This window comes from Sabethes cyaneus, chromosome 2 (assembly GCF_943734655.1).
Source record: "Sabethes cyaneus chromosome 2, idSabCyanKW18_F2, whole genome shotgun sequence".
NCBI classification, from domain to species: Eukaryota; Metazoa; Arthropoda; class Insecta; order Diptera; family Culicidae; genus Sabethes; species Sabethes cyaneus.
Genome location: NC_071354.1, coordinates 177,040,807 through 177,112,895, shown reverse-complemented (window position 1 = coordinate 177,112,895; position 72,089 = coordinate 177,040,807). Strand labels below are relative to the sequence as shown.

General features: G+C 38.6%; 6 protein-coding genes across 6 annotated transcripts; 1 reads left to right on the top strand and 5 right to left on the bottom strand.

The window, feature by feature from the left end:
* Positions 1–3,023: 3,023 nt before the first annotated feature.
* LOC128736388 (clavesin-1-like) lies at positions 3,024–4,098 on the bottom strand. Its single transcript, XM_053830867.1, has 2 exons — positions 3,370–4,098; positions 3,024–3,284 (listed from the first exon to the last, which is right to left on the bottom strand). Exons 1-2 carry the CDS (start codon positions 4,096–4,098, stop codon positions 3,024–3,026), a joined length of 990 nt encoding a protein of 329 aa, XP_053686842.1.
* Positions 4,099–10,823: 6,725 nt separating this feature from the next.
* On the bottom strand, positions 10,824–13,092 carry LOC128736387 (clavesin-1-like). The gene is made up of 2 exons (XM_053830866.1): positions 12,355–13,092; positions 10,824–11,081 (listed from the first exon to the last, which is right to left on the bottom strand). Exons 1-2 carry the CDS (start codon positions 13,090–13,092, stop codon positions 10,824–10,826), a joined length of 996 nt encoding a protein of 331 aa, XP_053686841.1.
* A 14,570-nt stretch (positions 13,093–27,662) lies between these two features.
* Positions 27,663–29,010, bottom strand: LOC128737040 (clavesin-1-like). Its single transcript, XM_053831586.1, has 2 exons — positions 28,232–29,010; positions 27,663–28,166 (listed from the first exon to the last, which is right to left on the bottom strand). Exons 1-2 carry the CDS (start codon positions 28,919–28,921, stop codon positions 27,915–27,917), a joined length of 942 nt encoding a protein of 313 aa, XP_053687561.1. The 5' UTR covers positions 28,922–29,010; the 3' UTR covers positions 27,663–27,914.
* An 11,510-nt stretch (positions 29,011–40,520) lies between these two features.
* Positions 40,521–52,962, top strand: LOC128737319 (alpha-tocopherol transfer protein-like). Its single transcript, XM_053831936.1, has 2 exons — positions 40,521–41,237; positions 52,681–52,962. The coding sequence occupies exons 1-2, from the start codon at positions 40,521–40,523 to the stop codon at positions 52,960–52,962; spliced, it is 999 nt and encodes a 332-aa protein (XP_053687911.1).
* A 449-nt stretch (positions 52,963–53,411) lies between these two features.
* On the bottom strand, positions 53,412–61,605 carry LOC128737852 (retinaldehyde-binding protein 1-like). The gene is made up of 2 exons (XM_053832586.1): positions 61,171–61,605; positions 53,412–54,030 (listed from the first exon to the last, which is right to left on the bottom strand). The coding sequence occupies exons 1-2, from the start codon at positions 61,489–61,491 to the stop codon at positions 53,761–53,763; spliced, it is 591 nt and encodes a 196-aa protein (XP_053688561.1). The 5' UTR covers positions 61,492–61,605; the 3' UTR covers positions 53,412–53,760.
* Positions 61,606–69,377: 7,772 nt separating this feature from the next.
* On the bottom strand, positions 69,378–70,590 carry LOC128736386 (clavesin-1-like). Its single transcript, XM_053830864.1, has 2 exons — positions 69,880–70,590; positions 69,378–69,635 (listed from the first exon to the last, which is right to left on the bottom strand). The coding sequence occupies exons 1-2, from the start codon at positions 70,588–70,590 to the stop codon at positions 69,378–69,380; spliced, it is 969 nt and encodes a 322-aa protein (XP_053686839.1).
* Positions 70,591–72,089: the final 1,499 nt, after the last annotated feature.

Sequence of the window (72,089 nt, the reverse complement as noted above, 5' to 3'; positions counted from 1 at the left end):
CCGGGATAGGGATAGAAGTAGTCATAAACCAGAGAAATAGTTACTATGGGGTCTCCGGGACAAATAACTCTAATATATGATCGAGCTGGCCGATCGAAGTTGACCAGTACCATCTTCAACGCACGAAAAAATATTCCCGGGGAAGTTCGCGATTTCCGCTTTTGGAATAATACGAAGTTTGCCGGAATAGCTTGTAAAATATAAGTCTAAATTTCTCGTAGTTTGAACTACGAAAGGTTTTTTTTAAATAAATTAGCTTTTATTTTGTGTTGAAATAATTTTTCTTTCTTTACTTTTGTTATAATGTTTCAAATTGTTGTTTTTGTTTTACCTGCACTCATACTTCTGAAATGTTTATAGAATATTTCATTATGTAATATTCTAATTAAAATGGTTGGGGGCTAGCTTCATTTTGTGGGTTTCTGCAGCCGTAAGGTTACCGAGTCTGCTTTGACAAGCGAGTTGCCGTATTTAAAATCTCGTCCAAACTTAATAGGACTGGGCCATGTGATGACATAGTGACTTTGGCATGAGTTTATTCTCAGGCCACTCTTAACCTTCCTTCATGCTGAATTCTATATAATACCCCGATGAAGCCACTTTTTAAGCGTAAATGTACTGATAATCTGTAGTTAGTGTACTGGTCAGAGGAACGTAATGGGGACTTATCGCTATAATTGGAGATAGAACTGGCGTATGAGGAACGAGGTGGGTAAAGTAGTGCCAGCTTTGAAAAAAGGATAAAACCCAACCACAAGTACCTGCGCATAAAATTTATATAGGGTATTGTCGTTATCGTCGGACCACTGTTATGGTCGGGCCATCACGATTTTACAGTTTTAGTAACTCATGATATCTATGATACAACCATTGTAAAACTTCTTACTGTGATAGCTAACTTTTCACAATATTGTGAGTTTTAATCGTGTATTCAAAACATCCATACTGAATTCAGTGACTAAATCTTAAAAAAAAATTTCCAGACGCAATGAAGTTTTCTTCAAGAAATGATTCATGAAATGCAATTAACAATATAAATTTTGAAAATGTATGAAGTGTGTTGTGCTGCACACGAAGACTATAGAAAAATCCCCTCCAGTAAGGTGATTGGGAAGGCTAGGGTGAAATACTAGAAAAGCGCTAATTGTAAAGGTCGGGCCACTTGAGAAGTCATGGTTGGGCTACCATAATTTTAAGCGCAGAAACGCAATAATCGCTAGAGAATGTCAGTCACGTAAAATGTGATGAAATAAAGCAAAATTAATACGATAAAAACTTAGATTTTTGTTGTTTCTTTCATTGTAGTTGTACACTTCGGAAAAGACGATTGTAGCCACATTGATTTTACAAGCTCGCCAAAATTTCACAAAAATGCAATTAAAAATAGGGTATTTGTATCTATATGAGTCGTTGTTCACGGAATTCATTCTTTTCATGTCTCTATATAGAATTTCCATACGTATGTCTTAGATTTTCTACGGTGGCCCAACCTGCACAACATTGCCCGACTATGACAACATTTTTTGTCTTCACGTAAATGCCTATAACTTTTTTATTTTTCAACCAATCAGTTCAAAACTTTCCGGAAATATACCTTATTGTTGGACCTTTGCAACGATGAGTTTAGATTTCCAAAGCTCCTTTTGAAACGAAAGTTATGGGCGAATTCCAAAACGTGGCCCAACCACGACGACACTCCACTATCACTCACTCAAAGGCGATTATAGCAAAAAGTGCAATACGGTATACAGTAAACATCCGAACGATATCACAATAGATTAACTGTACTGGTCACAATAATGAGTCCATATATAGAAGAAAATCCTTATTTTGCAATCAAAAAATAAGTTTTTCTGGCCAAATTTGAACGCTCACCTGAAGACTCTTTACCGGCATTTTGAAAATGTTATGAATTGTAGATAAATATTGCTTCAACACTGTTGACGACGATGGAAGTAAAAGAAAACTTAACAAAGAATGCCTACATTGCTTCTATTCGATTGATTCCATAATTATGTTGAACTTGCTGTCGTCATACATTTACTTTTCTGATTTCATGCAATTCAATGAGGTAATCATTCCATCAGGTCGCTGTGTTCGACAGTTCCAAGATGAAAAACTGTTACGAAATTGATCAAATAACCATTTTTGGCACCGGAGGAAATTATTTTTTATGACATCCGTTAATCCACACATTGGTTGGGCAAACCAATTCGCGCACACTGGAATTAGGGTGAAAGTATGTAGTCGTTTCAAATTTCAAAAGAGAAAAAGGGACAAAAATAATATTCTAAAAAACATCTCTTTTGCAAGGTTCACAAGATTTTCACATTTACCAAATAATTAGAAAAACTGAATTTGAATTCGATTGTTCTTAGGACCAAGATTTAGTTTCACTCCAAGGTTCTCTAAATAATCTTCGATTGAAATAATAGTTCTTCCAAGCTCCGTTTTGAAATTTATGGGTCATTTTTCTCCATTCAACCATTTCTACTATTTGAATTAGTTTTTAATCGGTTCACAGGTTAAAGATAACGTCTCACTTAGCTCAAATTAATTTACGAGGCAAAAAAGCAGCATGAATTTCCTTCGTTGTTCTAAACGACAATGTGTAGCCATAGTACTGAAACGTCACAGTTTCGATGCTAGTTATTTGAATATTATAAGCAGCAAAAAAATGTCTTTTGTGGCGAGCTGATTGTAGTTGAAAGAAAAAATAGAGAAACATTGTTTCTAGTCCCCTGAACTAATAAAGTCCTAGTACAGAAGTGCCAGCTTAATACAGTGCCAGAATTCCAATTGAAACTCTACTCGTAATACACTACACTAATCATAATTATAATTTTCCGACACTTTTACTAAATGATTTTAACAGCACTTGCAGAGTGAAAACCACTGCAATACCCGAAAGACTTTCTGTTCCAATCAACACACCTGTAAGTTAATTATCATAACCACAAACTTTTTATTCCACAAATATAACAATAGTCTAGTACACAGCACCGCATCATAACATACAGCCATTAATCCACCTGCAGCCTTCGGAACGTTCCAATGGTTCCGCTGTCCAGCTCTGAGGTAGCAGAGGAAGATTCCTTCCAGTATTCGGATCCTTCGGCGACGTCCATATGCATTTCGTCATGTGCCAACAGCTTTGGGCGCAGCTCTCGGCACAATTGTTTGAAATTATCAATCAGTTCGGCTTGAGGAATTTTTCCACCGTATTCTTTAGGTAGCAGATTCTTATCCACCTTGGTGTACAACTCCTCCCAATTGCGATGACACTGATTTATTCAGAAAAAAATGAAAGACACAAATTATTCAGCGTAAACATTCATACTGTTTAGTTGTTCTATAATTAACACTTACGAAGACGCGGTTCCGCAATTTTTCATTCGCCAGCTGCAGGGCGAAATTAGCCACGGTTAGAGCCGCCGGAGGTGTGTTAACAAAGTGTACTTCTTGGGTACGCATCGGGGTCGCATTGTTTAACACTCTGGTCAGCATACGGATTTCGTTAAACGAAACGATATTCATGTGGGCAAGGGTTATTTTGGAGAAGTCGTAGATCAGCACAAAACCAGCACATTGAACTTCGTTTACGTCATGTAACACCTCGGCCATCAGCATGTGAATTCTGCAGGCGTGTGCACCGGTAAACTTATTAGGATCTACACCGGACGATTCACTGAAAATCAATGTGCGGCCTTTACTATCCCGTTCCGGCAGGGGAAATAAATATCCCGCATCTATCAACGCACCCAGTTCAGGTTCATCAACATCCAATCGACTGAACCATTTCTTGTGTAGAACTCTAGCCGCAAGAAAACGTTCCAGCATCTTGGACGAATTGATGAAATTATATTTTTTGGTCCTCAGGAAACGCAGCAAAAATGGAGCATCTGTACGAACTTTTTTGATGTGCGGATGCTTGGCTATCCAATCGCGAAACTGTCGCAGCGATTGCTCCCGTATGTTATCGTCTTCTCGGAGATATTTGGCTGCCAGGTCCTTGAAAAAATCGTCCAGCTCGGTCATGTAATCATCGTATTTTTTCGGTGCCTTATCCAGGCAAGGAGCCAACACTTCACTGGGCATCTTTACGTGCTGGACCGATTCGCGAGAAGACGAAACAATTACTTTCACTTAACACGCGCGCACGAAACGACAAAACCGAGAGCTGCTGCGTGACCGATGCGATGCTGGAACGGATCTGTTCGCGATGGACCTCCGATGCAAACTAAGCCCCGGCTGCGACATGGTTTTCTTATTTAATAAATCGATGTATGTACGACTCATTACCGTGGGTATTCCTAGCCATCATCAATTGGGGTGTTGCGCGGTGTGACGACAACGTGTGTGTATGCACACCGCACTGCGCGGTGTTGTATTGAGATTTTTGGCGCAAGCCCGGGTCCATTCGCAGCCGTTCAATTGCTTTGGGCTTAGGCAATTGCGACCACTCTGCTGGGGTGCGAAATGTAACAAGACAACGTAGATATTTTGATTGCGCTCTAAGGCACACTTCGGGTTAGGTTGCAGTTTGGGGTCAAACGGCAAATGTGAAAGATTTACGCGATTCCTACAAATTGGTGTTTTGTTGATGCTGCTGTGACCCTTTGCGATACGGTAATTGAGGGTCGCCTGCAGCACGTGGATGTTCAAATATTTATTTTTGCGGAGTCATTAATTATGTGGTTTTTAAAAATCTTGCAGTCAAGACAATTTTTATTATACGCACTGATGTTTTGTTTGTCGCGAATGACCTCGCAGATGACAAGCTGCGCTGATTCCAAATGTTCAATATCAACAAATGAGGTTATTATTTGTACATTAGAAATTGATAAGTTTTTTTTTTTGTAAAACCATACATAGTGTATCCGTGAATCCAGCATAATCGGTAAATTTTAAAACTTTCTAAAGCATGACCTACTCACACAATTGCATTACCACTTTTTAGGGTGTAAATCTAAAACAATGTCTTATTCAACAGGTGAAATAGAAAAATAGTTAGACATACAGAAAATAAGCTTCTGTATGTTGATAAATCTTGTTGAGCAATAAGAAAAATTATTCCATTCTATGCTTCTGCAAAAGTCCTGCGTCATGTTGATAATTAAATTGTTTACTTTTCTGTAGCTAACTATAACTTAAAAGGAAAATTGTTATCCAATTCGAACGTTAACTTGATGTTTTGGCTGTATATTCTCGGATATATTACCCTTCGAAGTCATTTCTTCTACGAAATTTACTTTTTTAACATTCTTAAGCCGGTTTCTCACAATATTCTCTTCATATTATTTTATTTCATCATTGATGTTAATCCTCTTTGTATGTACAACACTCATCGATTTATTCTCAATGAAATTGAATACAAGCTAGGATAAACAAACATATATTCAAACGGTTTATGCAAATGCAACGACAATGCTTCGGATTATTTATTCCTTATTTTGGTTTGTTTTGCAGTTTCGGCGGAAATTGGTTTATGTACATACTCGAATTGATCGTACTGACTTGACAGCCTTCTTTATATCGCGTGACAGCAATGTTTGCATTGCTTTGTTGTCACGGCAATGCAATGACGACAATGCTCGAGAATTTACTGATATTTTAAAAAGTTTATTCATTAGTTTTAAGGTAAACGTCCTCTAGATAAGAAATAGTGGCATTGCAACAATAAATTTCATTACTCCGGGTAATTCCATATTCGTTTTAATGAAACATTATCTGGTACAACTTTTAGTTGTTTCAATTTCAATTTGCTCCTTATATATCGAAAATAGTTTAACTAGAGTATTTAGATATAAAATGGCTTGGATACTCTGGATAGACGTATTCAGTCATACTTTCATATATTATTATTATTATTATTTATTTAATATATCCATCTGACAAAGTCTTAATGAATTTATAGTCACATGTAAGGTCCACAATTAAAAATTATATCAAATCAGTGTTCCACAGTCGCTGCGTGAATTTTCCAGTTGGCTCTCCAAACTCGAAGAGTTCTTCAACCCGAGTGAAAGTCCGGACACATGCAGTCATCGGTTCGTGGAATCCAAATGTGGTACGATGAAAAACGGCATGCAACAACGATGTAGTGCGTAAAGATCTTTGCGAAGCACGGAAATTGACTTTAGTATATACATCAATACTTAAAATGTACTATCTCCTAAACCACAAATATTGTTTTGTCTCGTTGAGTGATTCTTATGTAGAATTTTTTTTATTAGAGTGGTTTTAACCCAGAAGGTCATTCGCCATCTTAAGTAGAATTATCTGGCATTATAAAATGAAAATATAATTGAGCATTTTTCTATTGCATCTGGTGTGGTCACTTGCCATGGAATGATCCATTTATGATATGCTGGCTTTTCATTTTTGTAATATTCTGCTGGCTTAAAAAAAATTAATTATGAATTTTCTCCAAAATTTAATCCACCATGAAAGAAACGTTTGTAGTGTTCATGTGCATAAACTAATCACATCATTCATAATTTTGATTTATTCCCACATTCTCCGGGAGTTGGCCGTGATCTGCAATATTACAAAGCAATAATGCTACCCTTGCTATTTGCTTTTGCACCAGGCAGCTATATGTAATTGACCCAGCAACCTCGCGGTTTCGGAGCCATTCATTCTTTGCTATACTATCACAGCTATACTATCATTAGAGATGTAAGTTCATTAGAGGTTGTAGGAAACACTATAATGAGCTATAATCTGTCACAAATATAGTTGATCGTACATCAAGTGAGGAAATAAAAATAGTTCATGGGCCAAATCAAATTCCATTCATTTCATTAGGCAATAATGAGTTCCTAAATGGGAAACGCCGTAGTTCAAATTTGAAAATATATGAGAACACCTCCACTGGAATTGATGAATAACTATAAATCACTAGCTCACTTCCCCATACATAGCTTCATATTTACACCAAAAGTCCTCAAAGGATGTTGCAAATAAAGTAATCCACTATCAAGTCTATGTAGCACTATTGCCTATTGCAGCGATTTTTTTAGTGCCAGCGTTAGTGCCATCGTTGCTGTTTCATGAAGCAAAATAAATCAAGTACAAAGTGCCGATTACGAGACGTCGATTTTCCAGTGACAAAAAGCAGACCGAACTAAAGGATGCTACGATCAAAAATTGGTCCATGCTTGGCGCATTTCTCTTACTCGTGCATTTAAAACACCGTTGTAAAATATTGTATCTTTTAGACCGGCAATGTTATATGCCGTTCCGATTTGGTCAAGTTGTTGTATTACAAGGAAGAAGAGACATAAGAGGATTCAGAATAAAATTCTGAAAATAATTTTGAAGCATCCTCCTTAGTTTAGTACATTAGAATTACAAAGACTCACTGGTATTGAAACCCTAGAAGCTACGTTAAATAAAATTATTTCAAATTTCCGACAAAAATCGTTGCGATACTCTACTGCGATGATTCGGTTTATATATCATTAGTATATATCTTTATAGATCATTAGTTTGGTTAACCATAATTAGATATTAGGTTAAGTTTCTTTATTTTACTTTATTTTACTTGACACGTAGGTTTAAATCTCTACTAGTAAATAGTCTTAATTGTCGTAAACAATCATAATATTGTAAGTTTCATTAAAAGTTATCCACCGCGCAACTCAAAAAAGAAATGGTCTTGAATGGCTGCCGGGCCGATATTGATATTATTGGAAGAAATTACTCAGAAATCATAAAGTTTTAGTTACTTTTGGCATCTAGTTTCCGTCCTTCCAGTCTAACCATTCCCTATACGCACACACATACACTCCCCAGCAGACGGTTGCCCAAGCACTCGGGGGCCAACCGAGAAGTGTGTGGGTTAGAGTCCCACTTACCAATTGAACTACCCAATATATTTTAGCCTCATATCGCAGTTTCCCAGTTTCATCTACTCTACCATTCTTCTCACCAAACGCTACTTCATTTTCATAAAAAATAGTTTACGTTGAACCGCGACAAGGTAAGAGATAAGTAAAACAGAAAAAATCCAGAGTGGTCTGGATCAAAGTTAACGAAGTGCTAAAAATGCCAAATCAAAGTTAACGAAGTGCTAAAAATTCAAAAAAAAAAATCAACAGTGTGTAAAGTTCTACTAGGTTATAAGGAAAACCTAGGTGTGGAAAGGCGGCAAAGAACTTTTAAGAAAACCAGAACTATGCACCGAAAGCTGAGGGGGATCCTGGCATCTTTATCCGGGATATGGCTAGAAGGTACGACTCCAACTATCAAACCACCCGGAATATCCCCGTTCGAAAAGGCCAAGAAGCGTGCTAGGCGTTTGTACAAGGAAGTTTTAACGAAATTCAACGAATGTAATTAAATGGACCACGAAACCTGCGTGAAAATAGATTACAAGCAACTTCCCGGTCAAAAATTTTACATTGCAACTGCGCTTGGCGATATGCCAAGCAAGTATAAGTTCGTGTTTGCTGATATAATCGCAAACAAGACTATGATCTGTCATAGAATATGAAGACCGAGTCTTTCGTCACTTCCTCAACAATGGCATCAAAATAAAAATGGATTTCTGTCAGTCTGTCTGTCTGTCCGCATGTTCCTTACAGAATCGTAAACTGCTGAACCGACAGGCGTGAAAATTTGCCTGTAGTGATTTTTTGGGGACGGAGAAGGTTCTTATGATGGTTAGAGACCTCTCCCCCGACTAAAAGGGGGGGCTGCCATACAAAGGAAACACAAAATTCTGTCTGTCTGTCCGTATGTTCCTTATACAATCGAAAACTACTTAACCGATTGCGTGAAAATTTGCATGAAGGGGTTTTTGGGGCCGGAGAAGGTTCTTATGATGGTTAGAGACCTATCCTCTCACTAAGAGCGGAGGGGGGGTCCCCATACAACTGAAATACAAATTTCCTCATAACTCAAGAACTAATCAAGCAAATGGAACCAAATTTGGCATGTGAAGGTTTTTGGAGACAAGAATTTTGTCTATGGTGAATTAGGACCCCTCCCCACTTTAGGAGGGGGGGCTCCCATACAATGAAACACAAACTTCCTCATAACTCGAGAACTAATCAATCAAATGGAATCAAATTTGGCATGTGAGGGTTTTTAAAGGCAAAAATTTTTTATATGATGAATTAGTATCCCTCCCCTTTTTAGCAGGGGGGGGGGGCTCCCATACAATGAAACACAAACTTCCTCATAACTCTAGAACTAATCAAGCAAATGGAACCAAATTTGGCATGTGAGGGTTTTTAAAGGCAAAAATTTTTTATATGATGAATTAGTACCCCTCCCCTTTTTAGCAGGGGGGGCTCCCATATAATGAAACACAAACTTCCTCATAACTCTAGAACTAATCAAGCAAATGGAACCAAATTTGGCATGTGGGTGTGTTGGAAGGCAAATTGTTTTTCTATTGTGCATTGAGACCCCTCCCCTCTTCAGGAGGAAAATTATGACCCCTCCCCCTATAGGAGGGGATGCTCCCATACAAATGAAATATGTACAAATTTCCTCATAACTAGAAAACTAATCAACCGAATGGAACCAAATTTGGCATGTGGGAGGTTTTGGAGGCTGGTTTTTTTTATGATTGTTTTAGTTGCCTCATCCCTGTGGTAGGGGGATAAGGACTCTCATACAAATAAAACGGATTTTTTTGCGTAACTTAAAAACTAATCGAACTCGAGAAATTTTAGGCTTTTTCATAAAACATTAGTCAATAACAAGACCACCAAAAACTATCAATTAGGTTTATTTATTTTCGTAGGGCTACTGATCTCTATTATTTTCTTTCAGTTGAGTCCGAACGAGCGACAGCGAGTAAGGAGAGAATAACCCCTGCGAAATGGTACTTTCCATTTCGGTGAAATGGTACATCCCGCGTAAGGTTTTTCGCGAAATGGTATTCCACGAGACTCTATATTCCGCGTTATGGTCAACCGAGAAGTAGTGTTTAGCAAAATTATTTTCGGCGAAATGTTATATAATCATGGCGAATATTTTAATGCTATTCGCTTTATTTTATCAGGCTAAGCAATGGGGGAAGTTGTTTTCTACTTTACTGTGAGGAAAAATTGTATATTAAACCATCCATGAACTCCTCAGAAACAAATGACAAAGGATGACAAAGGTCATCCGATATTCACGATTTATGTACAACACAGTTTAACTTGTGGCAATACGAAGTTTGTCGGGTCAGCTAGTATATTATAAACTAAACCCGCCCTATTTGAAAAATTTGAAAAATATCCTAGTCTCGGCTTCCTTTGACAGCATTTTGCCTAGTACAAACTCAACAAGCAAAAACTAAATAGAAATTTGATTTAAACAAAAATATGCATCAAAATAAATAATTTGGGCAGCAACACGGTTTAGTAACAAGTTATAATCGTTTTACAACTTCATGTACATACATAATCTATTCAATTGTGACCGCTCAATTAAGCAATGTTGTCTAACGCAGTTAGGTTTTTCGAATTTCTGTCAAACATTTTTTATCATTTATCCACACAGAAAGCATAATAGAATTATGCATAAATCACACGAAATCCTCCAAGGCTTTTAACCCGGTTTGACATATACCCAAAATCGTTCATTTACCGTCATTGGCTTTGTTTGAATAAAGAATAGACGGTCCCAAAGACAACGCATGAATGCGCTAATTGATCGTAATTTGTTAAACCGTAGCTGGTGCATCGGACTAGTCATTTTTCAATACATCAGTGTTGATATTCTGCAATCCTAGTTTGCTCTGCGATAACATCGAGAAAGTTTCCACAGCTAGATAGATATCAGCGATATAGATTTTATTACCATTATCAATATCAACACTAATCCACTTGCAGTTTCCGAAACGATCCGATTGCTCCCTCTTCCATACCAGCAGCAGTGCCGTTAGTCCACACATCGTTTGGATTATCGATTAGCTCGATTTCCATCTCGTCCAGTGCCAACAGCCGGGGGCGCATCTTTCGACATAGCTCTTTATAGGTGGCTGCCAGCTCGGCTGCCGGAATGTCTCCGCCAAATTCCTTCGGAAGCAGTGATTTATCCACCTTGGAGTGAAGATCTTCCAGCGATGCGTGGCACTGAAAGTATGAGGTACTGAATTAGAATTTGCTAAAGTAAAATTTGGTTTGTGTCAGCATACAATGAAAGAAGATTAAATATACCAACTACTGTTGTCTTTTTGGATGGTTGACTTTTCACAACACAATGGGTCAGATAACAACAACAGCAACAACAACAACAAAAACAAAAACAACTCACAAAACAGGTTGTATAATGTCTTTAACCGACTTTGTTCGAACTTTCAGAAAATGAATTACTACCACATGATTACGTTTGGACAACATTGCTTTTTTGAACCTCTTCTCCTTCAGCCCTTTCATCGAAATTGGACGATGGTAGGGTCGATTTGTTCAGACACTTTCGTAAATTCAAGTTCATTTTCAACTGATGTGATGAATTGGTGACTCATTTTGAAACAGCAGCACATCGCAAGAAATTTTCTAGTTAATTTCGACAGTGTCTTCTCGCGTACAATATAGGGCGTTATAAACTTGGCAACATTTACAACATTTCTATTCTCGCATTTATCTGGTTTAACAATCAATAACAATTCAATATGGTTTTATGAGCCACTTCCTGTACAGCTTCCTTGCGCGAGTTTTCACTGTCGTGTTTAATTTGTCATTCCAGTTCGATGCCTACCGAACTTTGTAATATGTAGTCCAGAACGTGTCATTATTTTTTGCGAGAAAATAAACCGACGCTATTGCCTTTTTTGTCACATCCAGAATCGAAATGTTGAGTTGAAGCTTGAATTGGCCAACTTCTGTCTTGGCCCTCGGTAAACCACTGCCATTCTTCCGCTTGATAACCTGAAGCATTCTGTCTGCTTGGGATATTGGTGAACGTGGAATTCCAAGATGTTTGCCGATCCAACGATGAGAAACATTTGGGCTTTCGAAGTGAGTGCCCTAAACTTTTTGCGTACTTTTTCTTGTTCCACAACCTTCAGTGAAACCATTTAATCGATTTTGATGAAACTCTGCCTTTATAAACCACACATCTTCCACTGCTTTCAGCTAAAATTTCAGTCATATTTGCTCACAAAGAAAATAAAATTACATTATATTGACTGTGTCCAATTTTTTTCTTTATCCAATGCTACATCTTAAAACAGTCTATCAATTCAAAACTTCACATTGGAATTAACTAGTCGATCAGCTATACTTTGAAACAGTACAACTAGAACTAATTTTTCCGAATGAGCTTCGATTCTGATCCTTTCATGTAGTAACGCAACTACTTATCATCACTCAACACCAATCACTGTTAACTTTATTATGTACTTACAAACACTCGACTTCGAATTTTATCACTCATCAGCTGCAGCACCAAATTGGCGATGGCACGCGAAACCGCCGGCGTATTGATAAAGTGCAGCTCCCGAATGCGCGCAGCGGCCGCTGTATTGACCAACTCCGCCAGCGTGCGAATGTCCTGAATGGTCAGCAGCCCCAATGCGTTCATATCGATCAATTCCATGTCGAAAATCCACACGCAGCCAGCACACTGAACTTCATTGGTTTCGTAGAAAATTTCCCCAAGCATGTGAATCATTTTGATTGGGCCGACAATTGTATTCTTAGTCGCATCGAAACCGGACGAACAACTGAAAAACACGGCACGTCCTTTCGAGTCCAACCGCGGCAACGGAAACAGGTAGCAAGCATCGATCAACATCGATAGTTCCGGTTCGTCAATGTCCAAATTATTGAACCACTTCCGGTGTTTGATGCGTCCCGTCAAATAACTTTCCAACGTTTTAGCAGTTTGGATGAAGGAATATTTTTTGGTTCTTAAAAAACGCAGCAGAAATGGAGCATCCGTTCGACAGCGTTTAATGTGTGGATGTTTGGCAATCCATTCGCGTAGCTGCTGAATGCTTTGTTTCCGGGAAAGCTCATCTTCACCCAGTTCCTTCGCTAGATCTCGATAGAATTGACTCATTTCCGACACCTCGTCATCGTACACGTCCGGTACTTTGTCCACGCGGACCTCTCCGAAGCGAAACCCGACTCCTTCCGTCATTACCGTACCGATTTACACGAGTATTTCCGCTACAAATTCGTTACGCGACTTTATTCTGACTGAGTTGATTCGAACGAATGAAGCAAATATTTATCGGTTTTTTGGAAGCTGCAGCGGATATGAAACTTGAAAAGAAGTTTCGTTGCTGTGATCGTTTTAGGCTCGAAAAGTTGTACTATTTACGTTGCCCAGGACTCGTGAAACTTGTTTCGAAAGTGAACTTTTATATAAGTCCTCAAGGACACCTTCTGTAGAATCGGTTCATCGTTTTTGTTTTTTATTTTACACATCTTTGTTTAAGGTGTTATTGAAATTCTTTTTCCGTCCGTTTTGCATCAAGGAATAAACCTACCACCAAAAATGTGCACTAATTTCCTACTTTTTAAGACATAAATTGTACACAATATGAAAAAAACTTTCAAATAATTGATAATATCCTTTTGAACTAATTTAGATTTATTTGTATTTCTATTCGTAATATGTAGTTTTGAAACATATTTTCCAATTTACGGACATTCAAAAAACATACGCCAATAAATAACACATTGTTTTTTTTTCATTTAGTAGATACTATTTTGGAGGTATTCTGTGTGCCGATCAGTTCAGGTATCAAGATTTTTATCGTTAGAATTTTGACATTTTGTTCTGATACGAAATAAATATAATATAAAAAATCGTCGAATAAAAACAAACGAGGAAAAAAACTCACACACGCATACAGAAGTACCGATTTTTGCAAGCCAATCAAAACTTCAGACGACATAATTGCATTCAAGTTGTTGCACAATAACTGGCAAAATTCATATATTATGTTTGCGATTCGTTAAACAACTGTAAAACAACTGTAGGAAATAATAATCATTCAAGTAAAGGTCAGTATTTTAAGTCGCTCATGCTGGCTCCAAAGTCTCCGCCACCCCAATCTTAAAATGGTAGGTACAATTGGTTGACGTTCATTCACCGAACAAAAATACAACGAGTTTGTACTGAAGGCCAAACTTGATTCAAGTACTTCACCTTTCTCTTTCGAAAAGAACAGGACACCGCATCGTGGTTACCCATAGTGTATGTGGCTAGCTGGAAGATCTTATGTAGGTATCCGAAAAAAAATATATGAAAAGCCCCCGACATCGGTGCCAAATCTTGCTGTTGCAATTGAGGCAACGGCGTACTCACATGCATACAACATACACGGTCACTTGGTCAGTGACCAGGCGTGTGCATACATTCATCAATGCAATCATACGTATTTCCCAACACCGAGTGATCGATGATTACCTTCAAAAATTGGGCAGCTTTTTTCGGAGTCTTTCGGAGCTATTCGCTTTCTGACTGTGGATCTCGCAGAGCAGTACAATTCGGCTTGCCAATATGATTGCACCGTACAGCTGAGTACTGCGCACTAGATTTTGATGACCCATAGAGATTTGCGTCGGGTCAGTAGCGTGGCCATGTGGTGCTGTCTGCATTTTAACTAATATTTTTCGGCTAAGACCAGTTAAAAAAAATACTTTTAAAAATCATTCAGAAGACGTATGAATTTAAGAATAAAAGTTCAATCGCTTTTATTGTCATACACACTTCGAAAAAATCTTATAATTTTAGGTCTTCTGATCTGCACATAAATGGAACATCGCAAAGCATATAAAATTACGTGTTATTCCACTTAAAGGCTTGTTTATTACGTGTAAATTGATGTAAAAATATATGTTTAAAAACGGGTTAGGCTGTTTACGTTTTATTTAATGGAAAAATTAATCGGATTTCAATTTACGTCGAATGTGAGATTCATTTTTGCGTTCTGTGTAAACTATGCACGTATTCTAGGATTTATGAACAGTGCCCGAATGGGATGCTTCCATAAATATGATAACCCCAGTAAACAATTTGTATATCTCGGTTGCAACTGAGAAATACGAAATCATATCTGCACAAAAAAGTTATATTTCATGCCACATAAGAACATATAAGTACCAAAGTGGAGGCGAAAATTTTGACAGTTATTTGTAATTCTATCTTGCAGTTTATACAGTGGTTTTTGGAACACGCAACTCAATACTCCTGAATATATAATCAAAATATAACTTAATATTACAATCATCTGCAATGCTTTATAATTCACGATCATGAGTTGTATATGAGGACACGGGCGACTGCAAAACAACTTATTGTTCACTTTCCTTAGACATACTCTAATCAATATGCAATTCCAATGTAATGACATGCATACGACTTAATGTATACTTTCTATTACGATCTTGTGTTATCTGGGACGCGTAAATATCATGCTCAGTTATCATATCTCAAATTTAGTTTAATTTTATTTTTCATATAACTTATTAGCACCCAACATCTTTGGCACTAGAGCCCGAAAATAGCCAGTTCAACCAAAATTTAGGCAACCAATGTAATTTAGGGTAAGCAAACTGAAAATTGGCTGTACTTGACGGGAGTGGGAGTCCATTTGACATAATGTTGATTGGCATAATGCTGTATGCTGTATCATTTGGCATAACGACCATTTGCCATAATTCCTCAAACAACAAAAATTATGCCAAATAATTTTTTACCAAAAGACCATTATGTCAAATGGAATTATGTTTCCTTGTTTTGTTTTTCAATGAGTAATATATAGTATAATGGATATGAAATGGGAAAAGCTGCCCTACTAACACAGTTGTTATGAAATTGTCATCTTAACTAAAAGTACCAAAATTGTGTTGCTTGGGTATCATATATAGCTTCTACCTAGCGCCTCCCACATGTAAGGCAAACGATGACGATCGATGACCATACCTGGCAATGCTTCATGTACACACTAAAGCAGCTAAGCTAGGAGGTGCGAACCTGAACGCCTGTTCCCCAGGAGAGTGGCGGCTTAAACAGCGTTTGTCTCGCAGCGAGCGACTTAATATGAACAGCGTTTCAAGCTACACCTAAAATGGCAGACTCATCAGTGGAATGTAGGCATCGCGACCCCGGCCATTCTCAATGCCACCTACAAAGTGCTGTCCCAAATCATTTTCCGCCGACTATCATCAATTGCGAACAGATTTCTGGAAACTTATTAAACCGGCTTCGTCGAAGGTCAGTCTGCAACCGACCAAATATTTACACTGCGCCAGATCTTCCAAAAGGGCTGTAAATACAGAGTTCCCACGCATAATTTGTTCGTTGACTTCAAAGCCGCATATGATACCATCGACCGGAAAGAGCTGTGGAAAATCATGGACGAGAACAGCTTCCCCAGGAAGCTCATCAAACTGATTAAATCTACGATGGATGGTACACAGTGCTGTATTCGGATTTCGGGTGGATTGTTAAGTTCATTCGAATCACACAGAGGGCTTCGTCAAGGTGATGGTCTCTCATGGCTGTTGTTCCACAGAGCGCTACAAGGTGTTATGAACCGGGCCGATATCAACACACGGGCACGATCTTCAACAAATCTAGTCACTTTATTTGCTTTGCCGACGACATGGACATTGTCGGCAGAACGACTATGGCGGTGGCTAAACAGTGCACCAGACTAAAGCGTGAACCAGAAAAACTTGAGTTGAAGGTTAACAGGTCTAAAACATAGTATATGTTGGGCAGCGGAACCGAGGCCGACCAATTGGGCAGTAGTATAACGATCGACGTCGACAAGTTTGAAGTAGTCGCCGAATTCGTCTACCTAGACTCACTGGTAACGGTGGACAATGATATCAGCCGCAGCCGTGAGATTCGGAGGCGTATTATCAGCGTCGAATTGCGGTCGAATCAACGGCAATTGCGCTCGAACAGACTAGGGCCCCGTACTAAGATCCCTGTACAAGACGCTTATTAGACCGGTTGTTCTCTACGAACATGAAACATGAATTATGGTCGAGAAGGACCTGTCAGTGCTCGGTGTTTTTAAAAGACGAGTGCTAAGAACAATTTTCAGCGGCGTACAGGAGAGTGGAGTATGGAAGCGGAGGATGAACCATGAATTCGCACAGCTCTATGGCGAATCCAGTATTCGAAAGGTGGCTAAAGCTGGACTGGAACGATAGGCAGGGCATGTTGCAAGAATTCTGGCCATCTATCCTGCAAAGATGGTGGTTGCCTCAAATCCCGCAGGAATAAGACGACCAGGAGCGCAAGATGGTTAGACCAGGTGGAGCCGGTAACCTGCCGGAATGGCAGTATTTTAACGGTCGATCGAGGAATTCGAGAGTGGTAGCTCCCAGCCGAGTTATCTGGAGAAATCTTGTTCAACAGGCTTTGGTTTAGGACGACAAGCCACTTAAGTAAGTAAGTATGTATCAATTGGTATTGGACACGACAAAGCACAAGGAAACAGGGTCAGTCCCGGCGTAGTGGTCAGCATTCACGCTTCTCACGCCGAGGACCCGGGTTCAAATCCCAACCCCGCAGAAGTCACGAATGATCCAAGCTGTTAAAGTCTAACAAAAAAAAAACAAGGAAACGGTTAATGGATAACGAGTGGAAACTTGGATCCATGGAATGTTCAAGCTCTCCATGGATCAGCACGAGCTGGAAGTTTGGGCAAGAGCGTAGAGAAAACCGCTGCTATTCAGGAAGTTTGTAGATCCTTGCAGTAGACCAGCGGTTCCCAACCTTTTTTCGGTTCGCGTACCCCCTGACGGATTTCCCTATACTGTTCTGCAGCGAACTAAAGTTTTGGCGAACCCCTGGGGGTTCGCGAACCCCCATTTGGGAACCGCTGCAGTAGACCCTTTTGCAGGTACTTCTTTTAAGTACCACATTTGCTACAGTGGCGGTAGAAAGGCAGAACGCTGCTTACTCATGAAAGCCCGTGCATGACCAATGACCATATATGCGTGATGAAAATTAGGGGCAAATTCTTCAACTTCAGCCTAACACGTATACACACCAACCATTGGTAAATCCGATCATGCTATGCTAAGGACGCGTTTTTTAACTGGCTCGAGAGGACCCATTGAGAGTACCCAAAATATAACGTGCAAATCATTATCTGAGATCCAAATGCGCAGATTGGGAGGGCGGAATTTCTCCGTGTTGTCAATGGGAGTCATTGGAAGACATAGACTTCACCTATCGATCAATGATAATGGTTAAGGCTCCTAAAATTTAGACGCAGTCAGAGGAACAGCTATCTGTAGCACCTACTTTCCACGTCTGAATATTTGGAAACACACTTGGAGGTATTCAATTGTAGATTTTAGATTGATATGGCTTGATTGACGGACACAGCATTTCAATATGGCTTGATTGACGGACACAGCATTTCAATATTCAACGGTTAACTGCAGATGGCATGGCAGTGGAATATGCCAGAAAGCTTGATTAACGAATCGCAGAATAGCAGGAAGAAAGGAAAGGAAATAAAAGTGGGCTTACAGCCTACAGCACGTCCATGGTGCCATTGCATCAACTGTGAGAAAGGTTGCAGGCACGACGCGAGGAAGACAGCATTACAGCTGATGTGATACCGAATGCCAGAAAGTGACAGGTGAGAAAAACCCGACCAGGATCCGCATCCTCACTGCGGCTATACGTTAGAGCCGAGAGAGGTATAGAGTAACAAGACCTAGAGAAAAGGAGTCCACCGTCTGAAAAAAAACGTAAGCATGAAGTCACTAATCTAGGATGGAAGAGGTTAAGTAGGTAACTAGTCAGCTCAAAAACGGTACGGCTGTTCGAAAGGTCGGTATCCCGGCTGAATTTAATTTCTAAAAGCGAGGAGCGAGCGGCAGTAAACCCTTTGAACATTGTGAGGATCTGGGAGGAAGAACATATGCCGGAAGCGTAGATGGCCTCATTTTGACATCCACTCGTATGTATAAACTATCGAGGTATTACATTGCATAATTCTGCATATAGGGTGCCTCCGGATACTGTTCTGTAGACTGACACCCTTAGCAAAGTCTTCGTCGGCGAATACCAAGCTGGTTTTTGTAAGAGTCGCTCCACGACAGATCAGATCTTTATTGTGCGTCAGTCAGACAAGTTCTGGGAGTACAACTTGCAGGCTCACCGTCTGTTTGTGGACTTTAAGACGGCGTACGATTCAGTCAAACGAAATAAACTGTTGCAGATAATGCTAGAACATGATTTTCCGATGAAACTAGTTACGTTGACGCGTGTGAAACTGAATGAGTAAAAATCATGCATCAGAATAGCAGGTGAGATATCAACCGTTTTCCTAACATTGTATGGATTAAAGGAACGAGATGCACTCTCTACCCTGCTATTCTACATTGCCATTCCGAGGTGGAGCTAGAAGGGAAAGATATGAAGTAGTGGGGAAATCCATATACCTTACAATCTCTTTGAATTAACGTCCTCTCATTATACGATCAAAATTTGAATTAACGTTTGAAGGAAACAAGAGTATAAATAGAAGAAAGGGAGAAAGAGTGAACGAGAGAAGCACGCAAGAATAGTCATATTTTTTGTTGTCTTTAGGTGAAATTAGCAGTCATGCCAATTTCAAAAGCAGTTTTTTTGTTTGAAACAAAAATTCTGTTTATAAAAATATATTCGCTGTGTTCAGATTGGCAAGAAGAATGGAGTATTTAAATTTTTACAAACAGAACCCCACTTTTGGGCCCAAAAACTGCTCCCGAAATTGGGCTCTCCGTCGAAAAGTCAATGATTGCTAATTTCCCGTTAATAAATGGCAGTCTTGTGATTGACCTGATAGGAAGAACAGCGGAAATAAAGGTGAGAATATTCTTATACGAAATGTCATTCTCCAAACACGACAATATAACGAATCGTCCGGTTCAGTTTATAACTAGTTTCAAAGGCAGGGACAGAATCATGACTGAACCAAAACAATATCTTCAAGTCAAGTTTCACTTGCAAGATTGTCACTCACATTGTTTTGCGGCAATAAAAGATTCCATAATTAGCCTCACAGCGTTACCGAGAGAATATTCGAACGATTGCTAAGCTTTCGACAATTCTATGATAGTTTAGATGGATGTTTGCGTTCATACCACGCACATTTTCAGAATATACTAGAATCTCTTTTTACGTCCAATCATTTTACGTTCTTTTTTTTTACGTCCTTCGCTTTTTTACAACCGAAATCGATAATGGACCGTTGCCGCCAAACGTAAAGTAAATATATTGTACAATATATTCTTAGAGTGAATAAAAATTCAACGACATTTTATACAGTTTTATTCGATACGCTGAAATCCTAACGTGTCATCCACGGAATTTTCCAGCAACATACTTGATTGTCTTAGTCTTAGTCGACTAGCGTTTGAAGGATGTTAAAATTCAATGGACCATTTTCCGGCCCAATGGACCACTTTCATGACTGATTTAGATTTTATTCACAAATATAAGTTTCTACTAAACAAGTGGTTTCAATTTTTTTTAATTTCAACATGTCAAGTGATTGACCTACTAGTTTAATTTTATAAGGCAACTCGTTCAATTGTTTGTTTGTACTACGTTCAAAAGCGCAACGTATAAATGTTTAATTTATTTCGATCCTATTTGATACGTGTCCTTCTAACTCCTCTCTGAGCACGCTTACGTTCGGCTACCAAAGCAAATCAAACAGCAAAGTTAAACACTTTTTGTACATAGTTGAATGCACATAATTTGATGTGTTGCCACAGCAGAGCTGTGGGTCATCTGAAGCAGCAGATGGTATTATTGCTGGTTAGGCCTACAACCGAGCGCTTAGGGGGCGAACGATCGCACTTTGTAGCCAAAATAGACGCAAAAGGTTTTCGGCTTGCAGTTATGATCGAAAAGTACTCGCACGTCTATCGAAAAGCGAGAGGAAAGCATAAATTAGGCGAAAATCAATATTGATGATGGCATGTGTAACTACGCAATCCGCATTATTGTGCTGTCTACTGCTTAGCCAAGAAGCAAGCAGGAAAGCCATCACAGTTGAGCTGGTTTTGCTAAAGTACTTATATATTCATCAGCTACATGGATCATTTGGTTTATTAGTATAATGGAGGCCTTTGAACAGCATTTTTGCTGGTTGCTTAATAATATATTTACCGACTGGTTAATATAGGTTTACCTATTTCTGTCGTAGAAGTTGACCCTGGGCGAAACGAATCAAATAAAATGATCCTTTTTGTACACTAGTGTTAAATGTTTTATTTTATCTAATTTGATGCTTCTGAAATCTAATCCTATTATACAATAATATTTTTAGTCTTTGCAGTATTTTTAGTATTGATATTAAGTTTAATTGAATATAAATATAAGAAAAAAAATCTCTAGTGCACATGTGCAGTGTTGTTGAACTCATTTGAATCAATGCAATACAGATTACAACAGGACCACCAAAAAATGACGGGGCCAAACAGTTTGCAAAATACATCGCTCTACTGGTCGTCTCCGACTTAAGACAAATAAAAACATCTCGCAGTTCAGACCCCATTTGCCGCTGCATTGACGTAGACGATATGCAAATGAATGTCTCTTTCAGTCTTTGTAAACCTTAGTCTGTGTCGCTAAACTACGTCGCCATGAGCCGCCGAAATTGTCACTTTTAGGTTGAACTTGTCAAGATCGGTCAAGTGCTCCTTCAATGCCACTTGTGCTTCCAAATTTCATTTATTGTCGGCCTTTGGAAAAAATATTTAAAACTTTTCTCTATAAAACTCCATAAACAGCGCCTCTTTCAGTGACCATGACTGTAATCGTCGCCTGCGACCAAGAGAGTACCTCTATCAAAGTTTGGATTCTGCTGACTATACCTAACATGTGCACAGATTTAGTTGCTCTACCACCCTGAGCCTGTTTTTTGAGCTGACCTTGTCCTTGCCAGTCAAGTATATCTTCGCTTCCACTAACGTTCCCGAATTTCGATTACTATCAGCTTCAATGAGGGAATTCCAGTTTTCAGATAAGTGGACTCACTGTGCCAGTAGCGGTAAACAATAACCTGCAGTTCGTGCTTAACGTCGGGAACCTGTATATTCCTGTCTTGATACTAGGTAGCTATTATACTAATTTTTTCAAATTCTATGAACTTGACGCCTGTCTAATTAGGGATTTTTCAAGCTTATTAGTGCCCTTCCTCTTCACCTAGTGCAAGAGTAACAAAGCCCTTTTCCTTATTAATCCTTAGAGTAAGGAGAGGCAAAATTGCGTTGGGGGTGAAAATGCGGTTCAATGATTTATCAGTGCAGATTCCGAGTAAATTGACTACATTGGCTTAGATGAATGACTACTTTGATAGCTTGAATCTATCGTAAACATTTGTTGTTTGGGAAGTATAGTTGCTGAGTTATGTGTAAAGGTTATTTTAGAGTGGTTTTGATGTAATATTTCGTTATACGGCAAATACGATATCAACAAGAGAATATCACTTGTTGAAAAATTGTAGCAGCGTTTTACATCACTCACATATATCTTTTGAAAATGCAGTGAGAAGAATTTGAAAAATATATTTTGCTTTTCCATAATTTAGTTAAACCCTGTCAAGCGTCTAACGGAGCAAAAGTGCAAAATAGCGATTCATGGACGAGGCAAAAATGGTAATTAGGTAATTATATACAGTTTTGGGCACTATATTGCAGATACTAGAAATGCAAGATCTGCAGAAAACTGTGTGTTCCACAGATGCAAGCCGATGGAAAACAGTATCTTTACACTGGTGAAATAAAAAAAAGCATTGGTAAAGTTTCGATCTGACTGCAATACACCAGGGCAAAATAGGATAGGTGCAAATTAAGAATATTCCTTACCACAACATATCGCATATTGAAACTGCTGTGCTAATTTCATGGATTCGAGCTTCGAACTTTTCAACTTATGAACTTTCGACAAGAAATCGACATTGTTTGTCTCTTTTCACTCCAGCATGTCCTTTGCGTAATAGCATGAAGCCAAACCGGCCAGTAGATTGTAGGACAGTTGTGAGAAGAAGAAGCTTTTGGAGACACTCTTTCAAATACACCTGTCCATTTGTGGTCACGAAAGGTGTACTCCGGTTCTCACATGAACAAATTGCTTGTCAAATTAAGAATTTCTTGGCAAACTTTGACATCTTCCCCGGAAACTGGTTGAAGTCCGCTGTCATGTAGGTGCCGTCGTCCATATCGCAGCAGTGTGATTTCATCAGCCTTAATCGTATAACTTCCGGGCTCGGTTTTCACGACCATATTCTGTTAGGGCCTTCTGAACATTGAACGTACTTAATCCAGCTCGAGTTTAGGCCTTCATATTTTCAATGTACTTTTGCAGATATTTTTCGTGTACGAGCTGTTCTTTCGATACCATTTTTCAAATCTTTGAGCACCTGATGAAAAGTCTCACGCTGTGTAAACAATGTACTTTGAGCTTCCTCCATGCAAAATTTCAATTAATTTTACCCAACGGTTCAGGAATTAGTGCAATTTGAGTCTGTTGCAATTTTACTGTGGACATCCTTTAGACATGAAATCGAACTTTAAAGAGTATTTGAATTTTTTATTCAAGTTTTGAACTTGCAATTTTACTTGCAATTAGACTTGCATTAGGTTTGATTTGAAATTGTAGCCAGACTTAAAATTGGAATTAAAGTTTGTGTTGAAATTGAGCTTGAAATCAGAGTTTAAATTTAGTTTAAAATTGCATTTAAATTTGACTTGAAAATGAACTTGAGAATGAATATTAAATAAGACTTGATTTTTCTGTTTTATCCTCTTTTCTGTATTGTTTTCTTGGTTTTTGCTTTCACTTTCCTTCTTTTTCTTTTCGTTTCTCTTTTATTCTTCCGTTTTTCGTCGTTTCCTGTTCCATTTTGGGTTATTTTCTGGTCTATCTTTACTGTCGTATTTCATTAATTTTTTGTAAATTTCTTTCCCGTTTCCCGTTTCCCGTATTTTCTCTTTCCCTTTTCGTTTCCAGTTTGCGTCATTTTCTAACTCTCCTTATTATTCGTTTGTTTTGTTTTACTTCTTTTTGAGGTCCCGTCTCTTCTTTTCTGTCACGTTTATTCTGTTTATTTTCCCTTTTTTATGTCCCGTTTTCATTCCATTCACATTTTGTCCCATCTATATCCTTTTAACTATAGAGATATTGACATGGGCAGTCTTCAGAAAATTTCAAGACATAGATTTGATGTTTTCCTGACATTTCCCAACACTTCGTTGGTGTCGTTGTTGGTGTTGGTGTTGCCCATGCCAATATCTCAATAGATACAAGTGAATCCAGTCGACAAAAAACACAACTATATCCTTTTATATCCGGTACCTCTTCTTATCGTTTACATCGTTTCCTCTATCGGTCTCTCTCTCTCTCTCTCTCACACTCACACACACACACTCGCTATTATTTTTTCCCCTTTCGGTTTCTCTTGTGTTTTCCTTCTCTTGTCCCTTTCATTCTTTTTCTTTACCGGTTACCCACCTTTTCTGTCATGTTGATTTTTTTCTTATTCTTTTTTCTTTTTTCTATCCTCTATCTATTTGTCTCGTTTCCCCTCCTTTTCTCTCTCGTTTTTCTTCTTTTCTGGCTGTTTTCTATTTCTCTTTTTTCCTGTCCTAATTTTCCTCTTTTTTATCTTTGTTATTTCGTTGTTTGCCACTTTTTCTTCAGCGGGTCTGACCATTTTTCCTCTTTTCCAGTCTCGCTTTTTGCATTCTGTCCCGTTAACGTCTTTTCTTTTATCTTCTTTATATCTATTCCGTTCTTTCACTTTTAATGTCCTGCTTTTCCTCCTTGTCTCTCACATTCTGCTTTTCATTTTATCCCGTTTGACTTCTCCTTCCATTTTTCCATCCATTTTTCTTTTTTGCTATTCTTGATTCTCAATTTTCCTGTTCCCTTCTTCTTTTCCTCTTTTTGTATCCATTTTTTTGCCTTCTTTGCTTCGTTATTTCTCCCTTTATGTACAGTTTGTCCTCATTTCTCCTGCTTTTCCTCCTTGTCACTCACATTCTGCTTTTCATTTTATCCCGTTTGACTTCTCCTTCCATTTTTCTTTTTTTCTATTCTTGATTCTCAATTTTCCTGTTCCCTTTTTACTTTTCTTCTTTTTGTATCCATTTGTTTGCCTTCTTTGTTTCGTCATTTCTCCCTTTCTGTACAGTTTGTCCTCATTTCTCCTTGTTTCTTCATCGCTTATCCTTCTTTCCTCTTATTTTTTTCATTTTTCTACCGTTCGCTCTACTTTTCTGTCCAATCTTCTCTTTGTTTGCCTCGTTAGTCCTTTTCGTTTCCCGTTTACTTCTATTCATTTTTTTCGTCACGTCTTCTCTTTTGTTGTGTCACGATTTTTTTCCGTTTTTATGTTTTTCTCTCTCGTTTTTGTCACCTTTTTACGCCTTGCTCTTTTCCGTTTTTCTACAGCAAGAAACGGATACATAATAGGGTAATTTGCCAATTATTGCACACCACCCAATTATTGCGCACTGCGAAGTATTTGCACCTTTTCACGACGTTTAATTATGTTAAATGTAATTTGACAACAACATCGGCTAGATAATTTCATTATCCATCATATACACTTAATTTTTTTTTTCCGAACTCTGAGCAGCCGAAAATTTTTGAACAGGTTTTTCTAAATTTTTAGCAGCTTTTTATAAATTATTCAAAATAAAAGCTTCAGAGAAAGGTTCCTTGAGTATCTTATTATTACATGTAGCATCGAGAAGCTCGAAATCTTTAATTTAAATCGCTGGTTCTCAAAAGAATTAGCAATAACGGACAACAGATAACAGTTTGTTGATCACAGAATAATCTGTGCGTGCGGCAACACTACCGTACAATACCATACCATACCTTCAACGCCGATTTGACAGTTCACTTACCGCGGTGTTGCTTTTAGTTTATCAACACAAGCGATGGGAGTGCTAGTTTTCCGTATCGCGATTTTTCCTGTTTTCACCGTTTATTGCGAGGTTTCTAGGTCTTAATGGATGTTAAGGGGGCATAGTACTTTTTACACCATATTTTTTGCCTAATTTCAAATATTTTATTCTCGATAACGCGAAAAGCGAATCGATTCGGGTTTTCTGCATTCCAAACATTGCACTTTATACTAATATTTACAATTTTGTTTGCATATGTGAACCTCTTCCCCTCTCCCCTACGGCTCCTTGAACATGATCGTTCGAGAAAAACATGATTTGCGGTACCATGGATTGACGCTGGGGGTTTTATCCGAATTGAAAAATTCCAAAACGACATGAAAGTATATTAAATTATCTCGTGTTTGACCCATCCTTTTTTTAAAATTCGAACGCATAACAAAATGGCGGACATTCAAACATAAAAGTAAGGTTTTTAGTCGAAAAAATTGACTTCAAACATTTCTAAAAAATACAAAAATAGTAATATCAAAAAAGGATGGGTCAAACACTAGATAATTTTGTTGGCTTTAAAAAAAAAAAGGATCATGAGAATTGCTTGAGCCGTTCTTGAGATATTTATGGTACCGACTTTCAAAACCTGGTTTAGAGAAAAACGACGTTGAACTTTTTATTCGCCGTATAATCGCTCCAGACATGCGCGGTACAAATAGCTGTAACTTTGTCAATTTTTGGAATTCATTGAAATGACTTGAAACACATATGGTCAAAATGTTAATCTTTCGAAATAATCAATAAAAAAAATTTCGATTTTTTTAAGTTGAAAAAGTACTATGCCCCCTTAAGGCAATCCTAAAGTATGTATATGTAAGTGGCTTTGTCCACAAATAAAACAACTTGACAATAATGCCAATGTAATAATGAGGACAAATCAAAACAAAAGCTGTGCTACAATTGAGCGTAAGGTGTGCAATACCGTGAACCCCCGGTCGTTTGACCGTTTTTAATCTGAACACTTTTTAATTTGAACCCCGTTGGTTTGCACGACGTGCAAATTAAAAATGGTTCAAATGTCATTCTCAATATGACATCATTTGCTTATGCAGACAATGCACATAAACGCGATTTGTTTGTACTGATCTAGCGTGTTCAATCTGTTTCACAATGCGTTTTCCCAACGATTATGGTAGAAATCTAATCGGAGAATGAAATATTCGCTGCTTGCAACTGCCAACTGAATCAAACCACCAAAACAATAACAAAGAACAAGGCAGCCAGTTCACACAAGCTCCAGCATATATAGGGTTACCAGTTGTTCAAATTAAAAGCTAACCCCGTTAGTTTGCATGAGGAATCGTTCAAACGAACGGAGGTCCACTGTAATGCAATTTGAAGGTTATTTTAGGGTGCAATAATTGGGTGTAGAGTTGCTACACAAAAAACGCGTTTTACATGATTTTTGTAAGAAATTCCATTCCGATGTCTATGGGAAACTATTTTGTATTAGTTTATCGACATACTAAGCGGTTTCGCCAAATAAAATTTGCTTTCATTTGTTCAAAATCATCAAATTGCTGTAGACGAGTGCTTAGCTGTGCAACAATTGGCAATTTACCCTAGATATAGGATTCAACAATAACACTGAAGAGATACAAAAATGATGCGAAAATCAATATAAAAATGACCCAAAACAACGCTACAACGCAATAAAGTAATAGTTTTGGTTCACTAACGAATCATTTTGAATTTTCTCATTCAAAAAAAAGTTCCAAAAAATTACTTATATTAAAATAATATTTATACAATGTAGTTACATATAAATATGTCGTACTGTTATTATATATAAGCCATAACTGACCTAAACGTTTTGGAAAACCGCTCTATTCCATGCACACCATAACAGAATTCCCTAGAAAATAATTTTCAAGATTCATTCATTTCCATGAAAAGCATGATATGGTTTCCAAATCAAATGTACCAACAAACTAAAGACTCTATATCGAATTTATATTTATATGGACCCGCCATTACGCACAGCCAAAACTTCATTCTTAGTTTACTTCATTCTTAGTCTATCTGCAGCTTACGGAAACTCCCCACAGCACCGGCTGCCACCATATCCGTGCATTCACGACCCGTCTCTGCCGTTTCGCCCAATTGGATCTGCATTTCGTCCAGCGCTAGTAACATATCTCGTTTTTGCAATAAAAACTGTCGGAACCGCTCGTTTAACTCGGATAGTGGGGTTTTACCGCCATATTCCTTCGGCAGCAAGCTGGCGTCAATTTTTTGCTTCAATTCGTCCAAATTGCGATGACACTAGAAGCGAAGAATGAAAAAAATGTTATTATTCTATCATAACAGCTTTTCCCTCACTAACTTACGTAAATTCGTGACTTGAGCTTTTCGCTAGCAAATGTCATGCAATACTTGCTCAGTTGGGCGGCAAAGCCCGGAACGTTGACAAAATGATTCTGTTTGAGTCGTATCGGAACACTGTTAGTGACGCTACGCAGATAGCCGGTCAGGTTATCCATCGTCCAGCAAGTCACATGCGCCATACTCATGTCACTGTTATCAAACACGTGCGTAAAGCCGGCAATCTGATTGGCTTCCTCGTCGAACAGGGCCTCCGAGACGAGCATATTCAAGCGAATCATCATATCGGAATTGTGCTTCTGGGCGTCGAAATTTCGAACGATACCGAAAACGATCACACGACCGTCGCTATCCCGTCCCACTGGCAGCAGTGCGGCGTAACTGAGCACCTCCTGTAGTTCTTTATCCAGAGGATCCAACCTCTGACACCACTTCGAATAAGTTTGCCTCATCGTAAGATATCGTTCCAACATCTCGCAAGCTCGAACTACTGAAAATTTTTTGATGCGCAGAAACCGCAGCAGGAACCGGTCGTCGGTTCGACAGTTCTTGATCCGCTGATTCTGTCCAATCCAAACCCGCATCTGCTCCAAAGATTGCCGACGCACGAAATCATCTTCATTCAGCTCTTCCCTGGCAATCTTGGTCAAACGATCTTTCAACTCCGGAAATGCAAACAAACAGTCCTCGCCCATAACTGTACGGTAGGACACAACCTGTGCCGTTCACTGCTGAATAACTTTTATGCCGTCGATGAACAATGATCGCTGATTGGCTACCAAATGAGAGGTAGTAGCAAAAAGTTGATCATTCTATAGCAGAAATGAAACTTCGTGCCGCACGAGAACCGGTTCTGGAATAAATACAAACTAATGTGGTGATGAGTTAGGAATTTGAAACGGTGCGGAGAAAGTGGGATTGTTTGAAATTGCTCTAGAATTACGGAATGTACTACTGGGTGTATTTTTAATAATAAAAGGAACAACATTTTGAGTTGTTTCAGTTTGCAAATTTATTTGTGCTGCATTTATGCATTCAAATCCAACATCTTATATTTTGCTAATAGCTTTTTATTTTGATAAGAACAATTGAACCAAAAACATCAAACCAAAATATATTTTTTAAATTTGAAATAATTTCACAATTTAATCGACGTGTTACTAGTCATTTAAACTATATTAGTGTAGTTCATCGTTGAGCTTACGCTCTATGTTTGGTTTGACTAAACATGCATCAAAGCTGTATGATTTTAAATGGTATTCAAAAGACTTTTTGTTCATATGACTATCTATTTTTCATGCGGGAAACATAAATAAAGATTTCATGACTTACTTTATCTGCGCGTGGAATATTGAACCACCCTATTATACATCAATTGAATTCAATTACAGTGACTACGGGTAAACAAAATTTGTTCGGCATGACGAATGCATGAATGGGATGCGTCCGAGTTCTCAACCTTGCTTGCAGCAGCAGCAGCGGAGAAAAAGCACTTACTTACGTCGAACATTATCAATTATGACAGTCAACCCTAATTAGTGTCATTAGTATACGCACGGCAATTAGAATAGGTGTGACATAACCGTACAGTTTATAGCGTCTTGCCTGATGACATGCGATCTGGCTGATATTGTTGTATGCACGGATAGAGATCGTATCAGTTTCCGGAACCAAATACTACAATCTGAAATAGTTATTAGTATTAGATATTTATTCATATACATACCGAAGTTTGAACCCATCTATCTAAAAAATTCTTCAATTAGGTTATTGCGGCCCGCGGACTCATGGGGCGATTTGATTTGGCCCGCACCCCGCCTATGCCTGGGCACCACTGGTTTAGATCGTCGTAAAGAATTTTCCAACCAATCACGAAGCGAGGATTCTCAGTTTGACAAGACTTCATTATTTTCAATTTTTCAATAGTACGTAATTTGAAATCAATAGGTTTCATTGTTGGTGTGGATACGTAGAAGATTTTCCGATTGGTTGGTGCAAAACTGTTGAAAATCGATCGGAAACTCGCTAAGTTATTAGTGCTCAAAATCTTTCATTTTTCGTGACGCTCGCATTTTTCGATTTTTTGAAATTACCCCCTAGACCAGCTACCTTCCTGAAAGACGTAGTCCTACGTCAAAACCTGATCAAGTAAAGAGAAGAGATAGAAATGACCTTGCATTTATCAAGTTCGAAGTTTCGAAATGTTCCGTTATTGGGTGGTGTTGTATGCCCACTGCGATGTCTCAGCAGGCCCTTAACCAACAAAGTTGGTTTTTAGCAGTTGACTTGGTTGTAGTCAATGGTAACAATGTACCAAAAACTAATTTTGTTAGTTATTGAACAACTAAAAATCGCGTTCAGCGTAGTGCACCATCCGCCATCCCAATTGAACGACTGCTGTATGCGTTGGAGATTTTTTTTAAATAGCCTGAGGCTATGAAAAACGATGTGCCAAAGCCACAGGCCCACAGATGACGTGCATCACGTAGGGCAGTCGCACCAGTATTAGGGGGTGTACCAGTAATAGTGGTAGAGCAATGTTCGTCATTGCTATCGTCACACATTTCGTGAGTGCCTTGCAGGTTTCATCAGTGTCTATTTTCGAACTGTTTGTTTGCTTATTTAAATAACTCTAAATACCTCCAAAACTAATAACAACAATGCCTTTTTATTGATTTAGTTTGAGATAAAAAAGAGTCACTCCACTATAGGAATAAGTTTTGCGTCCCTGTTCCAGTAATATTAGCAACGCATGCTCAAAAGTTTTACGATAAGATTCGCAGATATTCTCTAAAAATATAATTTCAAGTTATTGGTAGACTGAATAACAAAACGAAGAACTGAAGAATTGAGCATAGTGTCAATTATGCCACAACATGGTTTTACTGCAGTGTTTTTTCTTCGTTTATGTATACACTGAAGTCGCTTTTTATACGGTTTATTTTTTACACGACTATTTTTACGCAACTTTCGAAATTAACGCGTTTTTTTACGAGAACTTTGGAATTAACGCGCTTTTACGCGATTTTCGGAATTTACGTGGATGCACTCTATGAGTTCACGTGTAGTTTAAAACGAACTACTAGTTTTGGTATTCACGAGATTTTTTTACGCTAATTTGAAAATTTACGCGGTTTTTTACGTGATTTTCGAATTTTACGCGGTTATTTTTACGCTGTTTTGTTTTATGCGGAACGTATCCTACGCGTAAAAAGTAACTTTAGTGTACTTCCTGATTAATTTACCCTGCTTGCTTTGTTACGAGGCTTATTTTAAAGATTAGTCAACTTACCCCGCTCTACCCTACTTTTTGCAGACTTGCGCTAAGCATCATCGGTTCCATCATACACGCAGCTGGTTGCGCCTAAAATGCTGCATTGTGGTAGCAGTGGGTAAGCGTTACTTTAGCGTGTCTCAAATAACAAGTTGCTGTTTATCCATATAGGCCTATGGCATTCCGAGCAGTAAAAAATGAGGCTTATTTTTTAAACCTGCACACTGAAACTGGAGAAGCGTTTGTATCCTCTGCCTGTATATGCAAAAAAATATTTCACTAGAACACTAGTGAAATATTTACCATTTCCCGACTTGTACAGTATTAGCTTATGGACTTATAATCGAAAGCAACTTTTGAATAATAGTTATATAGGGTCTCTATTATTTTTCCTAGAAATCTAGAAATCGGAAATGTTGCAGTTTTTTTTTGTACTAGCTCGTACGTAGCTTATTTCATAAACTCATAATTTTTGAGCACAGTAGATCAAAGAGTTTTTATAGATTTACTTCTAAGAAAATTTTCTCTGCAATCCAGGTAAAATGTTCGAAACAATCGAAACGAGAGTAAAACTCAAAGAAAATTTTTCTTGTACGACAATTTTCAACCTTTTAGTGATTAAAAATTCACTATAGGATAGGATAGAAACAACGACTAACGAAGGTTGTTGAGTGAATGACAGATCAGCCATAATTCAGAAACGAAAGGTAACACTGAAACTTGTATCACTTAAGAATTGGAAATTAGCAAAGTAGAATAAAATAGTTTAAGAATATTACATAAAATAGAAGTACTATCATAGAACCAAGTTTTTCTAAAATTTTTACTATATTTCACAGCACCGCAGAAAATTTTCTGGAAATATCTGAATAAATTTATTCAGATAATGTTTTTTCTGGATTAGGTGCTGGATGGGTTCGTCTACGGCGGGTCTTCGTCTACTTTCCAGGCATATAGACAAGAAACCATTATAAGCAATTTTCATGCGAATTATATTCAAACTAACCTGGTATTGGTATTTATGGATTTTCTCTTCGCTTTCGAGGAAAACAATATGTTAGAAAATTACTATTTTTCACTATTTGTTAAAAAAATAGAAGTCCTTCTGGTTTTTCTACCTAGGTTCTAGTTTTCAGTATGACGAAGAGAATCTGCTGATCACTCGGAGTGACTACTTGAAATTTTGTGCTATGATTCCGAAAAAGTTCCGAAAAAATTTTCGGGCTAATGGGTATAGGTTAAAGTGACCAGATTTTTTTTTGGATGAATGCGAGACATATTGAATAGCTTATTTGCTAAATCGGTTCGGTAATAAAAATGGAATTATTTAAAATTTGGGCACTTCATTTTGGCGATAGCGGCGTTCCCAGTGGCCGTGAATGCTAGCTTTTGGTAGCGTTGTGTTATTTGTAAACAGTTCTGCTCGGTATATTATTTTCGCAGTTTAATGGTGACGCGGTTTCACATGCAGGAGGTGAAATGAAAGTAATAGTGTGCGGTCACCTCCAGAATCCATCAACGTCTGTCCACGAGCTGACGGGACCGACGGATTATTCTAAACGAGCTGTAGTGTGAGTAATGGAGGGGTGCAAGGAAACTGTCAGGGCTGTCCGCAAGGCGCAGGCCAGACGTTGTAGTTGAACTTTCGATCGTCAACTTCGATTGAGGGTCATTCGGTAAGACAAGTCTGATCTCAGCACCATGGATTGTGCTATGGCGAAAAAACTGAATACTGACCGCGAATCCGTCTCGAAAGGGCTACAAGTGTTATAGAGCAATTGGGGAGCTCAACAGCAGCCTCAAACACTAAACAAAGGCTAGAATCCGGTCTTGTGGGCTGTGCGGCCGGGTGGTGACGAAATGCAATGCATGTGTCTGAATCGATGATGAATAAGCTTCAGCTGCAGTTCAGCATACATGCTACAATGGACAAAGGACCTCAGATCATCTCAAAAGAGCTGATTGCACCAAATTATCCCAGGGTTCGTCTAGTATTGAAATACTGGGGGATAATGAAGCGCAAGCTGAACACCAGCGACATTGGTCAGATGAGGAGTTGGAGGTGCCGGCTTGCCGGGCCTTGACTGGAAAGGGTGTGCACCGGCCGACGAGCGGTGACAGCAATAGCTTTTTTCATGCAATGTAACATAATTTCCTATGTTTCATCCTTAGAAACTGTTTCGATTAAAAAATTAATGCGGGACACTTTCCGGGACGCTTAGTAATCCGGGACAAGCCATCCAAATCCGGGACAGTCCGGCATAATACGGGACATCTGGTCAGCCTAGTATAGGTACATGTACAGGCAACATGTGTCAGATTAATCTGGTGTAAACAATTTGAGTTCTTGCGGATTAGTTCTAATAAAAACTCGCAATAAAGTATGGATCGTATGACGAACTGGGTCCGTAACCCTACTATTCTAATTTTTGCTTTTTGTCTGGCTTTGAATCTGTTATGGAATGCAAAACAGCTTTGTAGTTTCTTTTTTTGGGCTTCTCGTCGGCAATTCGTTGAGCATCTTGATAGCCGTAAATCGGCTATATCGGTCGAGCCATCTAGCACGGTGAGTCCCTCTATTCCTCGTGCCGGTGGGGTTCTTTAAGGGGATGAACGACCAAAAATTTTGAAAAAATTTCATTATATTTTTATTTCAGATTTTGATTCTGCAGTCTTTTCCGCTTATTTTGATACCAAATTTGTAATGATCCGGCCACGGGAAGTGGCCGAAAAGCGATCATAAGCATTCCAGTGCGGCGTGGAACAACTTCGGCGGAAGTTTGTTTCGTTTACAAACCTTAAAAGTTATAAAAGTCTGTCAAGCTATTACCAACAAAACAAAAAAAAGTTTGTTCCAATATGTTGTGTAGTTTCTGAGAAAAAGGTACATAAAGTTTGAAAATCGTGGTTTTCCAGGAGCGGCGGTTTATTCCGCCGAAGTTGTTCCACGCCGCACTGGAATGCTTATGTGTATGATCGTTTTTCGGCCACTTCCCGTGGCCGGATCATTACAGATTTAGTATCAAAATAAGTGGAGAAGACTGCAGAATCAAAATATAAAATAAAAAAATAATAATTTTTTCAAAATTTTTAGTCGTTTATGTCCCTTAAGAGAACGGAATTCACTGCACAGTCATCTTGCATCCTTGTGACGTGGCCGACCCACCGTAGCCTCCCGGCTTTTGCCAGGTGCGCGATGGGGACCTCTCCAAGGAGTGTCAGCATTTCGTGGTTGCTACGCATTCGCCAATCTCCACTTTCCGTTTGTACTTCGCCAAAAATAGTCCGGAACACCGTTTGGTCAAATATGACAAGAGCGTGTATATCTTCCCTGAGCAAAGTTACTGTCTCAAGTCCGTAAAGGACTAACGGTCTGACGGCGTTTTCTATATCGTCAGCTCTGTACGGCAGCGTACGCTCTTTGTTAGAAACGATGATCTTGCGGAGAGAAAAGGAAGCCCGATTTCTAGCTTGAATGCGTTGTTGAATCACCTTGCTGGTGATATTATGGGCGGTGACTACTAATTCCAAATATATTAACTCATCAACCACTTCGAGTTCATCGCCTTTATTAACCATTAAGTCTGTACACTGGGGTCAATTTGACCCCAGGCCACTTTGAGAAGCTATAACTTTATTATTTTTCAATGAATTAATCTACTTCTTTCGCGACTAGGTGAGTCTATCGCAGATCTTTTATTATAGTAGTTATTCGATCAAACAATTTCGAAAACTTATGTTTTGCGACAACTTTATTGGAAAACTTACGTTGTCTGTACATTGGGGTCATTTTGACCCCAAAATTCAAATTACTATATCTCAGCGAAAACTTGACGGATTTCTGAATTTTTAGATGTTTCAGAAAGGTAATTTAATGGACTAAATGATAAATTTATGAATTGCGACTTGGCGGGGGGACCTTTTACAAGGAGGGGTTTCAGTAAAGAAAAGTCGGACAAATCGGATTTTTTCAGATTTCTGACGTTTATATCACGAAATCCGTACCACCTACAGCAAAGGTTCCTTCGACAAAAATATAGGCGTATATGAGATCTTCGAAGTTACATGTGGCATTTTACATGATTTGGAACACTATGGAAAACACTATGGCTAATAGTGTGATTCAGAATTTGATCGCTAGGTGGCATTGGTGCTCCATTTGTTTTTATTTTTTATCGCAGCTTAGAATACTGACTAGATGTCAGATTTTTTGCCTACGGGATAATTGTTTAAATAGTCGAGACCACACTATTCTGAAAATTTTGGTACAAACTACAGTCGCAAGGCGACGCCAGTAATGTATTTAGGGTAAGGAACGAGTTAAGCAGTGTCACCTATTTTAATCAGTTTAAAATGAATGAGCCGAAAATGCACTTTTTTATTCATATTTTCAAAATCTTTTGATAGGATCATCTTCACAAATCACTTAACCATACATTTGATTCACACAAACACAATTTACTGGCTTTCCGGCAAGAAATTTGATGAATAAAAAATTGTTGTCCAAAAACGTACATTTTTCAGCTGCTGAAGGCAATCGCCACCTCGCTACTAACGAATCCATCACAGTTTTCAACACTGATTACAACCACTCTGAAAGCCAAGCACTCAATTGTCACATACCATATTATTCACTCTCTTTTTTTCTATTATCTAAGGCTTTGTCACTAGCCGAAAGTTTTATTATTTTATAACAAACCTGAAAACAAATTCTGAATTGACGGAACCTGTTCACCAGTAGTAACAGCTGCAGCAAAACTGATAAACTATCGTGTTGCCAAGACACTGTTTCGGTTCTGGAAATAAGAATTATTTGAAATTAACTGAAACCTCCAATGGTGAAAACGTGGTTCGATACTTTCAAGAGAAATGTATGTTCATAATTAATTTTTCTTTATTAAAAACAACAGAAAAGACAGCTTTTTCAATAATTTTCGAACATTTTCTCAGTGATTTAATGAAGCAACGATGTGTTTTAACGTTATTTGCTTTGACAACACTGTTCTGAGTCGGACCGTGCGGACTGCTATGTTTACCTCTTTTGTTCTCCCACCATCCTTATGAACAGCGAGTGAGACGTCAAACTCGCAGTTTCCCATAAGAACACTAGAGAATAAAAGAGACGACGAATACCGTTTGCCGAACGGTGCGGCGAGTGTATGCCCCGATAAACAATTTAGACAGATGGCATTTCACGCATCTATGCCGATACGCTATGCCGATTACGCATCAGATGCCGATTAGTAGGTCGCGGATAGAAACGCGAACTTACTGAATAGGGGAAAAGTTTGAGGGATTTTTTACGGGGACGTAAAAAAATTCAGATTTCAGGATTGCTTAAAAAAGCACTTTGAGGGTGAAAATATGTTCGGTCTGATCAAAATTAGTTCCACCGCTTCAACTTTTAAAGCGGAAAATCAAAAGATTAGCACAACAATAGTGTCTTCCAATGGTAACAGCTTGAAGAACTAAAGATAGCAAGAAGATTGGTATGCTGATATCCCCCACTTAGTCAACCCATCGCTTGTAATAAGGTAAAACAATCAGTGACCTGCTTAGACTGCTTAAAACCGGTTCTTTACCCTATTTGTTTCCGGCGCTATGTTCAATTTTTGCGGATCGTTTAACATAGGTATGTAAATGACCTAGACAAAGACTCGCTCAATGCTGAATTGATAAGTAGAGCATGCTAAATGCATTATCCTCTCCGTGAGCTCCCAGGCAGCAGGTCTCACAGTCAATATAGCTAAGACCAAGTCTATGATAGTGAACACTAGCAATAGCGCCAACTTCACCTGACCTGATCTAGTTGGCCTGAAAACTGGGTATCGCACGAGGAACTCCAATACATATCGAAAAAATCGAGAACGCAGTTAGAAGTGGAACGGAGAAGCATTCGACTGGAATCCGCAAGAACAATGAAGAAGAGACAGGCCCAAAGACGCATGGCAACGCAGCTTAGTCAATGACATCCGGATTGCTGACGACAACCTGTTCTGACGGAAAGTTTAAACCATAGCAGGTAACCGTCGGCAATGAAGATCTCTGATTTCCCTTTGTTCTGCAAGATTGGCGAATATGGATCACTAAGTAAGTAAAGTTGAATATTTTGGTGAAAGGCCCTCTGGGTTCAAACCACATTAAACAAAAAAACATTTAGTTCAAAGATTAAGTCTGTTTAAATAGTTAATGAGTAGCAATTTAAAAGCTACAGTATTTTTTTCATCACACGCTAATAAATAAATATTTGGTCTAGGTAGTATTCAGTTCGACAGTGCTCAACAGTGTAGCAGATTGTCAAATACATCTTTCGGTTTTTATTCACCTAGGTGGAGCGATTGACCCAATAACCAAAACAATTTGATAGGTGGTGCACCCATTTGAGTACTAATTTCATACCATCCACAAGGATTACCTATTAGCGAGCTACGGTGAATCAGTAAATAAATTTCACGGGAATGTAAAAAATCATACATAATTAATCTGATACCCAGTGTGACAATTTGGTAAATCACCGCCAAACGCTAGTTTTTGGGAAGGCTTTTTGATCTCCGTTGACGACTTAATGGACCTCAACGCCCAGCTTGGTTATTTCAGTGTTGTTCAGTATTATTCACGCCAAAAGTGAATGCCGAAATTTGTTGCAATCAAAAACTAATCAAAGGGAAACAAAAAAGAAACAGCTAGAGACCGTGACTAAAACGTTTTATCAATCATTGCATGTCGATGGTTGATTTAGCAAACTTCTAAATCCTGAAGTTATAAAAAATGTATTTCACTCGTTTCATGTTCGTGAACAAAATTGTTTTTTCACATGAACGTATGTAATTTTTTTAATGAAATTTTAATTTTCATCTAATTAGTCTTATCATTTTATTTATTACTGTAGACAGCTTTTGTAAAGCTTCCATTTTGCAAACTATTTTTATGATAGTTCATAAACTCTAGTGAATTTATGGACAGAAGTGGCAGAGTGGTTGTGATGAAATTTTCGCTAAATATGGTCAATAATGCAATGCAACTAGAATCATAAAATTATTTTTTCCTTCAGTCGAGATGAATTGTTTGTACCTATTTTGATATGTATACATATAAGTAGTTATATATGTTTCATACAAAGTGTGTTTATTTAAAAACTGTTAACTAATCTACTAACAAATTATTGAACCATATTTTTCTTTCGAAAAAAAACTAGAATGTAATGTGTTTTTACTAAAAAGCTAAGATTTAATGTATTGAACAATATATAATTTTAGCTACATAAACAGATCGTAAAAGTCGAGGTTAGATGATCTATCAACCTGTCGCCGAAAAAATGTGAGAATTCAGCAACGATAGACAACCAACTAAAACCTGCCACATTGCATGCCCGATACCTATGCCAACAATTTGCACTTCCGTCCAATTGGCCCAGCACATTACCAAATATCTCCAAATCTACCAACCAAGCCGGTTCGACACGGTGACTGAAAACGGGTAAATCACTTTCCTAGTCAAGAAATTATGCACCCAAAATAGCCGTCGCAGAGCGAACTGGTTTTGCACAGCTCCGAAATTGCCTTGTGCGGAATTGATTTCTAAAATTGTAACATTATGGACCGTACGCGTTCCACACTGAGTGACCCGCTGTCGTTCTATTGTATAACGAATCAGAGGGTGTTGCCTTCGAAAGCTGTCGAAATAGTTCGATTTAGGCGTGCTCCTTCGTTTCTTTTACCAACCCACGTCGCGCGAAGTTTCCATCGAATGCAATAAAATTGACCCATCTGCGGAGGTTATTTTGACGGCACGGATGGTTTGCTTCTGCGGTTACTGGCTCAAGGTAAACTACTGTTAGTTTTCGGATGTCGGGCTTGTATTGTTTGAACTTTTAACTTCTTTTTGAATTCTATGTGAGGATGCATAAATTTTTTCTCTCGACTGAGGATAATACGTTAGATGGTAGGTATCAACTTGAAAAATCAGCCTGTTGTATTCTTCTGCAACGGTTTGCTGTGTAAGGACACTCGTTTGTCTAGTTCGCATGCAAATTGTTGTGCCAACTATACATCTCGTTGTAATATGTTGTCACAACGAATGCCGAAATAAACACAGAGTGATTATGACCTTTACTGTAGAAATTTGCAGATGTGAAGTACCCATCTTTGAAAACTAATTCAGGAAAGATATTTATAAATTCCAATATTTTGGAATGTTAGTCAGAAAACACCAGTTCCTAGGATTATAAAAAAATCGTTGCGATAGAATAAGCCCAAATGCAGATGATGAAGCATTGCCAATTGACACTTCATATTAATCTCAAATAGTGTTCCAATAAGTATCGCCCTATTTACAGTTATAGGTAGAAAAAATAATCTGCGTTATTTTAAAAAGAAAATAATTCAAAGCATGATAAGTATACATTATCATGGTTTAAAGTATGAATCAGTAATTTAAGTCGTTTTACAAAATGCGATCAAAAATATTTGTAGACAATTAACTTACTTCATTGTTAGCCGTGTGTATGACTACTAACGGAATTTACTACCAAAACACGTTTCTGGCAACTTTGAATTAATTAAAATGCAGTTTTCACATTCAATGTTAGTAACTGACCTTACGTTCAGAGTAACACTATTTCATCATAATTTGAATTTTAATAGGACCTTGTCTATCAAGTTTTGGGCAACTGCAGCTGTCGACGATGCAGAACAAGCTCAGCCACCCGCCACCCGGTGAGGTGTGATGCACAGTATCAGCAACATAAGTATGCAACCGCGCTTTGCTTTGTCACTGCGCGCGGCGACGAGAGTCCACGGTTCGTGTTAGGTGCGGTTCAACGGTGGGGATTCGATCGTTAGCGTTTGCCGTCGGCAACGCACAATGGAGGAGAAACTGTCACAAATTTCCTTCTACCTTTCGGTTGTGGTGTTGTCTAAGGTCCATACCGTTTGCACCCCGCCTTTTCGGACGAGTTTGTTATGCTGTGGACGGAAATCAGACTTGCCCGACAGTTTGATTTCGTTCGCCGCCTCGTCAAGATGACCGTGTCCTACGGAGTAGAAAAGTGCCCGGAACAGTTCGATGAGTATCGGTGTACTCTTTCGGAAAAATATCGGCAGCTGGCTAAGGAGCAGCTCAGGGAAGATGACACTCTGCGGGAACAGGCTCTCGAGGCGATGCGAGCGTGGATTGCGAAACATCCGTACATTCGTCGTTGTCGGACGGATGCGCTGTTTCTCTTGCGGTTCCTGCGCCAGCGAAAGTTTTCAATTCCATTGGCCTGTGAGACATTGGAACGATATCTGGCAATGAGACAAACGTTCCCACAGTGGTTCCAGAATCTAAGTCCATTCCAAAAGGACATGGAGGAAATGAGACAAAACGAAGTTTTCCAGGGGCTCGGTTTCGACGAAAAAGGACGTGTATTGATTTTGGTCAAATCGAAAAATTTCAATGTGGAAAGATTCAATCTGGTTCACCTGATCCGGTACATGCACATGTACCTGGAGATTCTATCCTGTGACGAGAGAGTACAAGTAGCCGGTATAGTGCTGATAGTGGATTGTTTCGATACGACGATGAGTCATTTTACGCTGTTCAATTTGTCGGATATGAAGAACATGATGCCCTACATTAACCATCTGCTTCCGGTACGCTGCAGAGAGATTCATGTCATCCGGCTGCCTAAGATGAGCGTCACCCTAGTTGATATCCTGTTTTCCTTCATCAGTCCCAAGCTGAAGCATCGGTTCTTCGTGAGTATTAGCGCTATTTTCCTATTGGGTCAGTAGCGATAACTATTTTTCTGTTGTGTGACTAGCAGTGAAAACGATCATTAGGGATATTTCCTGTAGTGGATGATTGAATAAATGGGCTTTATTCGTTAGTAATTAGTGGCCAGTAATCAATAATTAGTATAGCATTGTCTCAATAAATCGTTGATTGGATTTGTGCCATTCCATCGTTCATAGCAGACATTTTGCAAAATAATAAATGGATTGCAGATATTTTTAAGAAATGTGACTGTAGGTGAGAGCATTTAAAAATGCTTTTAAAACTGGATTCTTCAAAAGTGCGCATTCGTGTGTGAATGATTGATTCTATATTGCATCATCTTGGAGTTACCTGCTCATTATTAAAATTTTCGGGGTAAAATAAATTTCCCTTATATTGCCAAGTTTTCCCAATTTTTCTAGGTAATCGACATCCAGCTTTGTCAACTTTATTTAGGTCTAGAAAAGTCGGTCAACTACAAATGTTTGTCTTAAAAAACTTTATCCTGGTTACGGTCTTGTTAAAACAGTCTTGTTCTTTCCGCTTCCGCTCACGGATAGCCCGATCAGACACCATCGGGATTTTTACCTACTTTAATAAATGGCGATGGTTTTTTAATCATTAGTCATAAAAACCTGATTAGAGTGCAATAAAATTCTAACTGTTACTGGTTTATACATACACTACATACACTTCCTTTAATGAAGCCACAAAGCAATATGGGAAACTAAATCCATCGAATCAGATTCAATCGAAAATATAATTCGCTGTATTCAATAACAAGAGTAACGCGACACTCCATAAATTTCTTGGAAGAATCTAATTTTATTCCATTTATTTTTATTCACGTAAAATGGTCTTTTCAGAAAAGTTGTGAAGCAAAACGTATTAATATTTTAATTTTTAATGAAAAAATGAAAACCGCTTTTTGTATATTTTGAAAGTGGTATAGAAATCGGTTGAATATTGGTTTTTTGCTACTGAATATTATTTTTCACGGCATAATAATTTCGACGTAGCACTTTAGAAGTACGAAAAGTGCTTACATTTAACGGTTTATAACCCGACCATTTCTTAATAAATTTTAAAAAATTTTGTAACAGATGGTCAGGTTTGTCCCGTACTCTAATAATCGGCTACGAGGCCTGCCGATAAAGGAGAGTACTATCTAAAGGCGATTATACTCAACGCTTTGCTTTGTACTGAGATAAAATTGATGTCCTGATAGCAAATAGTGTAAGTGATTAAACTTTCCGTAAGCTGGATACCGATGACATGGAGTAAAAAGGCACTTTACTGCAATTTTCTCAAGTTTCAACGAGAAAACTAGCGTATATTTTTTTTCATTAGCCCAAAACTACAACAAAATAATGAGTACAGTGTAAAGAACATCAAACTTATGGGAGCTAGCATTTAGGGTATGGGAGGGTATTTTCCGCCCATTAAGCGGTAGCCTGGACAATATTCAGGAATTACGTTGAAACTATATTTATTCGAGACTTTTATACCATTTGATAGAATAATATTTACTGAATATCGGCGTGCATTTTGGTCATAATGAAATGCTGCTGAATTTGAGTTATAGTCGCGAGAAATGATGAAGTTGCTGCCGCTAAATTGGGCCCACTTCCTTCCTATAGTGGTGTCTGTGTTGTTTATATCCGGTAGGCCGAAAAGACCGAAAAGGTGACGTAGGACTGTATCAGATCATTAGATCAAAGACTAATGCAAACTGCATTTCTGGCATATGGATGTTTATAAGAATCTGTGAGTGCCACTGATTAAGTGAATGTTTTAAAGAGAAGAGCGAAATATTCATATTCAATTCTTCATTGAATGCAATGGTGGCTTTGAAAATACGTGGACGGGGGTTCATAAGTATAACGCCTGCAACCATTGCACTATGGTCCAGAAAGCGATTTTAGACGGACAAAAATGATTGCGCCTAAACGGAATATTCTAGCTCAATGAAGTCTTCGGCAACTTTTTGAATGAAAACATGACGCATCTTTTGATCTTTTGGGTCGTCCAATGTTCAGATGATACCGTAACAACAATTCAAGTAATAATTTTTTAAATAAGTTTGTTTTCCATTTTTTAGTTTCAAAACATTAAAGATAGATTAATTTCCCATAACTTTTTTAAACATTTCAAATTTCTAACTCTTACGTATTTTCAGCAGTGGACGTTTGTTTATGGACGACCCGTAAAATCATATTTCCTGTTATAACTCATTTATCTCAACAAATAGCTCAACATGATGTTCTACAAAAATTTGTATACGTAAGAGAAGAATATTTTTGCAGAAGACTGTTTTGCTTTATCTTTATGAGTTAATAAGTTATAGCCGAATTCAGGTTAAAAACAGACCAATTTAACTGAAGCATAACTCAAAAAGCGGCAAACGGATCTTGATGAAACTTTGGCGATTTAATATACACATATGCATAAAGTTTTTAGCAAAAAATGGTGGAGGTGTTATTTTTTTAAAAAAAGATAAAATTCTTTGAATTTTATGATTTACTATAGCTAAAATTGTCGTTTTCTTCATAGATTCACATTCAAGTAATCAAGTATGCGACCACGGAATACTATACACAACAAATATACTGGCAATAACCATGGTTGATACTAAAATAGTGAATGCATTCAAAGAGTTACATTCGCAATCTTGTTTTTAAGCGAAAAAACTAAAAGAATGTTTAATAATAACCTTGAATTAAACGATTTTTACGATCCCTTTAGATACTAACACGGACTTTTACTGTTATACGCGTATATTCGCAATATGTTTTGAATGTTTTTTGAAAATATTTTATAGACTAAAAATAACTGCGATGTGAAAAACGACGAAGATGAAGCAGAGCTGCGGAAAACTTATGATTTGCGCGTAATCGAACTACTTACGAAGGAAATTCCACTAATTGTTATACCTTTCGGGAAATTTACCATTGAAATTCAAGAAGAATTCTATTATGATTTTTAAATCCATTTAAAACTATAAAATTAACAATGGAAATAAATCGGGATTTTTTTTCCTTTATTTTCAATCTTAGTATTCCACTGAAACGCTCAAAAAACTTCAGTCAATTTCAACATTTATTAAATATACACCACGTTGATTTATTTGAGCGAATGCACGAGATGCTAATAATTATTAGCAAACATATAACTAACCCTTTAACGGGTAGACTTCTGTAGATAGTTTTTGCTTTGAGAGTCTTAGAGCCATATATGAAATTTATTCTAATTGGATAACACAATATCTGTGCTGAGAATAGATTGACATTTTGGCATCAGCATTGCAACATTCTGACTATGTGTTTAAGAGTTCTTATATTTTAAAATCAAAAATTCAGGAAAATTGTGACGAAAATAATTGCACGATTTTTGTCAATTTTTACTTTTGAAAACATAGGACATCTAAAACAAAATGTTCGACCTCAAAAATATTCAGTGATGAACTACGCACTGAGTTTTGTAATATTTGGAAAAACAAGGATTGGATATGAAACCCAAAATTTTATTTTATAATATGCCTTAACTGTTGCTAGTCCAGATTATTACTTTTGCATGAATATCAAATTGACTTTCTTTTGAGTGTGCTTTCTTGAAAAATAGTCATTATCTATCGTTGCCTCTTTAGAAGGTTAAATACGTACAGTTTCGGGAATACACAGAACAATCTATATGTATAGCTCTATGGCTGGTATCCTTTGCCTCCGACAGTGCAGTGCAAATAGTATTTAGATTTCTTAATTATGTAATTTATCAGTGTATATATATAATAGTTTTTCTCTCAATGTAGGCATTGATACTAAACGTATCAAATAAACTTCATGAATATTTTTCACAAACAGATTGAAAAGACCGCGATTGTCGTAAGATAAGCGTTCGTATTTGTCTCGATAAAACATAAATAGTAAAGCAACAAGCTTTGTATTATGTTTTAGACATTTTCTAAAAAAATAGTTACACAAAATTATGTTTTAACGCTTTGAAACTGAGCAAGAAACTGTACCTGGGCAGTTAGGGATGGATAAAACGAAAACTTTAGCTATAGTAAATCATGAAGTTCAAAGAATTTTATCTTTTTTTTTTAAAATAACACCTCCACCATTTTTTGCTAAAAACTTTATGCATATGTGCATATTAAATCGCCAAAGTTTCATCAAGATCCGTTTGCCGCTTTTTGAGTTATGCTTCAGTAAAATTGGTCTGTTTTTAACCTGAATTCGGCTATAACTTATTAACTCATAAAGATAAAGCAAAACAGTCTTCTGCAAAAATATTCTTCTCTTACGTATACAAATTTTTGTAGAACATCATATTGAGCTATCTGTTGAGATAAATGAGTTATAAGAGGAAATATGACTTTACGGGTCGTCCATAAACAAAGGTCCACTGCTGAAAATACGTAAGAGTTAGAAATTTGGAATGTTTAGAAAAGTTACGTGAAATTAATCTATCTTTAATGTTTTGAAACTAAAAAATGGAAAACAAACTTATTTAAAAAATTATTACTTGAATTGTTGTTACGGTATCATCTGAACATTAGACGACCCTTTTAAAAGATGCGTCATGTTTTCATTCAAAAAGTTGCCGAAGACTTCATTGAGCTAGAATATCCCGTTAAGGCGCAATCATTTTTGTCCGTCTAAAATCGCTTTCTGGACCTCAATGCATTGAGACATAAAGATTTCTTTTAAAAATCACTTGTGTGCATCATAAAGATTGAAATAGTAATGAAGGACCAGCCCACAGATTATTATATTAAATATGATTATGCGTAGCTTGACATGTTTCGATGATCCTACTTTAACTTGCTTGTGGCCTTGAAAAGGGCTATTGGTTACAAATAACATTAGAGTCAAAGCACGTTCATCGCAAAAATGACGTGCCATTCAAATGTCCTCTTTTGACATGAATGGCAACAGGTACGTAAGATAGCGGCGTAGATTCACTGTTTTTTGCTCCAAGAAGGTTTTACCAGTTTACTTTCACAGCTTACCGCTTGTTACATAACAGAAAATACGGCACATACACGAAAATTTCTGTTTTATTTGTATTTATTTTGTATTTCTTCCTACCTCAGGGGTGAGGATTTCAAACCATAAATTCATGTCTCCAAAAAACCCCACATGCCAAATTTGGTTCAATTTGCTTGATTAGTTCGAGATTTATGAGGAAATTTGTATTTTATTTGTATGGGAGCCCCTTCCCCCTCTTAGAAGGGGTAGGGGTCTCAGTGCAGCATAGAAAAAAATCCTACTTTCTAAGACCCTCACATGCCAAATTCGGTTCTATTTGTTTGATTAATTCTCGAGTTTTGAGGAAATTTGTGTTTCATTTGTATAAACCAAATAGCCCCCCATCTCTTACGCCCTCTTATAATTGGTCTCTCACCCCCTCCACAAAATTGCTGATCGTTTTATCTATCCAACGACATATAAATTGTTCAGTTTTGTTCAGTAGTTTAGTAGTTATTAGCATTTGAAATCTTTCATTCAAACGTTACACTTCTATTTTCGTTATCACAAAGTGCTGCCCAGTCCCAGTATAGTAAACAAAGACGTAGTCCTACGTCAAAACAGATCAAAAGAGAGACAGATGGATAACGTGTCGGTATTGCCTACATACTGGCTCATTGAAGATAAATATGTTAGTGTATCATTGAATCGTTCAAATACACTAGCACCAGCAGCAAGTGGTTGTCTCTCAAATACTAGCTATGTCAACACGATAGAAGAGTTTCAAGCACAACTGCCTCGCATATTGGTAGTAGTGTAAATAGAGCACCATATGCTGAAATTAAAAACAGAATGCTGCAAATTGCTAGTGAATGAAAATTGATTTATATTCTCATATCAGAGGGGAACTTTTGTGTTCTTCCGTGATAAAAAAAAATCAGAGGGGTTGTGTACAAGACACGACCGCATATATAGGTTACGCAGGACCACGTAAGTCTCTTTATAGGGATAGTAGTATGTATCCATGCTTGTGATCATTCGATTCTTCATGTATATATGCTATATGCAACATATATACATGCTACATGCGTTGTATGTAACATTTATCAATGCATACGTTCAAACCTCAAAAGATTTCAAAGTTATTTCTATGTGCATTTGGAAACAATTTAACAAAATCAAGAACACAACCTATTGCTTTCCTGCTACTTTAAAGATTGTTTTTATTACCCATGGTTCCCCACGTTGAAGGGATTTTACCAATTCAATCCTATTTTATCAACAGCACATCTTTTTACTACACTTCTAATGAAACGGCAAGCATGCGTATTCATACAGAGTCATATTGTAACCGAACATTACAGCTGTAGCACATTTTTCCAACACAGATATCAAATTTGCCTAGGTTTAATCGTCTCGTAGTAAAGAATTTGCGATCTGTTGGTACAACGAACTTGTTTCATTTTTTCTGACACACTCCCCTAACACAGACATCAAATTGGACTAGGTTTAATCGCGTTCGTAAGAAATCTGTTGGCACGAGGGGGCTTTGTCACTTTTTCTGGCGTACTTCCCAAGGAAGGACATCAAAATGGTCTAGGTTTAATCGTGGTGTTAAGAAATCTTGTTGAAATAAGGAAACTTGGTCACTTGTTTTGGCTTACTTCCCAAGCACAGATATCAAATTGGTGTGGGTTTAGATCATAGTAAGAATCTTCCAACTAATCACGAAGCGAGAAATCTGGTAAAACATAGGTTGATTATTTTCCATTTTTCAATAGTTCAACATCAATAATCCATACTTTTCTTTATGTGGGCCAATTCTTAGAAGATTTTCCAATAGATTGGTGTAAGAATATTGAAAATCGTTCGGGAAACCACTAAGCTATTAGCGTTCAAAACCTGACCACTTTTCGAGAAAGATTTTTTGGAATTACCCCTTATACCAGATACCTTCCTGAAAGACGTAGTCCTACGTCAAAAGGCACTCAAATTTTAACGAGAAAACTAGCGTATAATTTTTTTCATCAACTACAACAATGTGACGAGTACAGTGTAAAGAACACCAAACTTGTGAGAGCTAGCATTTACTTCGATTATTTAAAAACTCGAAGTGAAATCCAAAGATTTTGATTGTTAACGATTGAGTCTGCTATGACTAGCGGGTTGTTCTGAGTTCGAAACTTAGTACAATCAAACCAATCGATGTCAAGTGATTTTACCATCAAACCAGCGACACTGGTTTAGTGAGGATAAGTACTCGCGATCTACTAAATTACTTTGGCATACATTCTCTCATTTCAGTTTTCTCTAATCCGTTCACTTGCTCATATTCGCGCTGAACTGGACTGAACTGATGAAAAAAAGTAGAGCGCTCGAAGCGCGGAACTTTAGAGCCGGTGCGCAAGCAAATGCGAGAAAAAGGAAGAATGACAAAGGTCCCCAAGATGCGTTCCTTGTTCTTTACTAGAAGGTTTGGCAGACGGCAGAAAGTTACGTAGTCTTTTTTTCCGCCGTTCTTATGAACAGCGAATGTGACGCACAGTTCGGAGTGAGATTTCTCGTACATGGTTCAGTGAGCTAGTGAATCATTTAAAAGTAACTAAATTATATTGCTTCCCTATAGCATCTGGAGAGAGTCCCGCAAAGCAGCATTTTGGGACCATTATTTTCGAATGAATGATGTGAATGAGCATTTTCTGCTCAAATAGCAAATTGGCTTGTCTCGACTATTTTTTATTGGGATGAAATTTTGCTGAGACCATGCAAGGATTCTTTTTCCATTAAAAATATTGTTTTCGTCAAGGGTAACTTTCCAAATGGGCAAATGAGATTAATTTTTTAATAAATTTTAGCTTGAATGAGTAGTTTCATTTGATCAAAATGACGGCAAAGGAAAAGTTGTAGATTTATTTTCAGAAAATAAACTACACTGAAAAAAAGTTTACAAAATTCTGATAAAAATCATAAAATGTACAATTTAATTTTTTTAAAGACAGCTTATTTCAGTACACGTGCTGTTACGTGCTAACGTAAGAACTGATAAATATACATTTAGTGTAACGGGACACAATCTCTTATAGTTCTTACAAAACGGATAGTTTACCTTTTAAACCGACCGATTTGGGGAAATATGTTTCCCATCGATTGAGTCTCGAAACCCGTCGGTTTAAAAGGTAAACTATCAATTTTGCAAGAACTATAAGTGTTGTGTCCCGTATCCCGTTGCAATAAACGATGTTTAAATTATGCCCTAAAATTTGGTGAAGGGCCATTCATGGTTTATAAAATTATGGACACTCTTTTAGATTTCTTCAGTCTTTAAAATATGATAAATTTTTTAAAAATATCCAAATTAAAACGATTCTTTACAAACTGAAATAAAATAAAATTTTACGCATCGTTTTGAACTAGATTTCTTACAAAAACTTTTTTCTTATGCCTAGGCATTTTTAACGTATTGAAAATTTGGATTTTATCCAAAAATAATGTATTTAGGGTTATTCCACGTGAAGTGTCCATAACCCGTCTAATCGAGCTCACGAACTTGCACCAAATTTTGACAGACTGTTCATTTTTTGATCAGAAATTAAAAATCCCAAATTTGGTACTAGTTTCTCCGCTGCATGATTAATGGGAGCACCTTCTTTTTTAAAAACAAACACCCCTTTTTTGTTACACGGCAGTGCTGCCAAACCTTTTTGATTCGATTTAAAAACTAAATTAACATTTTTTTCTCAATGAGTACAATTTGATCTCAAAAAATTCCAACCCCATCGTATCGATCCCGAGATATAACAATTTTAAGTAAACAACCCGCAGTTTCTGATGTAGAACCAAAAGCAAAATTACATCATCAATTACACATTTGAAGCAGTTGTATTCCCATTGCAATGTAAAGACACTTTAATCTATCTTGAAAGCATGTTTTGATCGTTGTTTGCAGAAAAGCTAGAATACAATGGAGCGAGACGTTGGAAGCTAACTTGGCAATGCTAGTTTAATAAACACAACAAAAATGGCGATTGTTTCACTAGCGGGGACAATTCAATACATCAATACTACAAACTTACCTTGAACTGATATCTTCCGCAATCGTATTTGGGTTTACATTTTCTGCAACTTTGTGGAAGACACCATGGTTTAATTTTCATTTATTCAAAGGTTGGCCTCCCGGTTGGCCTTGAGGTACGACACTGGTCTAGTAACCCAGGCGTCGCATGGTCCAATATCGACTGGAAGAAGCTGGAAGATTCAATAGGATCGTAGCGCTAGCCCCGTAATAGTCTTGTACTTTTACAGCTGGCTGCGAAGTCTATCGTATGAAAACAGAAGGTCAGGTTTCGTAATCGGAAGGCTAAATCTAGGCTTTGTTTAGCTTAGCTTTGCATTGCTTTTTATACAAAGGTTGACTTTTGTGCCTCTCTCTCAATAGAAGGTATTCATATTATACAAAAGAGGGTATTAATGTTTGTTGTAAAACATAGATAAGACTTTTAGAAGTAATTTCTCTAGAAACATGATTGTGCTTATATGCGAACGTCATTGAAAAGAGATTTGACTTTTGTCTAATTTTTAATTATGAATCACTGTTAATGACGTCGCGTAGGCAATGATCGGTAAAGATATTTATAAACATCTTACAAGTTCTTTTTACAATTCCAATAATTGTATATCTTGTTTCTCTCTAGCTTTATTGCTCTAGCCATCTACGTTATACAATTTATACAATCAAAATCACTTCACAATCCGAAAAACAGACAACGAACTCGGTTAGTCGTTTTCTTTTGATATCTGACACTGCGTGAAAAAGTTGCACTAAACTTATCACCACCCCAGCGAGCGTTCAAATCTAACTCAATGTAACTTAATTTAATTCGCTTTTGAAACAAAGAGCCATTATTGGGCAGTTCAGGTCACCGAACATTTGGTTTTCTGAATTCACAATTGAGTGTCCATCGCGTAACTCGCGGGGACCCTATATTGTATTTGTAATATATCCAATTTTGACACAAGATTAAAATGCGAGGAATTGGTGCAAAACCAGAAGACAATCTGTTAGACGAAATCGTTAAATCTAACTCGCCCTTCGCGCATTTATATTTTCTTTTAGCTCCTGCAGCAATCATCCTACGTTGGTACGGCAAATTGTATTAGATAATATCTTCTTTGGGTTTTACTGCGAAGTAGGACGAAGGCCTCTTTTACATATTTATTTGATGGAAGTTTGCTATTTATGGTCTGCCTATGACAGTACTCGAAACGGACTCGGACGGCTAAACTCTTTATCCAACATACATAGGTACGGATCGATGTCACTAAAGGCGACCGGGTTCGGGTCAATGTTAGCGCCAGCACACTTTAAGTCATTTCATTATTTGATCATCTAAGTGTGGCTTTGAACGTGTTGTGTCAATGAAAAGGGTCGACGTTTTTTACGATGCTTCGATGGCTGTGAAAACAATTGAGTTTCAATAAACTCTCGCTCTGTCACACGAGGTTATCGTTTTGTTGAACTTTAGGTAGGCACATCTTTAGTTGACATTCTTTGTATATAGTAACAAAGGAGTGAAACACAAAAGTAATATTCTTAGACAATAGTTTTCTTTTATTTGTAAAGCACGAAGGTAGAATACGTAACGATTTTCTGATGTTTTCTGATGGCGACTGATGTTTTCTATTTTTTTTTTTCATTTTATAGACCAAATCCTGAGTAGACTATCGTGAGCTTCCCGCTACCCTGTACCATGTTTTATAACTCAAATGCGTGTTTTGTATAAGTTGCAACATCATTTAGTCTGATTGTTTTGAATGAACGCTTTATTGATCCAGTAGTAGATAGTAATAGATGAAAGAAAAATCAAGTCAGATATTATGCAACTCTTGACTTGGAGCCATTTGGTTCACATACCATTTTCGCTCTTGAAAGTAGTATCTACGTTGTAACAGTGACACCCTTCAAATTAAACCTAATCCCTATGTAGCCTTAACCCACAAACTGAATAACCGATTGGGGAGTTGCTGTGATATGCATATCTGCGTCTATCCTATCACATGTAATCTAACGAAACATGACATATTGGTGAAGTCGATTGCGTGTCTGTCCTACCTATTACGGTTGGCGATGTCAAGAAGTTTGACATTTCAGTCGAATATAGCTCAGGGCGTAGAACATGTTGTTATTTGTTAACACGACTTAGCAAATAAATTGAATTTTACTTTGTTCGACTTTTTATGGTGTTATGAATATATGAATGGTAGTAAACCGCTAACACGACATTCACAAAAAATAATGGTTTGATCTTCTTATTAAAACCAAAAAACGATCAAGATTAATCTTCACTTCTATTAAGCAGTAGATTAATTGATTTATGATATGATGAAGACAGGCACTTTTTACTGTCGTATTCTTCTACTAATCAATCTTTCACGGCTTTTAACCTTTTCTAAACAGTTCCACAAGACGTTGATGGATGCCCGAAAACACCTAGACAAATCGTTGCTACCCGGGGAGTATGATGGAACCAACGACTCATCGGAGCTGTCTGTCCATATGCACAAACTGGTTCAAGATTCCCACGACGAGCTGAGTCTGCTCGATCAGATGGAGATAGACATTAGCGGGTATACGGCTTTGTGGAACCAGAACCATCCTGCCGGCGGTGGCGGCTGCGGTAAGGCCAGTGAAATCGAAAGCGGCATGGTGGGCAGCTTCAGAAAGCTCAACATCGACTAAAATTCCGCCGGTTTAGCTGAAACAGTGTGACAAGACAAGGTTACGTAAGGATGTGGCTCGAAGTGCGTTGGATCTTCGCTATCAACAGCGCGCGCCGGACGATCTGCGAGATGATTATTCAAAAAATGTTGCCAAAAACGTGCTTTTCGTCTTTGAGAAATAATACCTTTCACTGATTAGTATTCGTTTTCTATTATGAAATGGTGTGATAGTGTATTAGGAGAACGGATATGGAAATCGAGGCAGTTCCAAGTTGAAATTTTGCAATCCAAAACAACAGTATTGAATAGTATCATGGATTCAGAGAAACGTCAACCGTGAATCTCGTGTGAGTGTACCTATCTATCATATTTTCCGATCGTATTCATCCATGAAGAGTGCATAATTTAAGACGTTTACATTGGTATTTCTATAACGTACGAGTAGGATAGATGTAATGGTATCAAAACTAATGATAATATACGTGTTTAAATATAAATATTTATCAAAAAAGTCCTTGCTTTGCTTCGAAATATCACTTTACAAAATGAATTTTCCGAAATCAACAAATCTAATCTCACACCATAAATCGCGACCGCCCTATCTGACTCGTTGTATTTTCAGTATTTTTGTTGTTTACTGATCTTTTCCCTATATGACAAATAATTCCCAACAAAAATAAAGCATTTGTCTACACATCACCTTTAATAATTTAGTTTTTAACATTATCACATACGTCAGCTATCGAGAGCTATTTATCAAGCTAATTCCTATGGCTTCAATCAAGCTACCTAGCCGATCCTAGTCGAACCCAGTAACCTAGTCGACATTTAATTGACGAAAGCTTCCAATCACGGACTCTTCGGCAAATTCACGCTGAAGCCCGCTGTTGCTCTTGCTTTGGGCGTTTGGTGACGGAATCGACAGATCGATGTACATTTCTGTTTGCTTCAGGAGTCGGTTCCGCTCCTGGAAGGTACGCCTGAGAAATTCTTTATTTGCATCCTCCAACGTTTGCTTGCCTCCATAGATTGTCGGTAAGACGGATTCATCAATGGAACCCTTCAGACCGTCCAGCGTCTTGTGAAACTGGGGAAGAGTAGAAGAAAGAACGAGAAAATTGGAGTAATATGAGCTGGAAATAAAAAATTAAATCCTAACTAATTTTAACGTATATTGGTGGATATCCGTATCGCTGACGTTTATATGACGTCCGTATCGCTGACGTTTATAAAACGATTCCTGTTTTGTGTGTGTGTCGAAAAAGGTATGTAATAAGTACGGCTGGATGATAAATGTTAAATGGTGACAACTGTAAACTAGGTGTAAGACGGGCCATTTTTCACGGGGTAAAAGCGCCATACATTGAAGTACTTTTTCAGTATTTGCTGCAGCTTGAGAAGCGGTTCTATGGACTAAGTATGCGTGACATAAAAGAACATGGCATTTAAGTTAACCGGGTAGAACAACGCGTCCTTTTAATAGACAAATACAGCCTAAACCGGCATGAATTGACAATGCCGATGAAACAGTTGTCTGTACGGTAAATATTGTTTTCCTTACAATCAAAAGCTAAAACTGTCCCACGTTTAATTTTTTTTTCATGGTAAGAAGAAAGAAGGAGAGAAGAGAACGTAAGGAGAGGAAAATTTCGTTCCTTAAGGGGAAACCGAAAGTGGCTCAAAGATGGCTGGGTAAATGGCTACCATTCGAAGCATGTATTGTTTTGCACCTTAAAAATGCATCTGTATTGGTAGAGTACGCTTTCGCCACGTAATCAGTGCTTCCAGCGCTGTTATAATTTCCTAAAACTTGTAATTCAAATCATCGATCTGCTATGTATCAATAAATCGGATTGCGTTTTCGATTCCTGCGTTTGCGTTTGGTTTGTTTACCTCACTCTAAGCTCATCGATGCGGCGAAAGTTGAAAGCTCTTTAAAAGCTCATTGATGTGACGAAAGTTTGATACTGTGTTGCTGCTTTTTCGGAAATCGCTAGTTCAACGAAATATGTGCGCAACCAAATATCTATTAACTAATTCCAAATTATACATTGGTCGCTTTTATGAACACGTAATGATCGATATGATCAGTTAAATTTATTTTCCATTAGCAATTATGTTTTGCTGAGCGTTTATTGATACATAGCAGATCGATAAATTGAATTACAAGTTTTAGGAAATTATAACAGCGCTGGAAGCACTGATTACGTGGCGAAAGCGTTTTCTGCCAATACAGATGCATTTTTAAGGTGCAAAACAATACATGCTTCGAATGGTAGCCATTTACCCAGCCATCTTTGAGCCACTTTCGGTTTCCCCTTAAGGGAAAGAACCAGGTTGGAGCACTAACATCTGCCGAAAGAAGTAAAACAATCACAGCAATTATGTGTATGTCAGCGGCCGGACATCTTATTACTTACTTATTCAGCCGAGAGCCGGGGTGGCTCTTGCCGTATCAATAATTCCTCTCCATTGTACTCGGTCCTGGGCTACTCGTCGCCAATTCGTTGCGCGTCTCGACACACACAAGTCGGCTTCAACCTGGTCGAGCCATCGTGCACGTCGAGCCCCTCTATTCCTGGTGCCGGTGGGGTTCTTGGAGAGAATGGATTTCACTACAAAGTCGTCCGGCATCCTTGCGACGTGGTCGGCCCACCGTAGTCTTCCAACTTTCGCCAGGTGTACGATGGGAATCTCTCGAAGCAGTACCTGTAGATCGTGATTCATACGTCTCCGCCACTCTCCGCTTTCCGTTTGTACTCCGCCAAAAATAGTCCGCAACACCTTTCGTTCAAAAAATGGCAAGTGCACGTATGTCTTCCGTAAGCAAAGTTACTGTCTCAAGTCCGTAGAGCACTACCGGTTTTATTAGCGTTTTGTACATCGTCAGCTTTGTGCGGCGGCGTATGCTTCTAGATCGAAACGTCTTGCGGGGGGAAAAGTATGCTCGATTTCCAGCTTGAATACGTCGGTGGATCTGCTTACTAATATTATTGTCGGCGTTGACCAGAGATCCCAAATATACGAACTCATCAGCCACTTCCAGTTCATCGCCGTCAATAGTTACTGTCCGTGGGAGGCAAACGTTACTTTCTCGGGAGCCTCTTCCTACCATATATTTGGTTTTCGACGCATTAATTTGTAGCCCTATCCTCCTAGCCTCCGTTTTTAGTCTGGCGTAGATTGCCTCCGCCGTCCCACGATTTCTAGTATGTACTGATGTCGAGGTCGGCTGCAAAGGCTAGGAGTTGGCTACTCTTGTGGAAGATCATTCCTCTCGTTTCGATGCCCGCTCGCCGGATCACACCTTCAATAGCGATGTTGAATAACATACAGGACAGTCCATCCCATTGCCGTAACCCTCTGCGCGATTTGAAAGGACTTGAGAGTGTCCCCGAAACGCGCACGTAGAACATCACTCGTTTCAGAGTAGCTCTGAACAGCTGCGTCAGTTTGTCCGGAAAACCGTACTCGTGCATTATTTGCCATAGCTGTTCGTTCAACGGTATCGTATGCTACTCTGAAATCCACGAAAATATGATGCGTGGGCACGTTGTACTCTCGACATTTCTGGAGGATTTGTCGGAGAGTACAAATTTGATCCGTAGCAGCACGGTCCCCCATAAAGCCCGCCTGATACTGCCGTACGGAGTCTCTTGCTATTGGGAATAGACGACGCAACAAAATCTGGGAGAGCACCTTGTAGGCGGCGTTGACCAGCGTAATGGCGCGGTAGATACAGCAGTCTAGCCGGTCGCCCTTTTTGTAGATGAGACAGACTACGCCTTCCATCCACTCCTCCGGTAGTTTCTCTTCTTCCCAAATCCATGAAATCAGCCAGTAAAGTGCCGTTGCTAGCGGTTGGCCATTTTTGTTGAGTTCTGCCGGGAGTCGGTCCTTTCCGGTGGCTCTATTATTCTTCAGCAGATTGATTTCTCACCGGATCTCTTCGAAATCGCGAGCCGGTACGCTGTTGTCGTTTGTAGGTGTTCCGAGGTTAACTTCCATTGCGTCTCCTGCTGCTACGTCGCCGTTGAGGTGATCATCGAAGAACTGCTTCCACCTATCGACCACCTCGCGCTCGTTTGTGATTAGATCCCCTCTCTCGTCCCTACTCATAGCAGCTTTAGGTGTGTAGCCCTTACGAATTTGGTTTACCTTCTCGTAAAACTTGCGCCCGGAATAGTTGTTCTAGCTATTCACGATCTCTGTCCTCCTTCTGGCGCTTTTTCCTCCTCAGGATCGTGGTCAACTCATTCCTCGCTCGTCGATACTTGGCCCAATTCTCTCTCGTGGATATGCTCAGATAGTTTTCCCAAGCTCTTTTTTTCCTCTCTATCGCTTCTTGGCATTCCCCGTCAAACCAACCACTTCGTGCACTCGAGGTTTCCACACCTCTAGCACCACGGTTGCGACCTCGTAGTGTATCATACTCCATCCGTTTTCGAGGGTCGAAGCATCTAGCTCCACAGAGGAAGGCAGAGCTTCATCCAGCACGCGCGCGTAGTTTTCGGCAGTTTGCGGGTTGTCTAGTTGCCGATTGTTTAGCCGAGGAGGGCAACTTTGTCGCGAGGTATAAGCCGTCGATAGTTTTGAGCGCAAATGTAATGCTACTAGGTAGTGGTCCGAGTCAATATCCGCACTCCGTAGGGGCGTACGTTGGTGATGTTCGAGAAAAACCGGCCCTCGATGAGAATATGGTCGATTTGGGTCGAGGTTCGTTGGTCGTTGGTTTGTGGGGAAAGAAGGTACTTTTGATCACCAAGCCTTGGGAAACCGCAAAGTTGATGCATCGTTGGCCGTTATCGTTCATGTCGGTGTGCAGGCTATGGGGCCCGAACACCGGTCTATATATTGCTTCCCTGCTGATTTGGGCGTTCATATCCCCGATGACGATCTTGATGTCCCATGGTGAGCAGCTGTCGTACGTTGCCTCCAGCTGCGCATAGAACCCTTCCGAGTCTCGGGATGCGGCTGCCATCTTTCAGTGTCGAGACAATACTGTGCTTCGTCCCGTGTTAGCATACGACCTTAGTTTCCACCGGGGTTGGTTACTCGATCTCCGCTAAAATTGCTCGTATTCCGGCAGGTACCACATGGAGGTAGGGGTAGAAGTTGCTAGATAAGAGGCTAGGGACCACAATGGGGTCTGTTTTACACATTATTCAACCATTTACCAACCACCGGACATCATCCTCCTCCATTCCTGATTTTTTCGAGGGTACGCATGCATGAATTACTGAAGAAAGGAGACCCCGTGGGAACTGCGTTTTATGTAATCCTAACGGTTACATGACAGTCGACCTATTCAATATTTGGTTTGGCTATTTTTTGAAGTATGCTCGTCCATCGGAAGAATCTCCTTTACTATTAATGGACATGGGCTTGGGGATAGGCATTCTTCGCACACGAAGAATTTGATGTTTTCCGAAAAGGCTCGAGCAAACAACGTGACTGTTGTAGCGCTACCACCACACTGCAGCCACAAACTGCAACCTTCAGATATTACACTTATGGCTCCGTTTAAAACTTTTTATGCTGATGCGGTTGAGAAATTTATGTCAAACAACCCTGAAAGAACTGTTGGGCGATACGACACTGCCGAACTGTTGTGTCAGGCTTTCACCAAAGCGTGTACAATAGAAACAACAGGAATATTTGCACTTGATCCGAATATTTTTGGTGACGAGGAATATGCACTGTCACATGTCACCGATTAGGGCGTCGACTAAGGGCCCAAGAGCACACCCGGATCAAAAATTATTCCTGAGCCATAGATTATCCCGGCTAACCCATTGCTTTCCGCGTCAAAGTGAGCCAGCAAGAACATATCGGACTCATCGAATAAGTTCGACAATTGCAATTCACAAATATCGATTAGCCTGATCTCCTATGCAAGGTTAATTTTAGTGTTCCAGTAGAAGACTCCGTCTGTTACCATCACTGTGGATCTCGAGACACTAACTAACTAACACTAACTGCGGTCCGAATAGCTCTCTAAATCGTTGCGTTGTTGTAGACACTTCAACGCCAGTCAAAAACAAATTTTAAATTATTGATTCTTAGAGTTTAACTAATTTTATTGGTGTTTGTACAGTTCGTTACTGAATATTGATTGCTAATATATCAAATGTGTAATAAATCAATTGCAACCATTTATTTTAGTTAAATAGTTCTGTTGAATAAATTATATTATACCAGGAATAATTTTCTGAAGGCGTCTAAATTTCATGTTCTTCATGATACGCAAAGTAAAATACACTCAAGTCACTTTTTACGCGAAGGATACGTCCCGCGTAAATCAAAACCGCGTAAATTCCAAAAATCGCGTAAATTCCGAAATACGCGTAAAAAACCGCGTAAATTCCAAAATTCGCGTAAAAAAACAAAATTTTGCGTAAAAAAACTATGTGGATTTCAACAATACGCGAAAAAATAGACGTTTTGAGCACATCCGCGTGAATTCCGAAAATCGCGTAATAAAAAATCGCGTAAATTCCGAAATTCGCGTAAAAATAGTCGCGTAAAAAACCTCGTAAAAAGCGACTTCAGTGTACCCCGGTTGCAGTGTAATACACGCACATGGGAGGCTACCTACATCGCATATTACAATAAATTTTCAACGATCATGATAGTGTTCAGAAGTAAATAACCGAATATTCGAGTTTATTGCCTGGCCGAATTTGGAAGCCATTTCATTCAAGAACCACACAAGAATTTGTATTCGAGAAACCCTTTGCAGAAATGAGCTTTTGACTCAACTCTCAAATACAATAATTGAGTTCAAATTTGCAATAAACTCAATCTGGGTTGTGTTACGTATTAGATATTTATCTATCATTCTGTCAGATTCCAGAATGCGTACTAAATTCGTTGTGATTCCACGTACTAAAAAAGTTGAAGTTTACAGAATACAGCATAAGAACAAAATAAAATAATAAAATGAGTTAAAGCTGAAAAATAAATTGAAAACATCCATACTTGAACTGAAAATTATTTAAATATTAAAAACTCTAAATTAAAAAAAATACCAAATGGACAAATGCTGCAAAATAGAATTTTGAGCGAGATTATCTCAGAAGATTTTGGAATTTCGAAAACACGTAGAGTTTATGGATCTACGAAGAAAATATTTTTCTATATTCCCAATTGAGTTGTACAATATAAAAGAATATAATATGTCTAAAGCTTAAATGGTGAAACAGTAGAAATTATGTTTTTTAAATGGTGTATTTCAGATGTATTGAGCGTCAGTAGCAGTTGAATTTGACATAAAAGATTAAGCTTTAAATTGGTGGGATTGGACTCATCGTGTTTCATGCTGGAATAATTGAATATATTTTCAAAATAATAAATGTTTTAGGTAAGGCTGAAAATTTCTTGATTCATTGAATAGGATCAAGCCGGACTACAAAAACAAAGTTTCTCTTTTCATTTAGTGTCCTCATCCATCCATATCTAATTAACTTTGACCTACGCAAAAAGCATGCAAGCAAATGATCACAAAAGCCCGCCTTTAAATATCCACGCCTAAACCTGACTTTCGTACACGCGACGCAAAATTGTTCTCTAGTTCAAGGTTTACATAATAGCACATGTGTCCGTTAATGGGCCAACGCTGTCTGGTAGGAAATATGAGCACACACCATTAGGAATGCAGTTTTTCTGCTATTGACAGGGGTTACTGATTGACATGATCAGGTACAAAAATACGAATAGTAACGCGGTCGTGATTGAGAGGTTCGACTTCCACCCGGAGATGAATAATTATTTCGCGTTGTTTTCACTGACAAGTCAATACAATAGCAGACATTAACCTTGGCCTAGATCTGTGCAGACGATCCATTACCCTTTAACACAACTGCTGATAATTGGTTTCATTTCATTTTCATTTATCTGCTCTCAATTGGGAGGGGGGGTTTGATAGTCTATTAGAGATTAGAGTTGTTTGATAGTCTAGTTTATGCTTCTCAATGTCGTGAACCCTTGTAATGTAAACATGTACACAGTTTAAAGTAGCTCATTTTTCACTTTGTCTAGTCAACATAACTGTCAAAAATCGTGTTTAACGTTTAGTTAACTTTTAATGTAAACGCATTCAAATTAACGGGGCTCAGTTTAAAAAAATCCGGTTTTGGATGATCGTATTAGCGGGACTTAACGATGTTTTAAGTAATCTTGTCACACACAAAATTATAAACTTTAATAAAATAAAAAAGAAACTCACCTTAATTCTGCGTCGTAACTTTTCTGAGAGACCTGCTATGGCAAAATCAGCTAATATTGCGCCATACTTGGGCAGTTGCACTATATGAATTTCCTTTATCCGAAACGTTACTATCTCGTTCATGGCATTGATGATTACCTTCAGTTTGGGAAACGTCCAAATTCCAAAATGGGCCATCGTCGTTTCTTGAAAATCCATTATCAAAACTAGCCCGTTCACTTGATAAAGCTCCGTATCTAGGTACGTTTCTAGGGCCAAGCTAATCAACCGAGACTGCTCCTCCGGATAAGTGGTTTTGGTATCAAACTGCCCTATCCTCATGGTAATGACCAGCCGTCCCTCGTTGTCTGATCCTAGCGGGACAAATATACACTTTGAAATTAGCGGTTCCAGCAGAAGCGGATCAATTTCCACGAAAAAGTCGTACTCGAGTTGGCCAGCTTGTAGATATTTCTCGAGCATCATCTGGGCTGCCACCACGTTGAATTTCCGAGCGCGCAGATATCTCAACAAGAACACGGCATCCGTTCGACAGCGAAGAATCTGCGGATGTTTTGCGATGAATTCACGCATCTGGACCAAAGCTGGCTCCCGGGTATAATCATCTTCGTGCAGTTCGTTGCGCGCCTTCTCCTGATACTTAGGTTCCAGTGTCGAAACGTACTGGTCGTAGATGGCAGGTTGCTTTTCCACACCCGGAACGGAAGACATTCTGAACCGTTTGATCAGAAGTTTTACGCCATACTAACGCCACTTTGCCGTGGAATAATTTATCAGCTGCATTAGATAACCAGGAACGAAATGCTAAATAATCACGGCCAGTTCAACAGCTCCAAGGTTTCCCGGCCGCTGTTAAACGTCTTTCTAGATGATTCTGAGGTAGTAGCACTTGTTTCGCATTTTTTTGACGCAAGTGAAGAGTGATTATAGGTAAACAATTGCCGGTAGGAGATAGTGCAGCACGCAATTGCATTTTCTCATCTCATTTGCATCAGCTTGTGACATGGTCGTAGCCAGAGTCAAATGTATGGGGAAGATCATATTTGGTCAAAGAAGAAACTTCGTATGCTAAAACTTACTGGATTTTGACTACAATTCATGAAACGGTGTAAATCAACTATTACAAAAATGAAAAGTACCTTCAAATAAATAAAATATAATGATGCAAATTTCAAACTTATTGAATACGATTACGAATTATATGATAAATATTGTTCCATTCTTTTCAAATAAATGTATTTTTAAACTACAAAAAATACATGAAAATACTGTTTCATAAAAAAATCTCTATACTATCGGAGCCATTTAGAATAAGGAGTAACTCTATATAATAGAGTAAAGGTCAAACTTTTTCAGGTTCTCTTTCCTTGACTGAAGTTCGAAAACAGCCACTGAGGAAACCTGCAAGTCGTAAGCGAAATACGTATCTGTCAAGAATAAAATATACATAGTAGAATTAAATTGGATAAGTTTTCTTTTTATTTAATTTCCAGGTCTCTTTCCTTATTATTCTCGCTCAGGGCCCAAAGCAAAACGTATATCTCTCGCACCCTGTGCAACGCTACTGCATCAGATACCAACTTTTCTCAATAGGGCCATGGAATGCCACAATTTACGCATCCTCGAAAGTTTTTTAACCTTGTAAGGTTATACGTTGATGCATTCTTATAAGTCGAAAAAACTTAGACTAATACTTGATCTAGAGTATTGATCTTGATTCTAAAGTAGGAAGGCAAATAATTTCCAGAAAAGTTCAATTAGTGTAGTACACAGAAAGTTGCGTTCAGTTCTGGATTGTGCAAATCCAAACCAAATTGACTATCTCATATTTGTTTACAAATAAACAAATTATTCGAAGTATTCGGACAAACACAAGCAGTCATAAATTGTTTGAAAGAAGCTGTCAATGTAGCCTGTCATTTTGTTGATGCCACAGTAAAAGCTGAAACATTTATAAAATTCCGAACATACGAAAAATGCTCCCATTTATTGGCTTTGCAATTTTTTTGTAAGTTTTGTGAAATACGTTAGGGATATAAAGAGTGATTAGTGAGTAGGTATTTGGCATTTTTTATAATGCTTTTATAATCGACAGAGGAGACGGTAGAAGAAAGTAATGAAACAAAACTGTTCATAATATCCAAATAGAAAGGGACAAGACGAGAAGGAGAAAGACCTCTTTATTAAGACAAAAGCACGAGGTTGGCCTAGTTATTTGTTGATACCCTGACAACACATTCTTTTTTCTTATTAAAAATCTTCTTTATTTTTGTTAATTTGTTTACGTCATGGCGCCAGCAAGTGCATCGCGAATTGATCCTGCACGCTCGTAATGAAATTTATCCACTGGCTGAATTGGGCTAGCTGATGAATTGTCGCAGGGATCCATGATGTGTGATGCTCTGGAACGAATTGAAGAACGTCTGATCTTTTTTGGACAGAAAATGTAGCTGATCTTAAAACTCTTTCGTAAGTGATATCTCTATGTTGATATGTTGATATGTTGCCGCAGGTTCCTTGATGATAACGATGGTACCGATGTCAATATTGACAGGAGGGCTGCACTCCTTTGTGGCACGGGATTGCAGTTCTTCAATGTATTCCGGATGCCAACGGGACCAGATTTATTGCATACATTTCTGCGTCAATTCCCAGTGGTTTAGACGATTATCATCGATCTCCTTTAAATTGATTACAGGAACTGCTAGTAGATTACTTCCCACAATGAAGTACCCAGATGTCAGTACGACCAGATCATTGGGGTGCTGTGGTATCGGAGTGAGGAGTCGAGAGTTGAGGCACATCTCGACTTGTGCCAACAAGATCAGCAGATCCTTATATGCCAGATTGATTTTGTGCTACCTTGAGAAAATGATTTTTTGCCGATGTGACTGCTGCTTTCCAGAGCCCTCCGAAATGTGGAGCTCTACCTGGTATGAACTTCCAGGTGATTTCGTTGTTTGATTCGATCGGTTTGAGTCGATTGGCGGTTTCGACTTTCACTATGGGGTAGATTCTATTTAGAGCGTGTGAGACCCCTCCGAATGAACTACACATACTTTGGTAGGATCGTAGACGTTAAGTAGAAGGGTCGACACTGCACACGGAAAATGGATGCGTCGGTGATACTCGCGATACCGGCAGATCGGCTGTGCTCTGCTGGACTAGAGTAAACTTGAATCTGAAACAAGTATGGCATTGGTGGTAGACGGACTTTACAAGATATCAGCCGCCGACGATCCACAACTTCTGGCTGAGAGTAACTATCAGGAGTTGTGTTAATTGGTAGCTAGCAGAGCAGACAGTGGACATTTGGCGTACAGAGCGATCGGACGGAGCACCAACTGCTTGACTTGCAAACCCTGGCTGCTCCTATCTGCCATCTGGTGGTCAGTACAGGAGTTCGTTCTACTTAACGAAACATGTCATATTTTTGTCGCATGCTTCTTGATCGTAGTAACGGGCCCCTGAAACTGCCACCCCTATCCTAAATCAAAAGTTTACTTCAATATAGTTTTATTCAATTTAAATTTTATTTATATAATTCTGTTTTTCATTTCAGGCGTGAGAATTTACATTTACTCCCAGTATTTTAGTGGTTTTATTTCGCAAAACTATCCACAAAATATCGCAGATCAAACTGTAACTTCTTACAATTGTTGACTTCAAAACTGGAACTGGGACGAGAACAGTTTCCACTCAGCTTGCAGTTTCTCTGGTAGAGGGGAGCCTCATTCACATGCGACACCATCGCGCTTGCTGGCCTAACAAGCCAGTCGTCGTATGTTCGAAGCTCGACTGGGCGGTGCCGCTCCAGAGTTAATAGAATCTTTGCACTAGTCTCGTAATGTTCCTGTACTATAATAATCGGCTGCGAAGTTTGTCGATAAAGAAGGGTCATGTTCTGAAGAACGTTTATACCCATGGCTCTGCTTTTTTACCAGCGCGCTTCAGCATCCACATAAAGAACTTTGCCTTGGTTGTCGATGGACCTAACAGTCCAAGAGGGTAAAATATTTGGGTGATGTATGACATTACCTTCCGCTTGGTGAGAATAGCAGAAGCGGAAGAGGTAGTTCAACCTTGAACCGAAGTTTATCAACCATTGGACCCCACAGGAGGCCAAGTGTGGATATTGTCTGCTCATCTTGCACGTTGTAAAGCAGCTGAATTGCCAGCTCTTCTGAAAAGACATTTTTCAGGACTTCCGGCGCGTTAGACGCCCACTATTTTTGCGTAAAACTAGCGAAATTGAGCATGGCAATAATTTCTTAGAGTGATAGCAGATTTCACGAAGTCTTGCAAGACTCATTGTAAACCCTGACCTTTGTAGTCGTCCTAGTTTCATTGAATACGGCGTAATGGTGATTGTAGCAGTGCTGGATGCGGTCATCTGCAGGCTCTTCAATCTTTTTCATGTGTCCAAGCCACAGATAAAGCTTGCTTCATTTAGAATTAGAACAAACTTTTGCTCATATGTTGGCGCTGTTGGTGGACGGATTTGTAAGTTCTTGGTCTTCCACGTGTCGAAATTTTTTTAGCTTCACCTATGTATTTTTGATATTTTGCAAAACGACTGTATTTTGTAAACATGGAAGTCGAAAGAAGGGAAAAAATTGTGCACAGTTATTTGGAAAATCCATTGTGGTCTGCGCCTAGGCTAGCTGAACAGTTGAAAATTGCCTAGAAATACCGTATGGCGCGTTATCAAACGGTATAAGCAAACATTAACGATGATTCGGAAGCCTCAAGCTAATCATCGGAGTGGAACTGTCGACCAGAAACTACGTGGTAAGATTTTGAAAACCATCAAGAGGAATCCCAATCTATCGGACCGTGATTTGGCCAGAAAATTCGGTGCTGCCCATAGTACCATGAGGAGAATTCGACTCCGGGAAGAAATTAAAGGGCCAAACAGCGTCAATTCAACAGTAAACCCATGAGAAAACTGTCAGAATAATGCTGACGGACGCGTTGACGCAGCATTCTCTTTGGCCCTTAAGTCATATCGAGCTGGCAAACAGCCAAACCGAACCGTAAAACAGAATAGTGTGGTCAAAATCCGAAAATTTTACTCTACAACGGCTCGGAGGATGTTCCAAGCAAATTTAAATTTGTTTTTGCCGACAAATTTGCACGAAAATTTATGATTTGGCAGGGCATTTTCAGCTGTGACAGAAAAACGAAAGTTTTCGTTACACATTAGACGATGACCTCGGAACTGTTAACTGTACCAAAAGAAGTGTCTCCAAAAACGAATTTTTCCGATCATTTGATCCCACCACCATCCCGTAATGTTTTGCCTAGATTTGGCAAGCTGTCGTTACAGCATAGTCGTTCAAGAATGGTATGCAGAGAAAGGGGTCCAGTTTGTTCCGAAAGACCTTAACCAGCCCAATTGCCCCCGTTCCGCCCTATTGAGAAATACTGGGCAATCATGAAGAGGAGACGCAAGGCAAAGGGAAAAGTTGTCGAAGACATCAATCAGATGAAGACCTGGTGGAATAAGATAGCCAAACCGATGGACGAAGAAAGTGTTGAGCCATATTACAGGAGAAGTTCAAGAATTCCTTCGAAAGCGTGACGAATAATTTCATCCGTATTTTTTCTTAAAAGTATGATGAAAAGGCTACATTTGTGTAAGAAAAAATGTTGAATTCAATAATAAATAAATGAAATACGCGAAATAGCTTTTGTTCCAATACTATCTGAAGCAAGCTTTACTTCTCCATAAACTGATGATACGGTTGCAGAATCTCGTTCGAGTCGACGTTCTAGACTCAGGAAACTTCGGTCTGCGATTGATCGGAGAACGAGAAGAATACAGACCAATTAATACGTCGTACGAGGCGAAAGCCTCTTGTACAGATGTTGCAATACTCAGCGATTAGCACGTCAGGAAGCTCGTTCAACGAACCGCAGAACAGCAGGAAGAGATGAAAAGGGATACAATTGGACTATGAAATCGAGGTACGATGCTGGTCTACCAAGCTAATGGGTTCGAATCTCGGCTAGGCGGTGCTGCTAGATAGAGTCAGTAGGATTGTTGCACTAGTTCCGTAACTGTCCTGTACTCTACGCCAGCTATGAAGCCTGTTAATAAAGAAGGGTCAGGTCTTAGAAAAAAATTTTTGAGCCCAAGGCTTTTTTGGACTAAGAAATAACTGTGGTGTCATTAAAATAACTGTGAGAGAATCGGTAGGTACGATTCGTGAAAGTCAGTAAGTTACCGGTTTGAAGCAGAATATCCGAGAGTAAAAGATAGGAAGAACTAAGACAAGATTTGCTCACTGCGATTATGCGTAAGAGCAAAGAAATATATATAAGGAGGCTAGAGCTGTAGATAAATGGCTTCATCGAAGAAGCCCAAGTACGAAGAGCTACCAACACACGACGACGTCGAAAAAGGTACTAATTAGTTAGGCTACTAGGAGGGACGGAATCCCGATCGAGGTTCTGAGAGTGGAGTACGAGCAGCTATACGCAGTGATCCACCAGATCATTCGGTAATGCTAGTAATGCAACCGACGGAATGAACGGTAGAATAAAATAATAAAACAGAGGTGTTGATAGTATGTCAGGAAAGACAAGGCATGAAGAGGAAAGGGCGAAAAATTAGGTAAGGAAGGATCATTGAAGCAACGCTAATTAAGTTTGTATAGCGTTCCTCTTTTTCAAACCTGGGAGATCCGCTGCTCGAACCAATCTAAAATGGGAGCCAATTACTATATAATCGGATTCGAATAACTGTTCACCCCGGCCTGTGAATCACAGCGAACTGGATTCCTCACTGGACTGGCCTGGGCATAACATGAGATTGGTCTACTAAAATGGTGTTGGTGATGCAGTGGAGCTGAGTGGAAAACAATTCACAATAATCGAGGGATCCATATACTTTGGTACACTCGTAACAGGTGATAAAGATGTGAGTTATGAATCCCAAGAATCCCTTTACGGGCATGAAGCGTGGATGCTGAAGAAAGTAGATGGAACGAGTGGTTGGAGTTTTTGAGGCTTAAATTCTACAATCAATACTCGGTGGAAGAACAGAAACAACGTGTGAGGTAAGATGTACATTTTGTACAAATCCAATTTCCCAATGCTTGTTTAAAAGTGAAAAACTCCTAAACTAAAATAAACCAATATTTTATTCCAGATTTCGGTTCTGTGAACTTTTGCGCCTTAACCTATTGAAACATACTGTTTGTGTCGTTTACAGATGTTCAGAGGCGACTTTTCTTGTTTTAGAATTTTGAAAACAAAACATAGAGTGATTACAAAACAACTATGGTTTTATGAAAACGTTGTTTATTCATAAGAAGCTTACACCACAAACCAGTGATATACTTTATTATATTATTATTATTTTTTAATTCACTTCCCCTGGGTGGACCGGATCGGTCGGTCGGATAAATTTATTTTATTGCTGTTTTATCCAAATATTGTTCGCATTTCTTAAAATATCTTTGTGTCTTTAAAATCACCTCTAGCTTAGAAACCCATTTAATTTGCAGCTTTGATTACCTGACTAGTCTGCTACTTGGCTGGTAAACCGATTCAATTAGATAACCTCGCTCTGAAGCAATTAATTGCACTGCTCGCCGGTTCACAACGAAATACCTCCTATCGGATATAAACAATCGACTGCAGCCGCGTGCAAGAAACGGTAAATTTACGTAACCAAGATGTAGTGATGTTCACCCACCGGTTTTAGTTTACGCGGCTGAAAACTAACAGCTGTGAATTAAGTGCCCCAGAAATAGATTACGCAATCGATAAAATATAATTCCCAAGTGCCAACGATTTATTGTTCATTCCTCTTAAAATATTTTTCTACCATCTATCCTACATGGTCATGACAATGTATTTAGTATGAAGTCCAATCAGTAATATAATTACTCGTGATCAAGTATATCGAATGACGTTAAACCACATAGGACTGAACCTTGTTTTAATTTCTCTCACCACTCCATCTATTTTGCGTTGCATCGGACTACAGTGGCCTACTGACAATGAATTTTACATTTGTGATTCAACCAGTTTTCTACAAGGGCGCCACTGAAAGAGCAATATTTATAAACAAATCGTTGAGAAGCCTTGGAATAGAATAAATTAAAAAGCGCTGGTCTTCACGGATGAAACGGGGAGAGAAACGAAGCAAAAAATAATTTGCATTTTTGTTAATAAATGCAAGTCATTCTTTACTTCTAATCTACACCCAACTGTCTGAAGCTGCCGGCCACTCCGGAATCGATGCTGATGTCGGAACTTTGCTGCCAAAGAGATTTGTAGCGCGTGGCATCAATTTCCAACTGATCCAACTGCAACAGCTGATTGCGCATGCCGCGGGCACGATTGATGAATTTTTGTTTCAGCTCCTGAGGATCTTGGGTTCCACCTTCGTAGTCGGTGGGTAGTAGGGATTCTTGTAGATGTTTTTTCGCCTCAGCCAAGGTTTTGTGGCACTGGAAGTTGAAATTAGAGATATTTATGTACTGCACAGCATGCATGAGATAAGGTTCGTCACTTGTGAGACTGTGCAACTTTAGTGTAGCTACATAATTTACGGGTTCAAACTATAATTACTGTATTAAACTTAGGTAATCAATTTGGATTAGATCTCATCTAAACATATTTAACAGCAGTTGAATAGAAAAAGAACAAGCTAAACTAACACGAAACATTTACAATTACAATTTTCAAACTTACGAATACTCGTTCTCGCAGCTTTTGACTCAGGCAGGACATTGCTAACTCAGCTATGGTAACGGCAAACTTGGGCAACCTTATCGCATGCACCTCGCGCAACCTTATCGGCAACGAATGGTTGACACAACTGATAAAATTCTTAACGTCCATCAAAGACCAAACCGCCAACTGACGCATTGTCATATCCATGTAATCCAAAATGACCACGAATCCTCCGATCTGAGTTTGTTCATCGTCAAATAACGTTTCCAATAGGAGCTGGACGTGCCGCGACTGATGTTCGGAAGTAAACTTGTCTGCATTAAAACACTTTGTTTTCATCAAAATTACAGTACGACCCTTGGAATCCTGACCCAAAATTTGGAACTGATTATCTTCAAGCAGCTGCTGCATGTCCGCATCCATAGGGTCCAATTTCTGAAACCAATGCGGGAAAGCTTGTCTCATTGCTAGATAACGTTCCAGGGTTTCTTGCGTTTTCGGAATAGAAAACTTCCTCATTCGGAGGAAGCGCAATAGAAATAACGAATCCGTGCGACATTTGCTAATATACGGATGCTTCGCAATCCATTCGCGCATTTGCGCCAACGACTGCTGACGAATTTCCTCCGTTTCGTTGAGGTCCTTTTCGGCAATTTGCCGATAGAGGTCACCAACGGTAAACTCGTATGTATCGTACTGATTGGGACATTTTTCCACACTAAGCTCCATCGATTAATACGTTACAAGCCCTCACGTTAAAACCAACCCGCTAATTATCAAATGTAACCAGCAACTGACAAAACCACGCTGAAACGAAGTGCAATTATAACATTGTCGGATAAAGTATTTTCCCGCACGAGCTTTGAATAATTTATATAATGTCTAAATCTAATTTTTTATCGCACCAGTTATCCACCAAGTTGCATAAAGCGAGTAAACACAAGACGGCAGATATGATGACTATATCAAATAGTATCTAATCTCAGCGGATGCATTGTATATCGAATTTGTTCTATCAGCACAGTTTACTGGGTAGTGAAACTCAATTTCGTTGAAGAATTGCCTATATTAGGACACTAAGCCCTATATACAGTCAGTTTAGTACACTCACTCCCGCTGCAACCAGACGGCTGGCAAGAAGATCGGTCTGGTCCGCAGGATAACAACATATAATCTAATTTTATAGACTAGAATAATTATATATATACACTGAACAATCATGCACAAATACTAGATGAATGTGGACAATTTGACGAAAGCGCGACGGATTAGGTACGCGGACTGATCGCGGCCGTTGCTTAGTGGGTTTATATAGCTAAACCAAACTCCTTACTAATAAAGACTAATAGGTAATAAAATGCATGATAAAGGTTTGTAACAAATTATTATAAAACAATAAAGACTTATTGTTGTTCAGCGCCACTGGTAACTCACGGCACGTACAGTGAAACCTCCATTAGTACTACTAGTACTCTCAAATATCTTGCCCTTCTTAAATATGCTTGGCATCAATGAACTTTAGGACCGCTACTGCCGTAGCAGTGCCTTAGAGATGTTGAGTGCAGAAACATGGCGTCGACTCGATCAACTGTTACGCAGCCAACATTAATAAGGCAAATCGAAGAACAACTCCGTTCATCCTGTAGATGCTTGATTGCTTCGATTGTGATGAACAAAGGTGATTACTTAACGATGAATGCTGGATTCCGACTAGCCACTTCAAAGTGGTGACACAGTTCTCCCTGCACGGCGTTCCGCTTTCGCTTTTGTGTAGATACAGTGGTAACCCGATTTTGTCACTCCCCGATTTTGTCACTCCCTGATTTTGTCACCCCCGATTTTGTCACGTTTTTGACCCGATTTTGTCACCCCCGATTTTGTCACGTTTTTGACCCGATTTTGTCACGCTTTTGGTTTATCAAAAGCTTAGTTTGAAAATCATTTTCAAACATATCAAATGTGTTAAAACACTGTGAAAACAACTGTGTTGATTTTCGTGGAGTTTCCACAAAAGTTGTTTCTTATCTCCATAACTGTAATAGCTAGAAGGTCACTTTCTTTGGCAAAGTTCTTTATAATAATCTTCTCAAAAATTTTGTAGAACATTGTTTTGCTCTCTCTCTTACTACTTGAAAAATAAATTTTCTATCTTACTTTTAGGGGGGTTAATCAAAGAATCGTTCATACCATAAGAAAGAGCTTTTTACGCTATGAAATTTCTTTGAACA

Excerpts from the sequence above, each read along its gene's own strand:
- LOC128736388 (XM_053830867.1), bottom strand. The coding sequence starts at position 4,098 with ATGCCCAGTGAAGTGTTGGCTCCTTGCCTGGATAAGGCACCGAAAAAA. Across the intron at positions 3,285-3,369 it reads AATTGCGGAACCGCGTCTTC|TGTCATCGCAATTGGGAGGA; the intron begins GTAAGTGTTAAT and ends TGAATAAATCAG.
- LOC128736387 (XM_053830866.1), bottom strand. The coding sequence starts at position 13,092 with ATGACGGAAGGAGTCGGGTTTCGCTTCGGAGAGGTCCGCGTGGACAAA. Across the intron at positions 11,082-12,354 it reads AAATTCGAAGTCGAGTGTTT|TGCCACGCATCGCTGGAAGA; the intron begins GTAAGTACATAA and ends TCATACTTTCAG.
- LOC128737040 (XM_053831586.1), bottom strand. The coding sequence starts at position 28,921 with ATGGGCGAGGACTGTTTGTTTGCATTTCCGGAGTTGAAAGATCGTTTG. Across the intron at positions 28,167-28,231 it reads AGCTCAAGTCACGAATTTAC|TGTCATCGCAATTTGGACGA; the intron begins GTAAGTTAGTGA and ends CTTCGCTTCTAG.
- LOC128737319 (XM_053831936.1), top strand. The coding sequence starts at position 40,521 with ATGACCGTGTCCTACGGAGTAGAAAAGTGCCCGGAACAGTTCGATGAG. Across the intron at positions 41,238-52,680 it reads AGCTGAAGCATCGGTTCTTC|TTCCACAAGACGTTGATGGA; the intron begins GTGAGTATTAGC and ends TTTTCTAAACAG.
- LOC128737852 (XM_053832586.1), bottom strand. The coding sequence starts at position 61,491 with ATGAGGATAGGGCAGTTTGATACCAAAACCACTTATCCGGAGGAGCAG. Across the intron at positions 54,031-61,170 it reads AGTTACGACGCAGAATTAAG|TTTCACAAGACGCTGGACGG; the intron begins GTGAGTTTCTTT and ends ACTCTTCCCCAG.
- LOC128736386 (XM_053830864.1), bottom strand. The coding sequence starts at position 70,590 with ATGGAGCTTAGTGTGGAAAAATGTCCCAATCAGTACGATACATACGAG. Across the intron at positions 69,636-69,879 it reads AGCTGCGAGAACGAGTATTC|TGCCACAAAACCTTGGCTGA; the intron begins GTAAGTTTGAAA and ends TTCAACTTCCAG.